Source organism: Pistacia vera, unplaced genomic scaffold, assembly GCF_008641045.1.
Source record: "Pistacia vera cultivar Batoury unplaced genomic scaffold, PisVer_v2 Contig109, whole genome shotgun sequence".
NCBI classification, from domain to species: Eukaryota; Viridiplantae; Streptophyta; class Magnoliopsida; order Sapindales; family Anacardiaceae; genus Pistacia; species Pistacia vera.
The window spans coordinates 214355-279907 of NW_022195126.1; the positions used below are offsets into that span (position 1 = coordinate 214355).

The 65553-nt window shown below is 32.6% G+C and overlaps 5 protein-coding genes across 7 annotated transcripts; 3 read left to right on the top strand and 2 right to left on the bottom strand.

The window, feature by feature from the left end:
- The first annotated feature begins 14856 nt into the window (after positions 1–14856).
- Positions 14857–24888, top strand: LOC116135447 (LRR receptor-like serine/threonine-protein kinase ERECTA). 3 transcript variants are annotated; one of them, XM_031421154.1, is made up of 27 exons: positions 14857–15445; positions 15857–15995; positions 16131–16202; positions 16425–16496; positions 16601–16672; positions 18105–18176; positions 18265–18336; positions 18444–18515; positions 18601–18672; positions 18785–18853; positions 18941–19012; positions 19130–19201; positions 19503–19574; positions 19713–19784; positions 19869–19940; positions 20025–20096; positions 20420–20491; positions 20568–20639; positions 20715–20786; positions 20874–20945; positions 21377–21445; positions 21552–21623; positions 21771–21844; positions 22241–22369; positions 22715–23062; positions 23374–23744; positions 23924–24888. In XM_031421154.1, the coding sequence occupies exons 1-27, from the start codon at positions 15346–15348 to the stop codon at positions 24293–24295; spliced, it is 2967 nt and encodes a 988-aa protein (XP_031277014.1). In that variant the 5' UTR covers positions 14857–15345; the 3' UTR covers positions 24296–24888. The 3 variants fall into 3 exon arrangements, with proteins under 3 accessions (XP_031277014.1, XP_031277031.1, XP_031277023.1); XM_031421171.1 differs by lacking the exons at positions 14857–15445; positions 15857–15995; positions 16131–16202; positions 16425–16496; positions 16601–16672 and adding exons at positions 16743–16769; positions 17181–17319; positions 17455–17526; positions 17749–17820; positions 17925–17996 and having other exon boundaries at positions 23924–24882; XM_031421163.1 differs by lacking the exons at positions 14857–15445; positions 15857–15995; positions 16131–16202; positions 16425–16496; positions 16601–16672 and adding exons at positions 16995–17022; positions 17181–17319; positions 17455–17526; positions 17749–17820; positions 17925–17996 and having other exon boundaries at positions 23924–24886.
- Positions 24889–25151: 263 nt separating this feature from the next.
- Positions 25152–27432, bottom strand: LOC116135464 (agamous-like MADS-box protein AGL65). The gene is made up of 9 exons (XM_031421184.1): positions 27248–27432; positions 27097–27156; positions 26999–27017; positions 26762–26820; positions 26662–26677; positions 26482–26543; positions 26292–26388; positions 26107–26154; positions 25152–25328 (listed from the first exon to the last, which is right to left on the bottom strand). Exons 1-9 carry the CDS (start codon positions 27430–27432, stop codon positions 25305–25307), a joined length of 570 nt encoding a protein of 189 aa, XP_031277044.1. The 3' UTR covers positions 25152–25304.
- Positions 27433–31198: 3766 nt separating this feature from the next.
- On the top strand, positions 31199–50231 carry LOC116135440 (myosin-15). The gene is made up of 38 exons (XM_031421141.1): positions 31199–31503; positions 31591–31740; positions 32824–32969; positions 33087–33243; positions 33553–33611; positions 34367–34523; positions 34855–35004; positions 35128–35264; positions 35733–35879; positions 35972–36073; positions 36702–36759; positions 36843–36944; positions 37560–37597; positions 37694–37820; positions 37911–38084; positions 38341–38472; positions 38699–38808; positions 39209–39269; positions 39415–39592; positions 40428–40633; positions 40952–41071; positions 41760–41858; positions 42192–42413; positions 43707–43846; positions 44159–44270; positions 44398–44448; positions 44537–44623; positions 44831–45001; positions 45172–45324; positions 46404–46580; positions 47297–47434; positions 48302–48372; positions 48476–48575; positions 48665–48721; positions 48813–48869; positions 48971–49051; positions 49139–49221; positions 49550–50231. Exons 1-38 carry the CDS (start codon positions 31384–31386, stop codon positions 49671–49673), a joined length of 4554 nt encoding a protein of 1517 aa, XP_031277001.1. The 5' UTR covers positions 31199–31383; the 3' UTR covers positions 49674–50231.
- A 249-nt stretch (positions 50232–50480) lies between these two features.
- Positions 50481–51909, bottom strand: LOC116135473. The gene is made up of 2 exons (XM_031421194.1): positions 51522–51909; positions 50481–51127 (listed from the first exon to the last, which is right to left on the bottom strand). Exons 1-2 carry the CDS (start codon positions 51800–51802, stop codon positions 50674–50676), a joined length of 735 nt encoding a protein of 244 aa, XP_031277054.1. The 5' UTR covers positions 51803–51909; the 3' UTR covers positions 50481–50673.
- Positions 51910–60319: 8410 nt separating this feature from the next.
- On the top strand, positions 60320–62386 carry LOC116136943 (endoglucanase 16-like). Its single transcript, XM_031422626.1, has 7 exons — positions 60320–60541; positions 60641–61054; positions 61147–61224; positions 61354–61503; positions 61581–61689; positions 61783–61946; positions 62043–62386. Exons 1-7 carry the CDS (start codon positions 60320–60322, stop codon positions 62364–62366), a joined length of 1461 nt encoding a protein of 486 aa, XP_031278486.1. The 3' UTR covers positions 62367–62386.
- The last annotated feature ends 3167 nt before the right edge of the window (positions 62387–65553 follow it).

Genomic DNA, 65553 nt, shown 5'->3' on the forward strand with positions numbered 1-65553 from the left:
CGAATTCTTCTTCAATATTTTCAAAACTATGCATATTATTATCGTTTTTGGTAATAAGTGAATTTATTAACTATTTGCTTTAAAATATACCATCGATTTATTATAATTCAAACAAAAATAATAATCTTTTGGATATCAAACAAAGATGCACATATACATTAAAAAAGAAAAAAAATCTTCCAGCTTTCTGTTTTCAGATGCTCTGTACTTAATTTTCTGTCCATTTAAAAAGTCCAAAATATTTTTCTTCGATTCTAGAAACCATTTTTAACTTCCCTCTCATTTATTCCAATTTTTTAATGATATAAATTTGAAAATGCTACTACACCGAAATAAGTTGGATGCCGAGTTTTGATCTGGAATACTTTGATATATTTTGGAGTAAAGCGATATGTTTAAATTTATTTTCTTTTTAAATTTTATTTAATATCTACTTATTCGATAGTCTATTTAATTTCAATTTTAATAAACTGTATGGAATTATTTATTTTGTTGAATTTGGATCAATTTCATATCCATTGATCCATCTAAAAAATTAGATATTGGAAAATCGATATCTATAAATCGGATCGGATTCAAATCAATTTTATCTTGATCCGAATATTTGGATCGAATCATAAAAAACCCCAACGGATTGGATATCGGTTTTACACACCCCTAACTACACCTCCCTACAATAATTACAAAAAATACATTTTCAACATTTTCTATGCATTATTTATTCTATTTCTCTTCATTTTCCTCTCTTTTTTGTTTTTGTTTTCAATTATAAAAACTATTTTTGTATCCCCAACCCCATCGAACTTGCACTCATGGGATTTTTTTTTTTTTTTTTTTCCATTTATTATAATTGGATAGGGAATCATTTTGTACAAAACCATGTAGGGTGTTATATATATATTATATATATATATTTATTTTTATATATGACAATTTTTTTTTTTTTTAATTAAAAATAAAAAAGGACAAGAAGATTAAGACACTCCAAGTCATATGTATTTGTAAAATTAAACAGTAATTAAAATATTTAAAAAAATAAAATCTGATCTCACATGTCACTGTTAGAAATGATAAATTGAAAATAATTTGATTGTTATAGTGATAATAAAATAGATAAAAGTTGACAAGTAAACCAAAAAAATATAGGGCAAGATACATTGTTGAAAATCCAACAATTTATCACTAACTTTTTTTTTTTATGTGTAATGTTTGATTAGATGTATTATAATTCTGGTTATAATTCATTTTCCAATTAATCAACATCATTCACTCTTTCAAATATAAGAGTACCATAATCAAATAACTCATAATATATATAGATATAAAATTGTGTTTGGTTCAAATAATATATATTATCGGAAATGTTATAATAATAGGAAGATATATTACTTTAAAGATTACTATGAATGTTTAAGGACATGTGTTTAGTTAAGTTGGAATAAATTGGTGGGTATGCTATATAGATTACTAAATTATCTTCCTATTATTATATTATTATTATTTTAGATTATTTTTTTAACCCTCTAAATTTGTTAATTTATCTAAATGCCCCCATAATAAAAGTTTAAAAATTAAGTAAAGCACCACAGTCACCCAAGAAGACAACCGACTGTCAGCCACCATCGCCGAATGACAATCAAAAGTTGTCAAAACGGCGCACGACTGGCCAGTCTGGCCATTTCGGTTGCCGATGGTCACTAATATAAGGACATTAAAATCCAAAAGCTTAATTAATTAAAGGTAATTGTAATGGTAGGTTCATGTAAATTAAAATCAAAGTAAGGGCATCGTTGTCCTAAAATTTTATTAATAAGAGATAAAATTGTAACAAAAATTCAATTACCAAGTAATTTTAAAATACTTAAGAAAATACTAATAATTAGATTACTACGTATATAACAAATAGTAATTATTATTGGTTTTAAAAGATTATCAAAATTCTATATTATTTTACATAATATAAATAATATAAGATAAAATGACTTTAGTAATCCCATACATGAAACACACCCTAAGGGAGCATTTGGTTCAGGAATATTAGATTACTGGGAATGTTGGATTACTGGAAAGATAGATTACTTGAAAGATTTATGGGAATCTTTAAAAAAATGTGTTTGGTTAATTGGTGGGTATGTTATATTAATATGGTTGGTTATGGGGAATAAATTGGTGGGTATGTTATTTAAATGACTAAATTGTCCCCTTTACAAATATTAATATAATATTATTTTTATTATTAATTTTTGAATAATTTCTTTTAACCCCCAATATTTCAGATTTAGTTAAAACACCCCTGCTTATATAAAACTTTAATTTATTATGAAATCACCCCCGCCTCCTGCCGCCACCGCAGACCACCGCCGGAAGTCTCCGAAAGTCCCCATCAGCAACTCACCGTGACCAAGAGGCTTCGATATGGCCGTTTCCAGCCATATGGATGGCCGAAAACGGCCATAGCGATGATTCCCGGAGCCTCCCATCGAAACTCGTTCTTTTTTAGGGACTCTGACGAGTTTTCCGAGGCGGTCTGTGGTGGTTGGCCGCTGTAGGCGGTGGTGGCTAGGTGGCAGTGGTGGTGGTGACTGAGTGGCAGTGGTTTGTAAATTGTTTTAAATTCAAGGACATTATTGTCCAAAATTTCAGTTGAATAAGGGTAAAATTGAAATAGGATATTAATGTAAATTTATTTTAAAATGAGGGCATTATTATCCAAAAACTTTATTAATGAGGGATAAAATTGTAACAAAAAAGGATAACTCTGGTAATCTCAGAATACCTAAAAAAATAGAGGTAATCAGATTACCTCTAATATTACCAATAGTAGTTACTATTAGTATTTGAAGATTACCAAAATATTATATTACTTGACAATCAAATGTGATAATCAAATAATATCAGATGATATTACCCTAATAATCTGACATTACCGTCAACCAAATGCCCTCTAAAAGTGACGGAGTTGAAGCATAGATTAATGATAAAGTTGGATGGTGGTGTATTTGTATGACATGATTGGTGAGATACAAATTTTAGAGTAAGACAATGAATTGTCCCCACATTCATATCTTAACTTTATCAATAATGCATAAGTTTCAGAGTATTCCTAACTTTCTTATTCTAAAACGACATTGTTTTGTGAGAATAAAATTAAATAAAACATCGTATCCATTCTAAATCAAATGAATACATGTTAAACTATAACTAATCAATTTAAAATACGAGATAACAATGGGTAAATATCACGTGGCAGGCAGAGAGTGGTAGGCCATATGAAAATGACATGTTGCCTTAAGAGGAGCATACTGTTATCCAGGAAACACTTCCATTAATTAAACACATAAATATAAAAAAAGAATTTTCAAACTTTCGTTAAAAAAACAAAACCCACTTTCAAAACAGTTACACTTACAGACAGTTAATATATATATTTATATAAAAAAAACAATTATTAATTGAATTTGACAGGGACGTTAACGGCGTGGATGAAAAGGACAAAGACCGTCAAGATTTGGATGAAATGGGGTCCACACGTTGCATCATGTCATAAGGAGGATTAGAAATGACCTTCCCGAGGTGAAAAAAGTGATGGTAACTTTTTCTTTCTCTTCTCTGTGGATCCCACGCTGCCATTTACCCTTCCATTACACAATTTTTCTCTCATATCCCCCACCTTTTGTCTGAATTATAAACACACCCCTCCACGTTTTGAAATCGTTTCCTCCTTTTGTTGATAATATATCAAATCCCAGTGGGTCTTCTGATAATCTCCTTTGTTAATACCGTCGATTATCCAGTTTTATTTTTGAATACAATTCATTATTGTAGTTTTGAATTTAAATTTGGTCATTTGGATAAAGTCTTTGGCTCCGTCCGATTTACTCTTCAAAATATCATTATAAGTTTTTCTAATAAAATTAAACAGTAAAATTGACTTATTCTCAAAATATTATTTTATATTATTCAATTTCTTTTAAACCCTCTTAAATTTATTAATTTAACTAAACACCTTTTTTTTTTTTAGAAATTACAAAAACATCCCAACAACCCACATTTACCAGATTCCGACTACTGTTGCCAGAAGCTTGTCAGAATCTGGTATAATAGCACACTACTGACTGAATCTGACCGATAATGCATCGATCTAGCCTTTTTCGACCAAAGATCTGGTTGTCAACGGCCAGATCTTTGGCTGTAGCCAGTCGTCAATGACGGCCGTATTTTTGGCCGTCGTTGAAAACCAAATGCGGCTAGATCTGGTTGTCAATGGCTAGATCTAGCCATAGATTTGGTAGAAAAATGCCATATCGATGCACGACCGACAAGATTCAATCGGTCATACGCCGATACGGCAACTCTAGCTATCCTTCCACGATGGTGGCCAGCCGTCCATATTTAATGGGTAAGTTGAGGGTGTTTTTGTTAACTTTTAATATTTTATTATAGAGGTGTTTAGTAAATAAACAAATATAGGAGGTATTTTTATTAATTTTTAAATCTTACATCGTAATACTTACCTAATTTTTTTTTTTTTAAATATTATTATAAAAACTATCAAAATAATTAACCAAAATCAAGTTTCAATTACTATTTTCAATTCTAACTCTATAATTTTTTTTTCTTTTTCATTCAATATTTTAAAAATATTAATTTAATTGAAGTCCTTTAAAATATTAATTTAATTGAAGTAACTATTGGTCCTTCCATGTCAATCTCACGTCTATCCACTTGCACTCCATTGTGCTTTGTGCCTAAAGTCTGAGTTCAACAACACTTAAATAACTTTCGGCGTCTGTGTTACTATTTTGGATAGTAATCTTAAAAAACGTAAGAATTGTGTACTAACAAGCGGGAATGATTTAAAAATTAACAAAAAAAAATATTTTTTATATTTGTTAATTTTTAAACATCTTTATAATTAAAATATTAAAAATTATAAAAATTAACAAACTTAAGAGATTTAAAAATAATTGAATAAAATATAACAGTATTTTTAGAATAGAGAAACAAATACGTATTTTGAAAATGATAGTAATAAGATAGAACAAAAATAGGGAAATAAACGCATCCAAAGGCTCTTGCTAGGGTTTACCCCTTACCTCAAATGTCGGATGGATTAGGGTGGACCAAAATAAAAATTAATTATATATTAATATTTTTGTCAATTAATATTTCTGTTAGAGTGGATCAAAATCTATAAATTATACATATTAATATTTTTTTAAAACAATTTGAGAGTGGGCTATACTACATGGGAAGACCATATCCAACCACAAACACCAAATTTGTGTAACTTTCATACTATTTTATTATTACATCTTTAACTCATTGCATCAAATATTACATTAAAAAGAATATTTCTTATAATTTTTTTTATTAATTCTCAACAATTAATTTATTTCATTAATTATTTTTTTATATATTAATTATAATATTTTTATTAGTTAATAATAACTTTAAAAATTATACTAGTTTAATAAAATTAAGCATTAAAAATTAATTTATTTCACTAATTATTTATGTTGTATTTTCTTTTAATTTCAGTGTTTTTAAATTAGTGTTAATTTATTTTGAGTTATTAAAGTTTAATATTTGTATTGAATGAAGTTTTGTTTTTAATTTTTTATCATTTTTTTATTATATAATTATTATGAAATTATAATTATAAATATAATATAAATAATAATCAAATTAAATAACAAAAATAAAGAAATAAAATATATTTTGTGGTGGATGAATAGTATTACACCAAGTTGGTGTATGGTTGGAGCAAAATTTGGGCACCAAAATGGTGTTCCATCGGAGATGCCTAAGCTCTCCAGGTTTTTTTATTTCACATATATCCCCTACAAAATTGGTAATAGCTCACAATTCTCAGTTGTTTGTCAAAGTTAACAAAACCATCCATATGATATTAGTAGAGGAAGAAATTACCTTAATTACCCCGAAGCTCTTTGCTCACCCCGTCTTTTGCCTTACCTAGTACTAGTAGCCGTCCCCCTAAGAAATAATAAAAGTAAATTTATCTAAAAAAATATTTATTAAAATACGAAACAATCTCTTTTATACATAAACAAATAATAAAACCCTCCAAAGCCATTAATTACAAACCCCTCGAACTTGCACTCATGGGAGTTTTTTTTTTTTTTTTCCATTTATTATTAATATTGGATAGGGAATCATTTTTGTACAAAACCATGTAGGTGTATATTATAATATTATATATCTTATTTTTGGATATATAGACAATTTTTTTTTTTTTTAATTTAAAAAATAAAACAAGGACAAGAAGATTAAGACACTTCAAGTCATATGTATTTGTAAAATTAAACAGTAATTAAATTAAAAAAATAAAAATCTGATCTCACATGTCCTGTTAAAATGATAAAATGAAAATAATTTGATTGATTATGAGTGATAATAAAATAGATAGAAGAAGTTGACAAGAAAACCAAAAAATATAGGCAAGATACAATTGTTGAAATCCACAATTTATCACAATTTTTTTGATGTGTAATGTGTTGATAGATTATTATTCATTTTCCAATTAATCAACATCATTCACTCTTTCAAATATAAGAGTACCATAATCAAATAACTCATATATATATAGATATAAATTGTGTTTGGTTCAAATAATATATATTATCGAAATGTATAATAATAGGAAGATATATTACTTTAAAGATTACTATGAATGTTTAAGGACATGTTTAGTTAAGTTGGAATAAATGGTGGTTGCTATATAGATTACTAAATTATCTTCCTATTATTATATTATTATTATTTAGATTATTTTTTAACCCTCTAATTTGTTAATTTATCTAAATGCCCCCATAATAAAAGTTTAAAAATTAGTAAGCACCACAGTCACCCAAGAAGACACCGACTGTCACCACCATCGCCGATGACAATCAAAAGTTGTCAAAACGGCGCACGACTGGCCAGTCTGGCATTTCGGTTGCCGATGGTCACTAATATAAGGACATTAAATCCAAAAGCTTAATTATTAAGGTAATGTATGTAGGTTCATGTAAATTAAAATCAAAGTAAGGCTCGTTGTCCTAAAATTTTATTAATAAGAGATAAAATTGTAACAAAATTCAATTACCAAGTAATTTTAAAATACTTAAGAAAATACAATAATTGATTACTACGTATATAACAAATAGTAATTATTATTGGTTTTAAAAGATTATCAAAATTCTATATTATTTTACATATAATAATAATATAGATAAAATGACTTTGTAATCCCATACATGAAACACACCCTAAGAGCATTTGGTTCAGGAATATTAGATTACTGGGAATGTTGGATTACTGAAAGATAGATTACTTGAAAGATTTATGGGAATCTTAAAAAATTGGTTGGTTATTGGTGGGTATGTTATATAATATGGGTTGGTTATGGGGAATAAATGGGTGGGTATGTTATTTAAATGACTAATTGTCCCCTTTACAATATTAATATAATATTATTTTTATTATTAATTTTTGAATAATTTCTTTTAACCCCCAATATTTCAGATTTAGTTAAAACACCCCTGCTTATATAAAACTTTAATTTATTATGAAATCACCCCCGCCTCCTGCCGCCACCGCAGACCACCGCCGGAAGTCTCCGAAAGTCCCCATCAGCAACTCACCGTGACCAGAGGCTTCGATATGGCCTTTCCAGCCATATGGTCCGAAAACGGCCATAGCGATGATTCCCGGAGCCTCCCATCGAAACTCTTCTTTTTTTAGGACTCTGGACGAGTTTTCCGCGGTCTGTGGTGGTTGCCGCTGTAGGCGGTGGTGGCTAGGTGGCAGTGGTGGTGGTCTGAGTGGCAGTGGTTTGTAAATTGTTTTAAATTCAAGGACTTATTGTCCAATTTCAGTTGAATAAGGGTAAAATTGAAATAGGATATTATGTAAATTTATTTTAAAATGAGCAATTATCCAAAAACTTTTTAATGAGGGATAAAATTGTAACAAAAAAGGAAACTCTGGTAATCTCAGAATACCTAAAAAAATAGAGGTAATCAGATTACCTCAATATTACCAATAGTAGTTACTATTAGTATTTGAAGATTACCAAATTATATTACTGACAATCAAATGTGATAATCAAATAATATCAGATGATATTACCCTAATAATCTGACATTACCGTCAACCAAATGCCCTCTAAAAGTGACGGAGTTGAAGCTAGATTAATGATAAAGCTGGATGTGGTGCATTTATATGACATGATTGGTGAGATACAAATTTTAGAGTAAGACAATGAATTGTCCCCACATTCATATCTTACTTTATCAATAATGCATAAGTTTCAGAGTATTCCTAACTTTCTTATTCTAAACGACATGTTTTGTGAGAATAAAATTAAATAAAACTCAAATCTATTCTAAATCAAATGTTAAACTATAACTAATCAATTTAAAATAGGAGATAACAATGGGTAAATATCACGTGGTAGGCCATATGAAAAGACATGTTGCCTTAAGAGGAGCATATGTTATCAGGAAACACTTCCATTAATTAACACAAAAATAAAAAACGAATTTTCAAACTTTCGTTAAAAAAACAAAACCCACTTTCAAACGGTTACACTTACAGACAGTTAATATATTATTTATATAAAAAAACATATTAATTGAATTTGACAGGACGTTAACGGCGTGGATGAAAAGGACAGACCGTCAAGATTTGGATGAAATGGGGTCCACACGTTGCATCATGTCATAAGGAGGATTAGAAATGACCTTCCCGAGTGAACAAAGTGATGGTAACTTTTCTTTCTCTCTTTCAAAATACTATGCATATTATTATCGTTTTTGGTAATAAGTCGAATTATATTAACTATTTGCTTTTAAAATATAACCATCAATTTATTATAATTCAAACAAAATAATAATCATTTTGGATATCAAACAAAGGAATACACATATACATTAAAAAAGAAAAAAAGAAAAAAAATCTTCCAGCTTTCTGTTTTCAGATGCTCTGTACTTCAATTTTCTGTCCATTTTAAAAAGTCCAAAATATATTTTCTTCGATTCTAAGAAACCATTTTTAACTTTTCCTCTCATTTATTCCAATTTTTTAATGATAATAAATTTGAAAAAGCTACTACACCGAAATAAGTTGGATGCCGAGTTTTAGATCTGGAAATACTTTGATATATTTTGGAGTAAAGCGATGTGTTTTAAATTTATTTTTCTTTTTAAATTTTATTTATAATGTCTACTTATTGGATAGCCTATTTAATTTCAATTTTAATAAACTGTAATGGAGAATTATTTATTTTTGTTGAATTTGGATCAATTTCGGATATCCAATTGATCCAATCTGAAAAATTAGATATTTGGAAAATCATATATTTGTAAATTTGGATCGGATTCAAATCAAAATTTATCCTGAACTAAACATTTGGATCGGATCATAAAAAACCCCAAGCGGATTGGATATCCGGTTTTGCACACCCCTAACTAGTAACTACACCTCCTTACAATAATTACAGAAAATACCTTTTATTCAATATTTTCTATGAATTATTTATTCTATTTCTCTTCATTTTCCTCTTTATTTTTGTTTTTTGTTTTCAATTTATAAAACTATTTTTTGTATCCCAAGCCCCATCGAACTTGCACTCATGGGAGATGTTTTTTTCCATTATTATTAATATTGGATAGGGAATATTTTGTACAAAACCATGTAGAGTGTTATATATATGTTTTTTTTGGATATATAAGTTTCTACTATATATAGACAAAATTTTTTAATTTAAAAAATAAAAAAATTAAAGGACAAGAAGATAAAGACACTTCAAGTCATATGTATTTGTAAAATTAAAAAATAAAAAATATTTAAAAAAATAAAAGTCTGATCTCACATGTCACTGTTAGAAATGATAAAATTGAAAATAATTTGATTGATCATGCGTGATAATAAAATAGAAGGAGAAGATTAGATAGAAGAAGTTGATAAGTAAAAACCAAAAAACATAGGACAAGATAATTGCACATAAAATTGTTGAAAATCCAACAATTTATCACTAACTTTTTTTTTTATGTGTAATGTGATTAGATGTATTATAATTCTGGTTTAATTCATTTTCCAATTAATCAAAATCATTTACTCTTTCAAATATAAGAGTAAGATAATCAAATAACTCATAATATAATATATAATAAGTATTATTAATGAGAAGATATATTATATTAAAGATTATATGAATGTGTTAAGGACATGTGTTTAGTTAAGTTGAATAAATCGGTGGGTATGCTATATGGATTACTAAATTGTCTTATATTATTATATTATTATTTTAGATTTTTTTTAACCTTCTAAATTTGTTGATTTAGCTAAATGCCACCGCCATAGGTGACAATCAAAAGTTGTCAAAACGGCACACGACTGGCGATCTGGCCATGTTGGTTGCCGATGGTCACTAACGGGTGGCAGTAGTCTTGGGTGACTTGCAATTTGTTTAAATATAATGACATTATTGTCCAAAAGCTTAATTAATTAGAGTAATTGTAATGACAGATTCATGTAAATTAAAATCAAAGTAAGGACATTGTTGTTCTAAAATTTTATTAATAAGAGATAAAATTGTAATAAAAATTTGATTACTAAGTAATTTTAAAATACCTAAGAAAACGCTAATAATTAGATTACTACGTATATAACCAATAATAATTATTATTGATTTTAGAAAATTATTGAAATCCTATATTTACTTAACAATCAAATAAGATAATATAAATAAATAAGATAAAATGACCTTGTAATCCGGTACACCCCCAATGAAACCAAGGGCGGATCCATGGCCCACCCTCAATTTTTTGTTTAAAATATTAATATTTAATTATATATTTCGGTCTACTCTAACAAAAATATTAACCAATAAAAATAGTAATGTATACCCTAAAAGTTCTGGAGTTGAAGCATAGATTAATGATAAAGTGGATGGTGGTGATTTGTATGACATGATTGGTGAGATACAAATTTTGAGTAAGACAATGAATTGTCCCCACATTCATATCTTACCTTTATCAATAATGCATAAATTTCAGAGTATTCTACCCTATTCTAAAACGACATTGTTTTGTGAGAATAAAATTAATAAAACATCGTATCATTCTAAATCAATGAATACATGTTAAACTATAACTAATCAATTTAAAATACGAGATAACAATGGGTAAATATCACGTGGCAGGCAGAGAGTGGTAGGCCATATGAAAAGACATGTTGCCTTAAGAGGAGCATACGTTACCAGGAAACACTTCCATTAATTAAACACATAAATATAAAAAAGAATTTTCAAACTTTCGTTAAAAAAACAAAACCACTTTCAAAACAGTTACACTTAAGACAGTTAATATATAATTTATATAAAAAAACAATTAAATTGAATTTGACAGGGACGTTAACGGCGTGGATGAAAAGGACAAAGACCGTCAAGATTTGGATGGAATGGGGTCCAGACGTTGCATCATGTCATGAGGAGGATTAGAAATGACCTTCCGAGGTGAAAAAAGTGATGGTAACTTTTCTTCTTCTCTGTGGATCCCACGCTGCCATTTACCCTTCCATTACACAATTTTTCTCTCATACCCCCCACTTTTGTCTGAATTATAAACACACCCCTCCACGTTTTGAAATTGTTTCCTCCTTTTTTTGATATTATATCAAATCCAGTGGGGCTTCTGAGATCTCCTTTGTTATATCGTCTATTATCCAGTTTTATTTTTGAATACAATTCATTATTGTAGGTTTGAATTAAATGGTCATTTGGATAAAGTCTTTGTTGTTTCAATTACTATTTCAATTCTAACTTTATGGGGTGCGTTTGACTTTATTTTTACCCCTATTCCTAATTATATTCCCCAAATATGTTTAGAACATTATCTATAATATTACTATATTTTTAATTCTTTTAGTCCTCTTAAATTTATAATTTCATTAAATACCCTCAAAAAAAGTTTAAAAATTAACAAAAACACCCCATAACCCATACTTGCCAGATTCCGGCAACCACGGCGGTGGTAGCGGAATCTATACAATGACCTACGTCGACTAGAATTGGCTGGTAATTCACCGATCTGACGGCCAAAAAGATGGGCACCGTAACGACGGCCATATCGCTGACGGCCAAAGATAGACTTCTTTGGCCTTTTCTGGCCGTCGACGGCCAAATTTGGCCGTAGATCTGACGTTTTTTCAGCTAAATCTGTGATGGATCTGGCCCAAAAAGTCAATCGATGCCATATCCATCATATCCAATCGGTATGTGTCGTTACACAATTTTTCGGCTAGATTCTGACGATGGTGGTCGAAATCTGGCATTGAGTGTTTTTGTCATTTTACAAATTTTTTTATATTAGGGTGTTTATTAAATTAGAAATTAGAAAGTTTTTTTATAAATTTTAAATTTTACATTATAATAATTCAAATTCAATGGACTAATATTATTCCCAAAATCCTACGTGCAATAATAAGAAACGGACGATTTTATTTTTCTTTTTCATTCAATATTTTAAAAATATTAATTTAATTGAAGTAACTATTGGTCCTTCCATGTCAATCTCACGTCTATCCACTTGCAGTCCATTGTGCTTTGTGCCTAAAGTCTGAGTTCAACAACACTTAAATGACTTTCGGCGTCTGTGTTACTATTTTGGATAGTAATCTTAAAAAAGTAAGAATTGTGTGAAATAACAAAAATAATTTAAAAATTAATAAAAATATTCTTTATATTTATTAATTTTTAATAAAAATATTAAAAATTAAAAAAATTAACAAAGAGGGTTTAAAATTAATTAAATATAATATAATAGTATTTTTAGAATAAGAAAACAAATACGTATTTTGAAAATGATAGAAATAAGATAGGGCAAAAATAGAAAAATAAATGCACCCAAAGACTCTTGCTAGGGTTTACCCCTTACCTCAAATACAGGACGGATTAGGGCGGATTAGGGTGGACCAAAATAAAAACTAATTATACATCAATACTTTTGTCCTTTAATATTTCTATTAGAGTGGGTCAAAATTCATAAATTGTATATATTAATATTTAAAAAAAACAATTTGAGAGTGGGTTGTACTACATCTGCCCTGCTAACATGGGAAAACCATCTTCAACCACAAACACCAAATTGGTGTAACTTTCATACCATTTTACTATTACATCTCTAACTCATTGCACCAAATATTACATCAAAAAGAATATTTTTTATAATTTTTTTTATTAATTCTCAACAATTAATTTATTTCATTAAGTATTTTTGTATATATTAATTAAATATTGATTATAATATTTTTATTAGTTAATAATAACTTTAAAAATTATACTAATTTAATAAAATTAAACATTAAAATTTAATTTATTTCACTGATTATTTATATTGTATTTTCTTTCAATTTCAATATTTTTAAATTAGTGTTAATTTATTTTGAGTTATTGAAGTTTAATATTTGTATTGAATGAAGTTTTGTTTTTAATTTTTCATCATTTTTTGAATTATATAATTATTATGAAATTATAATTATAAATATAATATAAATAATAATCAAATTAGCATAAATACAAATAAAAAAATAAAAAAATAAAATATGTTTTGTGGTGGATGAATAGTATTACACCAAATTGGTGTATGGTTGGAGCAAAATTTGGGCACCAAAATGGTGTTCCATTGGAGATGTCTAAGCTCTCCAGGTTTTTTTTATTTTACATATATCTCCTACAAAATTGGTAATAGCTCACAATTCTCAGTTGTTTGTCAAAGTTAACAAAACCATCCATATGATATTAGTACAGGAAGAAATTACCTTAATTACCCCTAAGCCCTTTGCTCACCCCGTCTTTTGCCTTACCTAGTAGCCCTAAGAAATAATAAAGTAAATTTATCTAAAAATATATTTATTAAAATACGAAACAATCTCTTTTATACATAAACAGATAATAAAACCCTCCAAAGCCATTAATTATAACAATAATACTATATTTACAAATAAATCTTACAAAGATTTACATACAAAATGAGGTAGCAAAAAATGAATGGAAGAGTGAAACAAAAAGTCAAACTCATTAAATTCACTATTCTATTCATTTTTTACCACATTACTTTGTATAAAGATCTTTGTAAAATTTCTTTGTAAATGTATTATTATTCTAATTACAATTACATTACTAGTTTTAGTACATGTGTGCAATACGTTAGAGAGATGGTCCATTAATTTACCAGTCGGAGTCTCCTAACTTTTGACACAGTATAGGGTTCTGAGTTATAGTGACACCCAGGGGTTTTAGGGTTCATTACAAAAAGTATTAGGGGGTTTTAAAAATTAACCCCTTATCGTAATTTGTCTAAATATATCTAGTCCACACACAATTTAATTTTATCAATATATAAATAAATATTAGTAATTAATTGTCTTGGATTTCCTTTTTAAGAGTTAATTATATTTGAGTTTCTTAAACCCGATAATGAAATGGAACTGAAAAATCCAAATCCATCATCATATGGTCATAATTACATTATTATGTGTTCTAATAAATCCATTTGTTAACCCAAATTATTAATTGTTTGATTAAATAAAAAATAAAGAGGAGTGGAGGGAAGGACAGTTAAAAAGGGAAAGTATGATATCCATAACTGCCAAACTGAAGCGTTAGGTAAAAAGCCAATAAATATGAAATGATGAGATTGAGATTTGAGATTCCCTCTTTTATTTAATCTAATAATAATTCATTAATAAACGCTATTAACATCACATGAACAATTACTCTCTCTGCAAACCAAACTGAAAGCGGCCCTTTATTCACAATGGCATGCCCTTAACCCTTGTGAGAAAACGAGAGAGAATAATAGAGATAAAAATTAGTAACTGAGTGAGAGAAAGTTTCTAAGCGTTGCAGGTTTTATGGCAGAGCTATGGCAGAGAGTTTTTTTAACTTTATCTGTGAAATAATTCCTCTCTTTCTCTCTCCCTTACAGTTGTACATTCACCTTTCTCTCTTTCCTTACTCAATCTACACTGTATATTATAGCTTTGCTCTCTAGACTGCCAGAGCGATGTGATTGAACGACCAGAGCTCTTTTATTTTTTTTCCTCCCTTATCTCTCTTCAAGTTCAACTCTTTTCTTCTTCATTCTTCTTAAACTAGGAAAAAAGTTGAAGAAAGGGTTCTCTTTGTTGTTGTATGTCGGTGAGAGGAGGCTAAATGAAGGGCAAAAGCTGTTCTGTTATGTAGAAGTCGTTGTTGAAGAGTTTCTGAGTTGAAAATGTTGTGTCTTTTTTAAAGTGGTTGGTACTTGAGTCTTGAGACGCGTGGTTTGGTGTAAATATATGGAGTTTGTTTCAAGGGCAGTCATGACATTTCCTGTCCAGTTAATCCTACTGGTTTTTCTCTTTGCTTTGGGGTTTGGTTTTGTGGATGCAGATGATGGTGAGTGTTTGCTTTCAGGGTTTTTGTTTTTCTTTGAGTTTGGTTACTCAGAAAATGCAAGAACTAGTGGAAATTTAAGTGGAATATTTATGCTTAGTCTGAAGTATAAAGCTTCTGGTTTTTAGCTTTCTCTCTCTTAAAGTTTCCTTTCTTTCCGAGCTGCCAAACAAGGCTTAAGTAGTTTTCTTCGGTCCTTCTTCTTATATTACATAGTTCTTCTTGTATGAGCTTCCAACACTCATGTTTGGTAAAAGTTGAGTTTTTCCTTATCAAAGTTAAGGATTTTGCATAACTTGAATAATGGTTTTAGATAAAAGCCGAGTTAGATTCATTCTGTGTTTATTCAAATATTGAAGCTAGCATTTTGGATTGTGGTTTAAATTTAATCATATGAACAATGTAATATTGAAGGAGCGCCATTATTGGAGATAAAGAAGTCGTTTAGAGACGTCGATAATGTTCTATATGAATGGACGGATTCACCATCTTCAGATTATTGTGTTTGGAGAGGGGTCACTTGTGACAATGTCACCTTCAACGTGATTGCACTGTGAGTACAGTGGGGTTCTTCATATTTTTTTCTTTCTTCGTTTCTGTGTCAGTATCACTATGTCAGTGTCTTGACTTGTTGTCTTTCTCAATATACTGTTTCTTGGATGTTAAATGTCGTTTCTTTTTATTGTAGGAATCTTTCAGGTTTAAATCTTGATGGGGAAATTTCACCTGCTATTGGAGATCTGAAAGACTTGCTCTCAATGTACTGTACTCAATCTCTGTGCGTTTGTTTTGAAATCTAATTTTTTCTTAAATTTTTGTAAGGTTCTGTTTGTTATCACTGAAAATATTTCTGGGGAAAGTTTGTTAAGGACAAATTATGTTTTCTTCATTTATTTTCCGTTGAAACACCTGGTGCTATAGCGTAAGTGGAGTAGAGCTTCGTTTAATTCAAAACTGACTCATTTGTGGATGCTTTGATCAGTGATCTCAGGGGCAATCGTCTCTCCGGGCAGATTCCAGATGAGATTGGTGACTGTTCTTCTCTGAAAAGCTTGTAAGTTTAGAGGCATACTTTATGATGATGCATATGTTTCAAGATAGTATGCATATATTTTTTTTTGTCAATTTTGTTGAATACTGATGATCCGGTGTTATTAGAGACTTGTCATTCAATGAGTTATACGGAGACATACCATTTTCTATTTCGAAGTTAAAACAACTGGAGTTTCTGTAAGTTCTGCAAGCAAGCTTGTCTCTAAAATTTTTAATTCCATTCATATTGCTACCTTTTTCNCTTTGGGGTTTGGTTTTGTGGATGCAGATGATGGTGAGTGTTTGCTTTCAGGGTTTTTGTTTTTCTTTGAGTTTGGTTACTCAGAAAATGCAAGAACTAGTGGAAATTTAAGTGGAATATTTATGCTTAGTCTGAAGTATAAAGCTTCTGGTTTTTAGCTTTCTCTCTCTTAAAGTTTCCTTTCTTTCCGAGCTGCCAAACAAGGCTTAAGTAGTTTTCTTCGGTCCTTCTTCTTATATTACATAGTTCTTCTTGTATGAGCTTCCAACACTCATGTTTGGTAAAAGTTGAGTTTTTCCTTATCAAAGTTCAGGATTTTGCATAACTTGAATAATGGTTTTAGATAAAAGCCGAGTTAGATTCATTCTGTGTTTATTCAAATATTGAAGCTAGCATTTTGGTTTGTGGTTTAAATTTAATCATATGAACAATGTAATATTGAAGGAGCGCCATTATTGGAGATAAAGAAGTCGTTTAGAGACGTCGATAATGTTCTATATGAATGGACGGATTCACCATCTTCAGATTATTGTGTTTGGAGAGGGGTCACTTGTGACAATGTCACCTTCAACGTGATTGCACTGTGAGTACAGTGGGGTTCTTCATATTTTTTTCTTTCTTCGTTTCTGTGTCAGTATCACTATGTCAGTGTCTTGACTTGTTGTCTTTCTCAATATACTGTTTCTTGGATGTTAAATGTCGTTTCTTTTTATTGTAGGAATCTTTCAGGTTTAAATCTTGATGGGGAAATTTCACCTGCTATTGGAGATCTGAAAGACTTGCTCTCAATGTACTGTACTCAATCTCTGTGCGTTTGTTTTGAAATCTAATTTTTTCCTAAATTTTTTTAAGGTTCTGTTTGTTATCACTGAAAATATTTCTGGGAAATGTTTGTTAAGGACAAATTGTGTTTTCTTCATTTATTTTCCATTGAAACACCTGGTGCCATAGCGTAAGTGGAGTAGAGCTTCGTTTAATTCAAAACTGAATCATTTGTGGATGCTTTGATCAGTGATCTCAGGGGCAATCGTCTCTCCGGGCAGATTCCAGATGAGATTGGTGACTGTTCTTCTCTGAAAAGCTTGTAAGTTTAGAGGCATACTTTATGATGATGCATATGTTTCAAGATAGTATGCATATATTTTTTTTTGTCAATTTTGTTGAATACTGATGATCCGGTGTTATTAGAGACTTGTCATTCAATGAGTTATACGGAGACATACCATTTTCTATTTCGAAGTTAAAACAACTGGAGTTTCTGTAAGTTCTGCAAGCAAGCTTGTCTCTAAAATTTTTAATTCCATTCATATTGCTACCTTTTTCCTATAAATGGAACTACATTTTAATTTAATTTATATATTCTTTTAGAGTTTTGAAAAACAATCAGTTGATTGGTCCAATTCCTTCAACCTTGTCTCAGATTCCAAACTTGAAAATTATGTGAGTTCTCTATTACCTTCACCTATCTTTAATATATTATTACTGAATAATTTAATATACTGATGATATTCTTGATACCTGGTTCCAGAGACCTGGCCCAGAATAAACTCAGTGGGGAAATACCGAGGCTCATATACTGGAACGAAGTTTTGCAGTATCTGTAAGTAGATGATGCTAAAATTGTTGTTTTCTCTGAATGTGTTTTCCCCATCTGGTCTTATGTCTAATAAATCTTGACTCTGACCCCTTTTTTTTGTTTTACCTTAGTGGTTTGAGAGGGAATAATTTAGTGGGTAGTCTCTCTCCTGATATGTGCCAGCTTACCGGTTTATGGTACTTGTAAGTCTCTTAATATCCAACCTCCCTTGCTGAGAACCCAAGGCTTGAATTTCAAATGTAACTGAATTTCACTTATCATTGGCAGTGATGTTCGAAACAACAGTTTGACTGGCAGCATTCCTCAGAACATTGGCAATTGTACTGCCTTCCAGGTCTTGTATGTATCAGATTAACTCATTGAATCTAGACTTCCTTGAATGCCTGACCTGTATCAATTAAACTTATAAAGGCAATTAATTTATATTATAATCTTTTGTTATCACTGGTAGGGACTTGTCGTACAACCAGCTAACTGGAGAGATTCCATTTAATATTGGGTTCTTGCAAATAGCCACATTGTATGTGCTTCTCTTTTTCTTTGATACCAGCTTGGTCTTGATACTTTGGTTTCTGAAGTTGCTCTTTCTTTTGACTGTGGCTGCTAGATCCTTGCAAGGCAATCAGCTTACAGGGAAGATTCCATCAGTGATTGGTCTGATGCAGGCACTTGCTGTGTTGTAAGTACTTTTAACTAACTCTTAAACGAAGTGATAGCTTTATCTATTTAAATGTTGCTACAAGTGAAGCTTTGTAAATTTCTTTTATGCCCTTCTCAAATCCACTGTTCTAACCAGGGATTTAAGCTGCAACAAGTTAAGTGGACCAATTCCTCCCATTTTGGGGAATTTAACTTACACAGAGAAACTGTAAGTACGTTCTTGCCACTTCTGTAAATTATCCTTTCTTTCTGGCTGGATATTCTCAAATATGAAAAATAAAACATGACATAAGTAGTTGCTAGCGTCCTGCATGCCATCAGAAAATAAAAAATCGTATACCTTGATCTTCTGTCTAGCATGGAACTGTTATTAACTTTTTTTAAAATAATTTCTAATGTTCTTTAATCTAAATATGTTATAATTTACTTGAGTACTCATTCAATTCTTAACCTGTCCATGTACCATTGTTTGGAAGATTTTGAACAAAATAATCGTCTACATATTGCAGATATTTACATAGTAACAAGCTGACTGGACCAATCCCCCCGGAGCTTGGGAATATGACAAAACTTCACTACTTGTAAGATTACTTTGTCACCATGGCACCCACTCCAGTTCCTAATATTGTAGCACAGCTATGTCTATTAGGGTGCTATCTGATGTCTGTTGTGAAAGTGGAAAAGGTTATATCACTCACTCAGTACTGACCTTTGTGCAGGGAATTAAATGATAATCATCTCTCAGAGCATATCCCACCAGAGCTCGGGAAGCTCACTGAGTTATTTGATTTGTATGTTCTTCTACGTAAATTGATCCTTTTTCTAAGCATTTCAGCATTTACCGTAATTGAGATACTAATGAAAGATTCGTGCAGAAATGTTGCAAACAACCACCTGGAAGGGCCTATACCTGATAATCTTAGTTCCTGTACAAATCTCAACAGCCTGTAAGCATATCAATCCTGCAACTATGTTCTTTTTTAATTTAAACTGTTGTTAAGATCGTTATCAACCATTTGATTTTATGTCAGCAATGTGCACGGAAATAAGTTGAATGGGACTATCCCACCTGCATTCCAAAGGCTAGAGAGTATGACATACTTGTAAGTTCCACTAATGGTTCTATTAAACATTTGGTTTGAATGGTCCGGGATATGCTATTCTGGTTTATTTATTTGTTAGAGCTTGTGCTATGGAACTTTATTCTGTATGTTTTTACTTCTCAGGTCCTATCATGCTATAATAATTGTGTATTTTTTGTGTTGCCTGAGAATTCCTTCACCAGTCTATCTTAGCTTAATTTTTGCCTTTCTTATTTCTCTGTGATTTGAATAGTCCATGCACACAAACACATATTTTTCCTACTTTTTGGTTTTCTTATCATGCATATGCAGTTATTCATGGATTTTATTTATTTATATATCAGGAACCTTTCATCCAACAATATCAGGGGTTCTATTCCAATTGAGCTCTCTCGTATTGGTAATCTAGATCATCTGTAAGTATTCATTGCTCTATATTAATTCCTTCTTTTCACATGCACCTTTTTTACTAATTCTTCTCCTTTTTTTCAGGGACCTTTCCAACAACAAAATTAGTGGTTCAATTCCTTCTCCTCTTGGTGATTTGGAACATCTTCTAAAGCTGTGAGTTTTACTGCAAATTGGTTTCTGCTTTTCAAAGACTTTCAGCTTGCTGACGCCATCTATTTTTTGGTTCAGGAATTTGAGCAGAAATCAGTTAACAGGATTTATTCCGGCAGAGTTTGGTAATCTAAGAAGTGTCATTGAAATGTATGAAATCTTTAATTGTTGCTGCATTTATTAGCTTTGGGTTTTTAATGGTTTATCTAACTTATGTTTCATGCTCTTGCATAATAGAGATCTTTCTCATAATCATCTCTCGGGTGTGATTCCTCAAGAACTTAGTCAGCTCCAGAACATCTTCTCCTTGTAAGTTAATAAATGTGACCTTGTCACTTCCGACCTTACTAATTTTTTTGGTTGAACAATGGTAGATGCTCTGTTGTGATAGTATATATGGCATTGATGAATTTAACAAGACCTATACCGAAACACTGTTAAGAGTACTATGGTTTCCAAGGTCAACCATACTATTTACTCAGAAAGCTTTATTTTTTAATGGTTTACAGTGCACAGGTGCAGTTTTGTCAACTAACGGTATTGATTTATCAATCTCATGAACAAAAGGAAAGGAAGCCATCAATAGTGAATATATTAGTTTCCATGGGTTACATGATACCGGCATCTCATGTGATAGTTTCCTATTAGTTTGTGGATTATGAGTTCTAGTTGTTAATGGTTCACCTGCCACTTTTGTGGCCTTTGTTTCCATAATTATCTCTTTGCGCAAATTATTGTAGGAGGCTGGAAAACAATAATTTATCAGGGGATGTGATGCCACTCATCAACTGCCTCAGTCTTGCTGTCCTGTGGGTTTATCATTCACAATCCTTTGTTTTCTTTTCAATTTAGCTTGACTTGTAAGATATTTAAAATTGATCTAATAATGCCAAACTTCTTATTGAACTCTTACAGAAATGTATCTTATAATGACCTCACCGGTGACATTCCCACAAGCAATAACTTTTCAAGATTTTCGCCTGACAGGTTATAATGATTTTGTGTTTAGAATTTCTTACTGCTACTTTTAAAATTGAAAGCTGAAATCCATCCATCATTATTTTATGGGTTTGTAACTTGGCTCATTTTTTTTTCTTAAGGAGCTTTTCATGTAATTGACCTTTAAATGTGCAGTTTCATTGGAAATCGTGCTCTTTGTGGCTATTGGCTGAATTCTCCATGTCACGAGTCTCATCCTTCAGAGCGAGGTAATCAATCACTTGAAGTGAGACAATTCCTTTGACCTCATCAATCAGTTTGATAAGCAGCCAAAAACTGTCATAACTCCTAATATAACTGTAAATCTTTGGCTTGATGGATTGTGCACCAGTCATTACACTATATCTATTGATACCATGACAACTTACTAGCACAAGAATACTGAATGCAAAAGCAGCACCTGTATCTTGATTTTGGTATCATATATTAGTGAGTTGCAGTTGTTTTGATCAAGTAACAAATCATTAAAAAGTAAACGTATATAAATATGTTCTGCAGCTAGTATTGTCTGCTTTGCTGCTTGGGGATAAAATGCTACTTTCAAAAGCGCAATCCTTCTTGCAGAATGTACTAAAGTATTTATCCTTTTGTTGTTTTCTTTACAGTTACAATTTCAAAAGCAGCTATTCTTGGGATTGCGCTTGGTGCACTTGTTATTCTTCTCATGATCCTGGTGGCAGCATGCAGACCATATAATCCTACACCTTTTCCAGATGGATCCCTTGACAAACCAGGTGCCTTGTCTTATTTATTAAAACTGTGCAAATCATTATTTTGGCATGCAGCACATTGTAGACAGGCTAATAGTGAGGATGGTTTACCATATCTGACCCATTGGCTAAGTTACTGAGTAGAAGAATGACTCAGAAATTGAATTTTTTTTAAGCCATTTTGTTCGTAACCGGTAATTACCATAGCAAAGGAATCCAGAATATGGTGACTGTAAAATAAGGTCAATGTGTGCATTAATAGATAATTTTAAAGTTCTTCTTTATGGATATAAATTTGACATATTTGATCATCCAGCCTATCAGAAATTGTGCCAAATTACTGATTCTTTTGCTTTTGTGGAATAACAGTTAATTACTCAACACCAAAGTTAGTGATCCTTCACATGAATATGGCACTTCATGTGTATGAAGACATCATGAGGATGACTGAGAATTTGAGTGAGAAGTATATAATTGGTTATGGCGCTTCAAGCACGGTGTACAAATGCGTTCTTAAAAACTGCAAGCCAGTGGCTATTAAGCGACTCTATTCTCACTATCCACAGTGCCTGAAGGAATTTGAGACAGAGCTTGAGACAATTGGGAGCATCAAGCATCGGAATCTGGTCAGCTTGCAAGGGTACTCCTTGTCCTCCTCTGGGTACCTTCTCTTCTACGATTACATGGAAAATGGAAGTCTCTGGGATCTTCTTCATGGTAAGTTAGAGCGTTACGACTTACGACTATTATACATATCATGTCTTTGCATGTTGTGGAGTTTTCTATCCACTTTTTGAAATGTGATATTTCAGTTTTACATATTTCTCCCATCCTTGGGTCATCAATAAATGTACATAGTTGAGTACAACTCAATGCAGGTTTGTGTCATTTTGATATATCGATCAACCCTATGCTGCTGTCTGTTGGTGATGAAACCTTGTGATATACTATAAACTTGGACACGATTACATGCAAGAGAACATGTATTTTTGGAATTCTGAACTCTTTCTGTGTTGTTTCCATTTCAGGTCCTGCAAAGAAGAAAAAGCTTGACTGGGACACTCGACTTCAAATAGCACTGGGAGCTGCGCAAGGCCTCGCATATTTACATCATGATTGTAGTCCTCGAATCATTCACCGGGACGTGAAATCATCTAATATTCTGCTGGACAAAGACTTTGAGGCCCATCTCACTGATTTTGGCATTGCCAAAAGTTTATGCGTGTCCAAATCGCATACCTCTACTTACGTTATGGGTACCATTGGTTATATAGACCCTGAGTATGCTCGAACTTCCCGTCTGACCGAGAAGTCTGACGTGTATAGCTTTGGGGTTGTGCTGCTTGAGTTGATAACTGGAAGGAAAGCTGTGGATAATGAATCCAATCTCCATCACATGGTTAGTCTTCTATCCATTTAATATGTTAATTAAAGTATAATGGTGACACCATTAGTGGGAAGATCATGAGCTGAGTTCCTCTTGTGGGCAGTGTCTAGCGGCATGTTTTTTGCATTATATTTTAAACGAGACTTGATTGTTAATTAGTTTTTTTTCATTTTGACCCTTTTTTGTTTCAGATTTTATCCAAGACAGCCAACAATGCTGTGATGGAAACTGTTGATCCTGAGATCACTGCTACATGCAAGGATCTTGGAGCAGTAAAGAAGGCTTTTCAGCTAGCCCTTTTATGCACAAAAAGGCAACCATCAGACCGGCCAACCATGCATGAAATTACACGTGTTCTCGGGAGCCTTATGCCAGCTACCACACCACCAAAACAACCAACTTCAACCCCGGCTGCCATGCTCTCATCAACCAAAATGCCTAGCTACAAGGATGAGTATGCAAATCTCAAGACACCACACATGCTTAACTGTCCATCAATGAGCACCTCAGATGCCCAACTCTTCCTAAAGTTTGGCGAGTTAATATCTCAGAACAGTGAGTAAAGGTAAATGTATAGGTAAAATGTGCCAGGAATGGATGATGAATTATTGGAGAGTGAGAGAAAGTTGATATGAATTAATGTGAAATGTTCATATAAAAGCTTTTGTACCAATTAATGCTAAATGAGGAAATATTAAAAAAGAAAAAGTTGAACTACTTTTACGCATTTGCCTATAGATAAATTTGAAAGGTGATGGTTGTACCAAAAATTGATGTAATGTAAGTTGTATGGAAAAATTATGGCACTTTGTTTAAGGGCTGATGGGGCCACTGCCACTGGCTCAATGGTCTGGCTTGGTGGGGCTAAAACTTACACATTCAGAGCGCTAAGGAGTTGGGGTCGGTTGCAGGAGCTCTGCAATGTGGGTGCATTATATGCGTGAGTGAGTGAGAGAGAGCATCAATAATGCACTGAGCACTGAGAAAGCCTTAGCCAGCTGGGCCTTTTATCAGTCATTTATCTGTTTGGATGTTGATAGTTCCCATAGTAGATTTCCTTGCTTTGCCTGTGTCATGAATATTTTCTGAAACAATTTATGTCAAAAATCTTTATGGAGGTTAGCGTTTTATGTAACAATTATTCAACTCCACTGGGGCCACAACACAGGATGAATTATTATAACTTTGAGCCTTGTGCCTGCCCCATCTTCAAGAAAAATTGAATTACTTGCTGGCCCCTTAATTGTGTAGGAGTATCTTTTTGAGCAATCATCAATATGCTATCACAAGTCACAACAATTCCCAGAATTCCAGGCAAAAGGGTGTCCTTTTCGACATTCGAAAATTCACCCAGTTCTTTATACCCGTTTCGCTTTATATTTTGAATTGTCTCGGTATTTGTTTTCGGGGATTTTCAAAAGTAAATGGGAAGCCAGTTGCATTGTCAATATAATTCAAAATGAAGCTCATCATTTATATTTGATAGAAGCCATAAATGATACATGGCGCCACTTTGCATGTCTTGCGAGGATTAAGCCAGGAGGGTGCCAGGCTGTGAAGAATAGTGTATTATTATATTTGCTGGTCCTCAGATGCCTACACACAAATTAAATTCTGCTGTCAGCTGTTTCATATACGTACAAAGTAATTGATGTTTTTGGAGCAATTACAAACTATAATGTTCATCAGCATAAATTGAATTACAAAAACCCATTATAATCCTATGAATAATCAATGGCACGCATGAACAAGATAACTCATTACTTGGATGTTAGCTTGTAGTCTATGGATGGCAATACCTCAGGCTAACCTGGTCCTTTAGGCTTATAAGGTGTTTAATAGACCCTGATGATTAATTGAGGTACGCACAAACTGGTCTGAACACCAATAGTTACCAAAAAAAGAAAATAATAATATATATACTTGGTCTTTTAGACTTGTAAGGTGTTTAATGGACTTCGATGATTAATTAAGATACACACAAACTGACCTGAACATATAGTTATCAATATATATATATATATATATATACAGCTAACCAAGAGAATTGATAATTTAGAAAACCTAAAAATGATGCCCAAGTAAAGTAGCAATTTGCGAAAGAGGCAAATACCATCCGTCATCCGGTAAAAGAGAACCCAGATCTAAAATTCTGGGTAAATTTTAGATGCTTGTGCCATCTATGATTAGCATATTTAAACCACTTAACACTGAGTCTCCAAGCAGGCTTGAAATTATGATTATTGAAACACTGGACTGCAATTAAGGAATCACTTTTCATTCATAAATTATGACAACCTTTTCTATTTGCAATTTCAATAGCCATAAAAATTTGCTAGAATTTATGCAAAAAAAGATAGTAACAAAAAGGAACCTGGTGAGGCGCTTCAAATTTCTGCTGCTGCTCCAGCAACAGTTGTCTCTGAAAATGAACATAATTTAGTTGAAGTTTGTCAAACTATTATTGTCTTTAATGGGTCATTTGATATATACAAGCCTGTAGCAAAGCCTCATAATGTTAAGGCACAAGAAATCAAGTCTAGAAAAGATTTGACATGCCTTTTTAAATATGATTTTATTAAGATAACCCATGAGATGCTCCTCCATAATTTTGATTTGTGCAAGGTCCTTCACATTTTGTGGATTCTTCCATTCCCTGGCAAATCAAAATTGTATACTTGATTTTAAATAAATAAAAACCCTGGAAATGATAAAGGTAGATTTGAGTGAAAATTGACTGATAAAAAACCTCAATATTCTGCTTTTCTCAGCAAGTTTTTGTTTCAGCTCCCTAAGCTGATCTTCGTGCAACTACACAAATGATTAGAATGTTAATGACATTCCCAAACAATTTTATTACTCGATAGGGAAAAAAAAAAAAAATTAATGGACTTCCATTTCATGGTTCTAACCAAGTGAGGAATTCTACCTTGAGTGCATCATTTCTGCAATAAATATTAAAAATAAGTTAATAGAGTTTATGCAGAAAGAAGCAAGTTCCAAATGCAAAACAGAAAGAAAATCTATACCTGTCCAGTGAGAAATTTCTTGGATCAATGTCAGAGTTGGCATATATTTTCTTCAACAACTTAATTTCCCAGATAATAATAATAAAAAAAAAATATATCAAAACACATGAAAAACAAACCATTGTTCAATTAATGGTATAAATGCTCTACACTTATTAATTAAATGGATATTGAAAATTAAATAATATGATTACAGTATCTTTGTTAAGCTTAAGATATTATAGATTACAATATTACCTTCATAGTGTAGCCTCTCCTGCTGGACAAAATCACAAAACACAAATTAATTCGTAATCTTTGTAAACCTTATAATCAGTTCAATATTATTACGTTACCTCTCTTCACGATCTTCAACAGACAATTTTGACAGTCTCTCCAACACATTGCTCAGATCCCTGCAATCAAATAATTAAAGCATTAAGCAAGATATTGCAGATGGATTAATGAAAAAAATAAAAAATGAAAAAGAGAAAAAATAAAAAATACTTGTTGTGGGCAATAAAGAGTGATGGTTTTCCGGTGGGGGAGAACATGAGAAGGGCTAAATCAGTGTCACAAAGCACTGAAAGTTCTTTAGCCTTCTTCAGCAATCCTACTTTTCTCTTTGAATATTTTGTCTGCCTTGCTTTCATACTTTCAAGTCTCTTGATTGTCAACTTTCTTCTTCCCATCTTCAATTTCAATTTGATTTGATTTTTTTTTTTTTTTGGAACAATTAAGCTAATGGGGTTTGCTAATTTAATTTAATTTAAACTATGGTTAATTTAATTATAATATGCTAGAAAACAAAATGTAATTATGAGGAGTATCTAGGGGAGTTGTCAACAAATTAAATTTTAGATATGTTCCCTTGAATTTGTCAAGAGGATTCTGGCTTAAATTTATAGTTAGGCGAATTTAAACTTAACCAATTATTAATTAGAGCTGGACCCCACCCATTTCATTATTAAATCTCACCTAAATTTTTATTAATTACAACAAATGCATTTATTCTACTCTTATATTAATTTATGGGTTTTAAAGGAATCAATTTTAAGGTTCCATAATGTTATTGGAATGAAACCATATCAATTTTTATATTAAAGAAGATTCAATCTTTTATTAATTGTTCTATACTCTATCTACATCTCGTTGAAAGGAAACTGTTATCTTATTAACTCCTAAATAATATCAGCAAAATTCAAGTTGTAATGTGTGTGTATATATGCAAAGATAATTATAGTCCATTATGTAAATAATTGGAGAAAATGAAAAAAATAATTAGAAGAGTATTGTTATCATATAGTATCGGTAATTAGAGGCACACAGTTTTATTATACCACTTATTGTTAAAAAAAATATATATATATTTTTAGTTAATTATTAAAAGGGTATTGGTAAAACTTTTAATTATTTAGTAAATAAATAATATGTGAGATTTATTGATTTTTTTTAAACATGAGGAGTTGGTAAATGTGACTATAATTAACTCTGAAAAATAATTAAATTATAAAAAGGGGGTATTTTGGTTGTGTAACGGATGTGTTTTGTTTCACTATTTGCAAGTCTAATGGCACACATCTGGGAGAATCTCAGTGGGAGTTAAATTAATTTATTGGCTCCTCGTTTCACCATTTTCACTTGATGGCTTTTATAAATAGCCAAACCATTCCTGTTAAATATGAATTTACAAAACAAAAACACAAAACACAAAACATTCCTGCTTTTTTTACTTCTCTTTTCGTTATTATCTTCAGTTCACTACTTTACTTTCACTTCATGCAGCTTTCAATTGCCCTCAGACTCCGATAATGTTAAATGGATCGATAAAACCACGTTTTCAGGTAACTTGCCTATCACCCTTGTTTACTATTAAAACTCAGATTAAGAAATTTATGTATCTTGATCGACTACTTGTATCATGCCTTTGTTTTAAAACCCGGACCAGCCGGTTGGACCGGTACGATCGGGACCTAGCAGCCTCCCCGGTCCGATTAAGGTTCCAAAGGGGTCTGTTATATTTCAAATTTATAGGGGTGTTTTATATCATTTCAAAATTTTAGGGACTCATTCAGAAATTTTTCAGCCATTTTCAAAATAAATTAAAAATTTAAGGACTTTTTTTGGGTTAAGTAATTTTAAGGACTATTTTGCAATTTTTGGGGTTATATATATACTAAAATTAAAGAGACTAATATGTAATTTTTATGAAATGCTTTTGTTGTTGACGTCATTAGACTAATCGGTTGGATCGATCGACCCGTGATCCAATCACCTTGTCGAGTCTCAAACGGGTCAAGTTTTAAAATAATGCTTGTATTTAGTTTAAGGTCTTTTATATTGCACTACCTACGGTATTGAAACAAGCATCCAATTTCTTTTGCCACATCTTTTATGACGGTTTTAACTTACCAAGTAATGAATGATATTGTTAAGCCACATTATATTTATAGCCCAAATCAAAAGAGAAAAATAAGTAGAGTGAGCCCAACTAAGTTGGAATCCCTTCTTTTGGTCCAATAAAGTAAACTTCTGATTGTGCTATGGAAGATGTATGGTTGAACTTTTCCAATTCGGATGATTAGTGGTTTACATATCTTTTTTTAAGTTATAATTTTTGGCTTAGTAGTAAGCATCAAATTCTATTAGTTGGTATCAGAGTTTGATTCCCTTAGTGATATAATACCCCCTTATTAGTATGTTTTGACAAACGATCATTCATCAAATCAGTTAGATAAACTAATGGTTTAAGGAAATAAGGTTGTATTTCTTTTAAAAACGGCAACCTTTTAAAAAATGTAATTAAAAACACATTTGACATCACTTTAGAGTTTGTCATTATGTTTTCTTTTTTATGTTTTTATTCCATTAGGTTTAGCTTGAGTCATTACAGCTTCTAATGGCTCATGTCATTGTCAATTGAAGGTTCCTCAGTTGTGTAATTTTAGGGTGAATTCTAAATTATAGTCCGGGCTTCATGAAAAGCCGAGTAAGTCATATAAATAGTCCATGGTTACATGGGCCAGGTCTGATAGCATTATCGGCCCAATTTAACCACTTCATCCAATGTTCCGTGCCATGGCGGTCCAACTAATCATTGCTTCGAAATTTGAAGCCACACAATCCCATGTCACTAGTGTCCCGGGCAGCATCAGCCAGGGCACTCACACGCACTCAGAGAGTGTAGGGCGGAGTGCCAAAGCCAAGTTATTTTGGAACTTTATCAAGTGGACCAAACTACCCTTTACTTTATCCTAAGCTATAAGAAAAGTTAAAACATTTTTGAATTCATGTTTAATTGCAGCGGAAGTTTCTTCGTTTGTTTGGTAGCCGTGAATGTTGGGTGACAAAAACGAATCAACATTACCGAATTATTAATTACGAATTTAACTTCCATTCTGTCTCTTTCAAAACCGTGGCATTTCTTTAATCATATTAAATGGTCTGATAGGGACATTAACGGCTTATCGTAATTTCCTCCTCAAGGTCACACGCAAGGGTTTCGGATAGTAAAAATGGCACCCCGAAAATTGATTACTTTACCCTAATATCCTTTATCTAATTTTAAAATTTAAACCTTAAATTTAATTAAATTCTATACTAAAAATTTGAGTAGCATGAAATGTGAAGTGAAGTATAATAAGATAAAGAATATATCAGTCTTTTTTGAAACAAAGTTTTAGATTCTTTTTTGCTTGTTCGTTTTAGTTCTTCATTTTTTTTTTTATATTTAAAAAAAAAATGAAGAAATAAAAACCGAAAAGAATTTATAATTAGCCGAAGGGTATTATAGTCTTTGTATGGCAAAGTAATCAATTTTTGGGTGTGTTTGTTACTTTCCGCAAACCTGGAGGAGGAACTTGTTATAAACCCTTCCTCTTAATATCTCCATAATTACAGAACAAAAACTTTACAATTTATTTCTATCTCACCATCCAGTACTTCCAAATCCCATTTAATTAATATTTGATCTATCTTCCTCAGTTTCAGGTAATTACCGTTAGCTTCTTTTAAACTTTTCTTTCATCCCAAAAAAATAATAATTTCTTTTTGTCACGTTTCTTGTAATTAGTAATTACAAATCTGTGTTAAATCATGCATGGTGTCATTGAAATTTGATTAGTTGAACTTGACACATTTTTGTTGTTTTAATTTTGAACTTAATTTTAAATTTAATTATTATTTTTGGTGGAATTAAGATGCGTATTTAGAAATTTTTTTACATTTTCTCAGCAACCAAACAGTCAGTGATCAGGAATAGTAGCTTTCAATTATGATGTACATGTGCATTCAAAATTATGTAATTCAGAGGCAGTGGTGCTGAAAGCGAGAAAATAAAGAAAGAAAAGTGAAAAAAAAGAAAGCAAGAAAAGAAATGAATCCAAATGAGATGGTGACGTGTCGAATACGATACAAAATACCCCTTACGTTTCGCCAAATTTGACTGCTATTCTACACCACCTGTTAGGGCGGGAACCCAAATATTCACCCAAACCAAACACACACGCTCTCCTCTCTTTCTCTTCTCTCTCTTTCTTTCTTAGGGTTTTGCTTTGATTTTGAATTTTCAAATTCACGCTCTCTCTGTTCTCAATCTCTAGGGTTTCGTTTTCTCTACTGCCGGAATTTTAGAGCAAGCGAAGATGAATCTTCGCAAAGGCTCTAAAGTATGGGTGGGAGACAAGAATTTGGCTTGGGTCGCTGCTGAAATCACTGATTTTATAGGCAAGCAAGTCCAAGTCGTAACCACTTCTGGTAAAAAGGTAGTACTCTTTTTTATTTATTAATAACTTGTTTTGTTTTGGTGGCAATATGTTGCCGTTTTGATGCTTTGGGCGCGAGTTTTGTAGATTTTGAGTTCTCCGGAGAAGCTGTTTCTGAGAGATGCGGACGAGGATGAGGAGCTTGGAGGAGTTGATGATATGACAAAGTTAACGTATTTGAATGAGCCTGGAGTGCTTTACAATCTTGAGAGAAGATATGCTCTTAATGATATTTATGTAAGTCAGTGAGTGTTAATTTACTTACACGTGTATGTGTGTGTTTTGGGGGTAATGTGATGAGTTGTTGCTTTAATGAGGTAGTTTTATTTGTATTTTCTTTGACTATCATGAGATATGTTTGCAGTTAGCTATTATGATGGATGACGATATTTGGTTGAATTTGAGTGCTTCAGATTAATGCTCAGAGAAGCGGACTTTTTTAGATGTATTAAAGTTGTTACCATGAATGTCTAATCCTGTGATGGCCAATGGAGTATTGGAATTATAGATTTAGAAATAAACATTTAAAATGCTCGTGTTGTAAGCATCTACACTCTATTTTTGGTTACAATGTTGCTGATAATTGTTTGGGTTTACTAAGTGATGTTCGACTCATTAACACTAATATTGAGTTTATAACTTCATTCAAGTCTTGCCAAGATGGTCTTTTTTACACTAGAACCTGGTATTAATTTTTGTGAACTGTGGATTAATGGACAGCAGGAAGCTGAGCATACCAACTACCAAAGAGAGTTTATCTTGTCCCATTTTGCCTACCATAAGTATGGAACTAAATGCATACCTATTGTTAGGGGTCTCTAGCTCATTTTGTCTCCACCTATTTGTTAAATAGAACTTCCTTTTTGTGCTGTCTGGAGGTAGTTTGGTGTTGCGATTATCAAATAACTTGGCTCATCCTGTCAAGCACGATGTGGTTACCTTTGCTTTCTTAACAAATAGCTGGCTGCAACTTAGGATCATCTAAGTGGGAAAGGGGTTGGATGCAGTTGCAGCAGTCATTTGGTTCAAACCTTTCTTACTTAAATGAATTTATTTTGAAATTGATTATTTTTCTATAATGCAGTTTGTTTAATTATTTTGAATGTTTAGTCATGGTTTGATGACTTCATGTCCATTACCTATTCAGAATGATTGTAGAGTTCATGCAAATTTAATTGTCTTTTAAATTGCTTGACGCACCAGGTCTATAAAGATGGTAGAAATTTAAATCATGTGGATTTCTTTATTTTTGTAAACGTATTAGTCTGAAGTTACATTTACATAAGTGTTTTTTTGTTTTTTATTTTCTGTCTTTGATAGACTTACACAGGAAGCATTTTGATAGCTGTTAATCCATTCACAAAGCTTCCTCACCTATACAATGCACATATGATGGAGCAGTATAAGGGAGCTCCTTTTGGTGAGCTAAGCCCCCATGTTTTTGCGGTAGCTGATGCGTCATACAGGTGTGTTGAGCTTGCCTGTTTTGTGGATATTGATTGCTGATGGAAGACTATGATTTTTTATTTATTGGTTCCCTCTGAAGCAATCTATTAAGTGTCTAATGGGTATTATATATTCAGAGCAATGATGAATGAGGGTCAAAGTCAATCAATTTTGGTAAGTGGAGAAAGTGGGGCTGGGAAAACTGAGACAACAAAACTGATTATGCAGTATCTGACATATGTTGGTGGCCGAGCTGCTGGTGATGACAGAACCGTTGAGCAACAAGTTCTTGAAGTAAATGCTAACTTGAGTCAAATCAATTGCTTATTGTTGCTTTGCGCTTTCAGTTTAACCAGTATGTATTTTTTTTATCAACTTCTGTGCACAATGGAGTGACTAAATGATGTCAATAAAATTTGGAAAACAAAAAATCTATAGTTTGGCCTGATCTCATCTTGTTTAATGGATCAGTTTCTCAATTTGAAACTTGGTAGAGGGTTTCCTCCTCTTCCCTGGCCCACCTTATGTCTTCTTTGGACTTTTTTTGTTTTTGCTACTTTTGTTGTTGACATGTTGATGATTTGACATTTCTGCATGTTCCAGTCAAATCCACTCTTGGAGGCCTTTGGCAATGCAAGGACTGTTAGGAATGACAATTCAAGGTGCGCTTAAAATTTAATATGTGAAACTGATGTTTTATTATTTAATGAAAGTGTAAATGTAATTGCAAACCATTTAAGGGTGTAAAATTTCTCTTCGAATTTGAGTAATAATCTTGATACTTCATCAACTGTATTTTGTGAGCTTATGGTGTTATCATTGATCCCCAAGTTCTTAAATATATCTGCAAACATTCAAGGTGTTGCATTGTGATTAAGGTGGTTAATGTTATACAAATTTTCAATTTTTCTTGTTTAGGTATCTTAATGCTTTATTAGAAATTTATCAATAAGGACTAATTCAATGGAAGGGTGCTTTAATTTCTATTATCCTTTCCATGAATATGGATATGTGGTGGGTGTTGGCGCAGGTAAAGTGAGGTTTTTGGTCTTTTTTTTTTTCTCTAATGCTATGTGGAATTGTATAGATGAGGTTTTATAAATATTGTGCGGTAACACAAATATGCAGTCATTACTTGTAGCAAAACTTAGCTATCCACTGTTACACATGCAATCTAAGTACAAATGGTCTGAATAGAGATATCTTAGATAATGACTTGGGAGAAGAGATATGAAATAACTCAGCATCTAACACTTACTATAATGCAGTGATTAAGTTTAGCTTGAAGATCGCTGCATCAATCACTTTTACATGCATGATAATTTGTTAAGTACATTTTTTGGGACCTAGGTAATTTAGACATTCTTTAATGCCATCAAGTACCACGTCTCCTAATACTCATGAGTTGTTTGTGCAGCCGTTTTGGCAAGTTTGTTGAGATCCAGTTTGATGCAAGTGGTAGAATATCTGGTGCTGCAATCAGAACTTACCTTCTGGAGAGGTCCCGTGTAGTTCAAATAACAGATCCAGAAAGGAATTATCATTGTTTTTACCAGTTATGTGCATCTGGGAGGGTAATCTTTCTCTTCTTACCTGTCTGATTATATGTCTATCATTCCCTCTCTTTCTTTCTCTCTGTCCACCATACCACATGCATCAATTAATTACGGTGCTGTGATACTGATAGTGCTGTATAAATTTCTGATGGTGATTTTACTGCTAATAGCATTATACAAAAAATTGCATATTTATTTATTTGTTTACTTTCTGAAAAAGGTACATGATTATGTTACTGACAATTATATCCTTGGTCAGTTGTGATTGTGTCTTCTATAGTGTACTCATATCTATATTGGATTTTTTGAGCTTGTATTAATTGTCTTTGGGATTGTTTCATATGCTTAGGATGCAGAGAACTACAAACTTGATCACCCAAGCCACTTTCACTATCTAAATCAAAGTAAGACTTATGAACTCGATGGAGTAAGCAGCGCAGAGGAATACATGAAGACAAGGAGAGCAATGGATATTGTTGGTATAAGTCATGAGGATCAGGTTTAAAAATTTAAACAGTACTATGGTTTCCTCTATTGCATATTGCCATTCACTTCTCTATCATTTTTTTTTATTTTTTTAAAATTGTTCTCATTTCTTTTTTATATAATGCCCTATTACCAGGAAGCTATTTTTCGCATCTTAGCAGCAATTCTACATCTGGGAAACATTGAATTTTCTCCTGGCAAAGAGCATGATTCTTCTGTTGTAAACGATCAGAAATCTAGTTTCCATATGCAGACAGCTGCTGATCTTTTAATGTAGGTGATTGCACAAGATAGCTTGAAATTAATCTTGTTTGTATCATTTTCTTATCAGATTCAAGTATCACCTGTAGTTCTCAAATTTGCTCTTTTTGTTTTGAATATATATTGTCTTCTTCTTGGTAATATTTATTGGAACCTTTTGTTATTTGTTCAGGGTATACGAATGTAGTCTAACTAACATTGGAAGTGAAAATTGTTTTTGCTGGTGTAATGCATGAATGAGCACAAAATTGTTGAATCGTTTGTATCCAATTGACTATAGATTGAGATTTTGGTCGAAAAATTGCATTGATAAGTTTGAAGTGAAATTTGCTCAGTCACCATATGACCTTGTCTCAAGCTGAGTTTGATGCTGGGTCATACTTGGTACATAACCTAGTGGTGAGGTATAGAATGCCAATATGTATAATTGAATATTTTGGTTTTTGATTCTTGAAATGTCTAAACAGCTTCTCTATTCAGGTGTGACGTAGACCTCTTGCTGGCTACGCTCTGTACTCGTACAATTCAAACTCGTGAAGGAAGTATTGTTAAGTTTCTTGACTGTAGTGCTGCTATTACTAGTCGAGATGCATTAGCTAAGACTATTTATGCTCGGCTATTTGACTGGTATACTTATGATCACTGCATCATTTAGAACCAAGCTTTGAATTTTGCCGACATTTCTGTAAAAAACTGAATGGTTCTTTTGTTTCTTTCAGGCTTGTTGAAAAGATCAATAAATCTGTTGGTCAAGATCTAAACTCTAAGATTCAAATTGGAGTTTTGGACATTTATGGCTTTGAATGCTTTAAATATAATAGGTATTTTTATATATTGATTAACTATAGCTTTCAGATTGCATGTTTCTTATTAAAAAGAATATATTTTCAGCTTCATCTGGTCACTCTGTTTTCTTTGGCTGATTTGGGATGAAAATTTCTTCCATAGCAGCAACTTGTAAAACTTTTCCCTCATAACAATTTCAACCCTATTCTTAATCAATCATTGCCTTTGTACTACGAATACAATAAGGATTACCTGCATGGATACTGTTCCAAAGGCTGTGCGTTCTGAGGTCTTGGAACCTGAAGAATTATCCAGCCATTTTCCTGCAGTTGACACCTTTATTGAGTGTATCTGAGTTTTCTTCCTTTTGTATGTGTCATATTACTTAATACAAATCTGTAGTCCAAATGTCCAATAACCATCATTGTTTTTCTAAAGACTTAGAATTAGTTTGTATTGTTTGAATGAAATTCATATTCCAAGATGTTGACAGAATTTCTTCATTTTAACTGCTTTTGATTCATACATTATTTTTGGTTCAATAAATTGTTTAGTTATCTGTATCTCTATTATTTTTGCGGTTTGTTTTTAAATTTCTGGTTTTATCTATCTTTCTGTCATAATGCTTCATTTCATTTATTGATTAGTATTTTGTTTCTGCAGTTTTGAGCAATTTTGCATTAATTTTGCAAATGAAAAGCTTCAGCAACATTTCAATGAGGTGCAGAATGATTATTCTGGGATGAGTTGTACTTTTGATCAAGATTATTCTATGTTAAACTTATTTTCCCTTCATTTGTCCAGCACGTATTCAAGATGGAGCAGGAGGAGTATAGTAAAGAAGAGATTAATTGGAGCTATATTGAGTTTATAGACAATCAAGATGTTTTAGATTTGATAGAAAAGGTATTCATTTTTCTTTCTTGCAGTAGTTTTGTCTACTCTGCCCAATTCCTTTTTTCTAAATATTGTGCAACACTTCACCAGCTGTTCCTTCACCATGCCTGGATTTTTTTTGGTGGTTTTTTGGGGTGGTTTCTTTTTTGATATGGTTTTTGTGCTTCCGATGGTATGATGCTGTTGTTTATATTTGTATGACCTGATAAGTGCTAAAATGTTTACTGACATAAATAGGTCCTAATAGAAATGTCCTATGCTTCCACAATGTCCACAAATTGTGTGGGGTGGTGCAAGGGGTTGCATGTCTCAAATATTTTTTACGTACTTTTATAAACCTAGCATGTTTTTATTTGTTGTGACATAATCACACGTTCAGCAATCAATACAAATGCTGGTTGTCATGCTGGTAAGAGTTCTGAATTGTATAAAAGAAACCGTATTTTATGAATAAGAATATGGAAGTAAAAGTCTTTATTCTTCTCTTACCACATAAAGTCAAGGAATGTATATGCTATTTGTGGATACGTAATACATTATACATTGTTCTTGTCTTTGGTTTCTGTTTTAAGTGTCTTTGATTGTTAGAAATTGGGTCTTAAACCATCATGAATTTATTTGCAGAAACCCATTGGGATTATCGCTCTCCTGGATGAAGCTTGGTATAGTTTGACTTCTTAAGTATAAATTGGTGCGTGATGCTTTATAAAATTGTTCCTATGCAGTTTTTCCTCATCCTGATTTTCTTATTTATGCAGCATGTTTCCAAAATCAACACATGAAACATTTTCAACCAAGCTCTTTCAGAACTTTCGAGCCCACCCAAGGTTGGAAAAGGCTAAATTTTCGGAAACAGATTTTACCATTTCCCATTATGCTGGAAAGGCATGTAATCTGTTCACAGTATTCTTCCATATGGATTCATTTTCTTATGTCAAGAACATAATTATGATGCATTCACTACTTTTCCTGTAGGTTACCTATCAAACAGATACATTTTTAGATAAAAATCGTGATTATGTTGTGGTGGAACATTGCAATTTATTGTCTTCTTCCAAATGCCCCTTTGTTGCTGGTCTTTTCCCTTTGCCACCAGAAGAATCTTCAAGATCATCATATAAGTTTTCCTCTGTGGCATCTAGATTTAAGGTATGGGATATATATATTATGCTCTGTGTTAGAAATAAAATTCAGAATTTTGAAAACCTGCAATATTTGTTGTTTTCCATTTTTTGTTAACTAGCTAAAATAGTACTTGGGGTTTCAATTCTGCACTTGTCTTGGATCAATTTGCTGGAATTATTAAATGGGAGTTTGCATTGACTAGCTTGATCAAAGAATCAATTACTTTTGTATCTACAATTTTCCAAAGTGCATACTGTTAATGTCTTATCTTTGTTTCCAGCAACAACTGCAAGCACTCATGGAAACTCTCAACTTAACAGAGCCTCATTATATACGCTGTGTGAAGCCAAATTCTCTAAATCGACCTCAAAAATTTGAGAATATGAGTATTTTGCATCAATTACGCTGTGGGGTTAGTAATAGAAAACTTTTACTCCTCTCATGTTCATAGTAAAATAAAAAGAGATCATATGCATTTGCTAGGTTATTAGGTTGTTGCAGTACAGTTTGCTTCTTGTCTCCATCTCTCACGTTATGTGTTTTATGTTCTTGCTGGGTTATAATGGTAAGATAGTCTTTTAACTTTTGTCATCATGTTCAGTTATTAAATACACTTTTTTTTTTTTTGAGTTATGTAGGGTGTTTTGGAGGCCGTTCGGATAAGTCTGGCAGGTTATCCAACTCGAAGGACTTATTCGGAGTTTGTGGATCGTTTTGGACTATTAGCTCTTGAATTTATGGATGGAAGGTGGGCTGCTGCCTTCTAATTTGATAGTGAAGTTTAATCTTGCAAGAATTTATTAAATGACTTACCTGGATGGGCTGCTAAGTTTTATTTTCTGTTTCAAGATAATACTTTATCTGCTCATATAATATTTTGTTACAATGAGTATAACATGGTGGTATCTTTTTCATCATAACTTCATCTTGCAGATCTTATGTTCCTTTCATTTTCTACCTTTGTGCAAAAAACTTAAACTTATTGAAACAAGAAAGAATTTTGTTTTTCTAATTTTTTTCGTTTCAATATTGCTACTTATCATTTGTTCAGTTTATTCTTTTGGGTGTTTCACAGTTTTTTGTGTTCACTTACAAATTCTTCTTTTTTTCCTGCTTTTTTGTTCTTCTTTGATTTTATATGTTTGCAGTTATGATGAAAAAGCTCTAACAGAGAAAATCATGCAAAAGTTAAATCTTCAAAACTTTCAGGTATGCTTCCTGCAGAAGGTGCTGTTTAGTTTTTGTTATTGTAATCCTGGTCTTGATACATATTCTTTTGCGGGTTTATATTATTTCTGTTGCTTAAAGTGATTATTAATATTTTTTTCGTTTTTTAATTCCTTTTTCTTTGTAGTTGGGGAAGACAAAGGTGTTTCTTAGGGCTGGTCAGATTGGTATTTTAGATTCTAGGCGTGCTGAGGTTCTGGACAATTCTGCATCGCGCATTCAACATCAATGGCGAACATTTATTGCTCGCAGGAGTTTTGTTTCAATCCGTGCTGCTGCATTTTCCCTCCAGGCATACTGCAGAGGTTTTTATTTTTTCCTATTTTTTAATTTTAAGGTTGCTATTTTTGGGTCTGTTTTTTCAAATAATTTGTTATTATGTTTGGATGATCCTTCTTCTCTGTCACCCTTTAAGACAGAATTTTTAATTTAATTTCTCTTCATGGTTGAAAAGTCTATTCATTTAAAAGAATTTACTGAAGAAAAGCTGGAATTTTGTTTATTGGCCTCTTAATTTTGAATATAATCTAGTTGTTGTTGCCATCGTACTCATGTAGCATGTTAGCATCTGGTTGGCATAAATGCTTCTACTTTTGATACTTGACTGAGAGCTCTGTCACAACCTACAATTAGTAAGAAAAAATGAATTTGGTGCACTGTCAACAACCTAATACTTCCTATTTGAATTTCTTGCCATCATTAGTCACAGCTCAACCCACAGTTGTCAATTTTATTTTTATAGTCTCTTGAACATTTTTCATTGTTAATGAATTTGGCTCTGGGAAATTATTGCAGACCTCTTTGAGAGATCAACTTTATTCAAAGGCATCTAGTGTTAAAGATTTAGAACACCCCTCCCAGCGGGGGATTTTTGATAATTTGTTAGGGAGATTTTTTAATAATTTATACAAAAAAAATTCACGTTTAGGGAGTTTTTAATAGTTTACGTTAACATTAAGTGTCCATGAAAAAAGTTGATCTTTTGGGGGTCCCTAGCAATATCCCTTTATTCTTTATGACTTAATTTCTTTGATCTAGAGAATTTAACTGCATTAGGAACTTTTGGAATCATGAGCTTCTTTATATCGTCATTTCTCATTCTCTTTTTGTTTAACAATTGATGTTGTCTTTTTACTGCAGGATGCCTGGCACGGAAATTGTATGCTGCAAAAAGAGAGACAGCAGCTGCTATTTCAATACAGAAATATGTCCGCATGTGGCTTTTGAAGCATGGTTACACAAAACTATTATTGGCTGCTGTTGCTATACAGTCCAATATCCGTGGCTTCTCAACTCGCCAAAAATTCGTGCGTGGGAAGAAGCATAAAGCTGCCACTCTTATTCAGGTAAGCCCAATTTTGTTGATGTTCATGTCATATATGTGAGAATATCTTCCTTCTGAGGGTCTTTTTTGGAGAATGACTGTTCCATGATAACTTTTCCCAAACACTATCTTATCTTTGTTTAGAAAGTTTTGTTTTTCAAATCCATATATTGGTTTATTTTAGTTATGATTGATGATGATCGATATACTCAGGATCTGAGGTAGAACGAAGAATAGCTGCTGCTTGTTGATTGCCTTTGATTTTTGCGTAATTTTCTAGCTGTTGCAATTTTAATTGACCACATTTATTCCTTATTTGCTGTATAAACGAATGTACTAGGCTCATTGGAGGATGTGCAAGTTCCGCATTGCTTTCCGACACCATCAAACTTCTATCATCGCAATACAATGTCGGTGGAGGCAGAAGCTGGCAAAGAGAGAGCTTCGGAGGCTTAAAAAAGTATGAATTATTGTACTTTTAGTCATAATAGAACCTATACAATCTATCAAGAGAAAAATCCTACTTTTTAAATTACATTTTTTCTCCACAAAAGCTTACATACCTATTAAAAACATGACATATGATTAGGGGGATTTGTTTAATTTGATAGATAATGAAGTTTTCTAAAAGGAAGCCCTACTCTCCAACCACTTATATTTCTAGTTTATTTGATGGTTGTTTCGTTAAACATTTTTAAGCATTCATCACTTTTATTTAGACTTGTAAGTTATATTATCTAGCTAGAATCAACCACCTACAAATCTTAGATCTCAATTTCAACTGAGCCTGTTATCAGCAGGTGTGGATGTTTTAGTTGATTACTTTCATTGATATTTGTTGGATTATCTAATAAATTTTTATTTCCTCTAATTCTGTTTGTCTAGATAATATCAATCTATAATGTTTGTATTTTTTGTTAACGGTTTCTTTTCAGTTTTATTAAATGTGTAAACATGCAATTAGCCAGTGAAATTACCGAAAGAGAACGTGGCAAAGCTTTTCTTTGATAACAAATTTATGAGTATTACCTTACAGATACATCACATTTGTCACAATGTTAGCTGCTTATAATTTTAAGTTATTCAGCTCTTTTATCTCATTGAAATGTTTTAATTCATGACCTTTGTACTCGCTTACTTGTTTGTAGGAGGCTAATGAAACCGGTGCATTACGTTTGGCCAAGAATAAACTTGAGAAGCAGTTGGAAGATCTCACATGGCGGTTACAGTTAGAGAAGAGATTGCGGGTATTGCTTTTCATTGACAATATTATTGTTTGGCTAACTTGTATAAGGATTTCTCCTTAAAGAATCGGGGGAGCTTTTGTGTTAGTTTTATTATTGTGTTCACGTGTATTTCGCTTATCACCTGATCAAAACACCTTTATTTTAGAATTGGGTTACCTTATGCCGTATGGTGTTGAAACATTGCACACCATGTTAAGATTGAATACTAGTTTCACTTGATATATTAAACCTTGTCACTTGCAGTTCTATAATTATGGCATTTTCCTGTTTGTTGATACCTTTGGTTGTGCATATCTTTTATCTAATTTATTTACGGAGGAATTGTGGATTCAGGCTTCTAATGAGGAGACCAAGTCAGTTGAAATTTCCAAACTTCAAAAATTGTTGGAATCTTTGAAGCTTGAGTTAGATGCAGCTAAGTTGGCAACAATTAATGAATGCAACAAAAATGCTGTGCTGCAAAATCAATTGGAATTATCAATGAAGGAGAAATCTGCTTTAGAAAGAGAACTCGTTGCGATGACTGATTTTAGGAAGGAAAATGCAGTATTGAAGGTGTGTTTTATATTGTTGATTAATTTTCTATTTGCTGTGATCCTTTGAATTACAATCAAATCTATGTAAAGTAATCCTTTTACAACTAACAAAAGAAAAACTCACTAATGTCCTTTGAAAATCTTTTAAAGATGTTTATGCTCTTATATTGAATAAATGCTTAAAATATTTATCCTTTTGGCATATCATGTCAATGACTTAAGATATTACTTGAATTGTCCACTTTAAATGTATATAGTAATTCATTTGGATTATGCTTAGCTTTATTTTTTTTATTTTTTTTTATTTTTTTTTTTGAGTTTGAGTAACATTATTGAATCATGTTTAGTTAGTTTCAAATACGAGATCAAGGATTCAGACCTCCATGGGGATCAAATGTTTGGGATAATATATCACAAGTTTCTTGGCTACCAACTCTCTAAGGTCCGAAAATAGTTCCTAGTTTAGAATTTAATGAACATTGGAGGGACGATTGAGGAATTTATGGGTATCTGGAAAGAGAAAGGGTTGTAAGGAAGCCTTTGATACTTGCCATAGATCAAAGCGTTAAATTTTAATGCAATGTCTTGATAATTGTTTGCTCCTATAACCTGAGGCAAATCATTGCTTCATTTCCTACCTTCAAAACATGAATAATGAGATTGGAATACCCCCCCCAAGGACACAAGAGCTTATTCAAAGGATGATCTCAAATTTCTTCCATAAGGTTACCAAATATTTTGTTATAGTTTTGGGGTTATTTTCTCAATAATTTCTACTGATATGTAGGAAGTTTTATTTTATAAAATCTTTGGGATTAAGATTAAATGATTTAATGATCAAATAGGGTCAGAGTAGGGACCAAAACATTTCATTATTTTAGATAGATAATTACTTTATATTATAAAAGTATAATATAGATTATATTGTGCCTGACCTTTTTAAGGTTATTCTTAATATATCAAATCAGTTACAATGCTGAGATAATGTTCTGCTATACTTTGCAAATTTAATAAAAAAATATAATTTCTTGCAAAAATTATTTTCCTTCCTATTGTTTTATTTGGTAATATTCTTGCCTTGCTATTGTGTATAATTTCTTTAAAATTGATTATCTTGTCAATTCTATCATTATGCCGTAAGATTGTCTGATACATTTGAAATTTTTGATATGTCATGATTGGTTAGCATTTTGTATTTTACTTCTTTTGAGAATCAATCTCCTTCATTCTTATTCCTGTTCGTTTTTCAATTTATGTTATCTACTGTTATTGTAATTTTTTTCTTGACAATATATGGCTTGCTATATTGCAGAGTTCTTTCAGTACCTTGGAAAAGAAGAACTTTGCTCTAGAGCTTGAGCTTATTAAGGCACAAAAAGATAACAATGATACCATTGACAAGCTGAGGGAAGTTGAACAAAAATGTTCTGAGCTCCAGCAGAACATGCAAAGGTGTTGTTTTATTGGTTGTAGTCTTTTGCCCCTTGAAACGGTTTTTATTCCCTAGATTTAATTTGTTATGTTGGCAACTGCCTGATGATTATTCTGCTAGCATATATGTGTCACTATTTTGTTTTATTTTTCATTTTCTTTAAATTCTGGGTGCTTAGAGTGAGCTTCATCACCTTTTTGTTATACATCTTTCCTGACATCAATGTGTACATCAATTCCCCCCTCAAAACATATCTATATAATTCAATTTCTTCCTCTTCCTCTTCCTCTTTTTATTTTGTTTTTAAATAACTGCTGCTTCTCTAAAATCAGTCTTGAGGAGAAGCTCTCACGTTTGGAGGATGAGAATCATGTATTGCGGCAAAAAGCATTGAGTGCATCACCTAGAGCCAACCGTTCTGGTCTTGCAAAGGCATTTTCAGATGTAAGATTTTCTCTACATAATTTCTTATGCAAGATGGATTGTGGGTTGTTGGTTGTCAAAACACTATTTTATTTTTAATCCTTGCATCAAATGTGTTTTTGCTTTATGTTCTTTTTTTATTGAGCAGAAATACTCAGGCGCACTTTCTATTCCTCACGTTGACCGCAAGCCTGTATTTGTAAGAAACACTTTGCTTCAATTTGCCCATTGAATATGTGATTCACATTGTATCATGTCTGTTTCATGCATTTTTTCCTTCTGTACAGGAGTCTCCCACACCTTCAAAACTTATACCTTTCACACATAGCTTGTCAGAATCACGCCGACCAAAATTAACAGCTGAGAGGCATCAGGTTTCTTTTTTTTTAGTTGCTTGTATTGCCTTCAATTTTATTTTGAAAAGTTGAATATTGTTTTATGACTGAGAGATAGAATGATTAGCAGATTAAAGAGAGCAAGGGCTTTTAAAATATTAGATCTTTTGATTTTATACGTATCTTTCATGCTGCAGAGGTTTTGCTTTTATAGGGCTTAAAAGGTTGTCTTACTTTTTTGTGCAGGAGAACTATGAATTCCTCTCTCAGTGTATTAAAGAAAATTTAGGGTTTAACAATGGCAAACCACTTGCGGCCTGTATCATATACAAATGTCTTGTTCACTGGCAAGCCTTTGAGTCTGAGAGGACGGCTATCTTTGACTATATTATTGAGGGTATCAATGAAGTTTTGAAGGTAATTCACTTGCTCTGTTTTTTTAAAATACTTTTATGGGATTAAAGATCATATTCCTTTTCCTTGCAACTGATGTGAGGATTCCATGGCTTCTGAAGTGGTTAAGATTACATTTTTTGTAATTTTTACCAATGAATTTTGATAAATTTGTTTTATGACAACTGTTTCAGGTTGGGGATGAGAATATCATCTTACCCTATTGGTTATCCAATGCATCAGCACTTCTATGCCTCCTGCAAAGGAATTTACGGTCAAATGGCTTTTTAACTGCAACTGCTCAACGTACTGCAGGCTCTACTGGCTTACCTGGGAGGGTTGCATTTGTGAGTTCTGTTAATCTGATTTTAATTTCTGCATTTTTATTATTTTTGCAATATTTCATGTGCATGTTTAGTTTGTAGATGAATTTAAAATTCTTTCATTAATTTTTTCAAGTCATCTGGGCAAAACTGACCTACTTTGAATGCTTGAGTTTCTAGAGGGGTTGCTATCACTTTTGCTATGAGTTTGTTTATTAATTTATTGATTCCTTTTCAATAATCCTTTCTCAATGTGTGACTTTAACCTGACTTGTGGGAGAAAGAAGGAATGTAGATGTTTTGGAAATTGATTTCATCAATTATTTAGAGCTAAAGGAAATAATAGTTAGAGGAAAGGGTTGACTAATGAATTTAATGACCCTCATGAACAATTTTTGTACCCATTTCCTTGTACCATTTCACTACTTATGACAAGACTTTGCATATTATGATATTTTGTGTTGGTAGATAAGTAGCAAGAGAAAAAAGAGAAGAAAATTTAATTGTAAAAAGAAGCTGTCAAGGAGTGTATGGCGAGCTATTCAATTGTCCTTCTTCATTGTTGAACTGTACAGTATTTGTATTTGAGGTGTTTAGTGATTATATCCACCTAACCTATTATGTGCTGTTTCTTATTTGTTTATACTATATTAGTTTTATGTAATATAATTTACTGTCTGGAACAAGAACAGGGTTATAATTTTTTTTGGGGGTAAATTTTGATATTGTGGAATGTTGACTACGGTTTAGATTCTAAAAATTGTAGTTTACTCTCCGAGTTTAAGGTTTGAATGCTTTCTTAAATCTAATATGCCTGATTAATAAAAGGAAATGTGTGGACAATGTGGCTAAGTGTCAGTTTATGTTTAAACTAATGATATATTATTCTTTTTGACTTATGTTTGATATATTTCCATTCTAAACTTAATCACTTTTTTGGTGCATCACTAATGATTTTGGGTTAAAAATTTTCTAGTACTAGTTAATTGAATGGGTAATGGTGAAACAGCACATTTTATTTATTTTTGACACTTCATGGTAGTTTCATAAAGAAGTGTGTCTTCATTTAAGTTTTCAATGTGTTATTGTTATAACGCTTGCAGGGCTTAAAATCTCCTTTTAAATACATTGGATTTGGGGATAATATTTCACATCTTGAGGCAAGATATCCTGCAATACTTTTCAAACAACAACTTACTGCTTGCGTAGAGAAGATCTTTGGTCTGATTCGTGATAATTTGAAGAAAGAATTGTCACCGCTCTTGGGTTCATGCATTCAGGTAATGTTTTCTTTAGCAGATCTAACACAGTTTTGAAACATAAAGCCAAAGTTATCATTATCTAGCCACCTATAATTAATTTCTTTATAAATCTTGTTATGGTTCCTTGTTTGGGCTCTTTCAATTTAAGTGAGTTTTAATAGATATAGACAAGCAGCTCTGAAATTGTGATCCTAATTATTTGGTCATTGTATGTTGGTGTACTTATAGTTCCTTGATTGATATGTCCTCCACTATTGTGTATCAAATGTTCCTTCCAAAGAATTTTGTATCTTGTCATATAATGGATTTATTGAATGCAAAGTTCTGAACTGTCTCAGTCTTGATAAACTGATGTTGAATTTATATTTTTAGCCATTCATATTTTTGATAAAATGAGGAAAACTATGTTAGTGAAAGCTTTCAAGTGCCTAAAATATGACTTAAATTTATTTTCCTACTGTAAGTGATGCTCTTATTTTCAAATAAGTGCAACTTAGCCAACTGCCTGAGTGATAGTTGCTTCCGGAATGTGCATATACTATATATCTGTACTATGTTGTATGAGATCTCTACTTTATTTGACTGCGGTTTAATTTGAATTCCAGTTATTAACTTGCTCTGAACCAATACCTCTTAATCACTCTCTGTTTTCTGATTTTTTTTTTCCCTTGATTTTGTCTCAAATTATGTGGGTCATTAATCATTCTCATGCAATCCTGTGACACTTTTGGAAGGTGCCCAAAACTGCTCGAGTACATGCTGGAAAATCATCTAGATCTCCAGGTGGTATTCCGCAGCAAACACAAATTAGTCAATGGGACAGCATCATTCAATTTTTGGATGCTCTTATGGGTCGTTTGCGTGAGAATCATGTATGTGCTATGTTTTCTTGTTTTCCTTTTCTTTCCTATATTTGTTAGTATGTTGATTTTAATTGTTACTTATGGACACTGTTAAACTTTTGATTCTTGAGAAGATTGGTCTTGTGTTTAAAGATATAATTAAACCAATAAATTGTTGTTCTGTCTGACCTCCCACTTTCCTGTCTATCTTTCACAAATAATTTTTGTTCTTCTTTCATATGGGAATATGGTAGTGTGAACACGTGCGTTCCTGCATGACCAGGATTTATGATTTAGTTATTGTATATGGGGTTTCTTCTTTTTTAACTAAATAAAATGAGAAACTCAGTCTAAAATCTCGATATCTTTAATCAATTCACTGCCACCTACCATTTGTGAAGAATAAAGAAAAGCAGTACATCTCAAAATTTAGATGGCACAAAAGTCCAAAGAGAAGGTCAACACTTGGCATTGTAGGAGATTGTATTGCATTACTAATGGCTAAAGTTCATGAAGATATAATCTGCAGAAATAACTGTTGCAATCATGTGATAATGTAATAGTTCATAAATTAGGCACTGCAGTTGCTCATAATGTTATTTCTTTGTTCCAAAGAGTGGAGAAAACCTTTTATTAGTCATTTTGTATCTCAAGTGAGTCCTGGGTAGTTTAACCTTTTGGATTCGCTACTCCTTTGGTCGTCAAATGACTTTGCATCTCAAAAGAATTGACTGTCTGATCCATCAATTCTTTGTTAAGATTGAAGCTTCCTTGGGAAAAATGAGAAATTATATTTGACCTTCTCGAAAATGGTGCTAGGTTAAGCATTATAACTTTACATATTTCAGTGCTTTCTTTCTTTTGTCTTCTGTTCTGACCTAAATAGTGTACTTACAGGTACCCTCTTTTTTCATCCGTAAGCTCATTACCCAGGTTTTCTCTTTCATCAACATATCACTTTTCAACAGGTCAGTGATCACAATTTCAGAGTTCTGTTTGCTTTAGCCCATGTACGACTAGTTCATCCTTGACATATTGTGTATTATTATTATTGTTGTTTTTTTCTCTTAGTCTTCTGCTGCGACGTGAGTGCTGCACATTTTCAAATGGGGAATATGTGAAATCTGGTCTGGCAGAACTTGAGAAATGGATAGTCAATGCAACAGAGGAGGTAAATGCTGTCATGCTGTCTTATGTGGTAATAACTGCCTCAAGGATTGAATATAACAGATTTTGAGTCTCAGTTATTACATAATGCAGTTTGCAGGAACGTCTTGGCATGAGCTAAATTATATTAGACAAGCGGTTGGGTTTCTGGTATAAGCCATAGCTTTTCTTGTTTCATCTTTGAAAATGTAAACCACTGGACAAGTCTCTTACAATTGAGGTTCTTTGGTAATTTCTTTAGGTAATACATCAGAAAAGAAAAAAGTCCTTGGAAGAGATTAGACAGGATTTATGTCCGGTATGCTTATCTAATTCTTTTCCATCTCTCTCCTCTCAATTTGCTGAAGCAAGCACTTTGTAGATGTTTTATAAATTCCTTTTATTGTGATACCTGAACAGACATTGACAGTTAGGCAAATCTATCGCATAAGTACTATGTACTGGGATGACAAATATGGCACCCAGAGTGTGTCAAATGAGGCAAGTTACAATTTAAGTACCTGTCTTTGTTCTGAATATTTGTTGTCAAATGGGGTCTTTGGTTTCTGAACATAATTTCGTTGGCAGGTTGTTGCTCAAATGAGGGAGATTTTGAACAAGGACAATCAGAATCTGACCTCAAACTCATTTTTGCTGGATGATGATCTAAGGTAATGTGGTTTCCCAGTAGTGGCTAGTTGGATGATTGTACTTCAATCACATCCCATGGTTACCGAGTCAGGGCATGAATTACCATAGTTCACTGAACTAATATTTATGTATTTTTTAGTCCTTTTTCTTCCTCCATCTCTAATTAACTAAAGCTAATATTCAGATGGTAACACTTTTGATGATTGCAAGTTTTTCCACCCCTGAGATTGATTTTAGCTGTTTGAACTCTAAACATTTTTGTTAATATGCCAAGTACTCAATTATTTTGCGATGCTTTAGTTGTCCAGTACAAAAATGCTTTAGTTTGATAAATCATTTTACCTGCAGCATACCATTCTCGACTGAAGACATAGATATGGCAATCCCTGTTATAGATCCTTCAGATATTGAAGTTCCAACATTTTTGTCTGAATATCCTTGTGTACAATTTCTGATCCAGCTTCAGAAATAAACGATGTTGTACTTTGTTCAAAGAATGGAAGCTTAAGGTCCTGCTCTATGTGAAGCTTAATGATCATTTTACTTGTAGAGGGCCCAGGTGAATTTGGGATGATTGGAAAATTGTTGGATGACTTTATAATTTGTTAATATGAAGAAATACCTAGGCAATGGAAGACTTGAAGTGTATTATCTGGGAACGACAGGTACATTGCCCCCAAATTCTTGTAGGTTTAGCCATTAGTTGTGATTCGTATAGATAAGGACTAAGGAGGATGCTTTTGTTTTTATGATGTTCATCCTTCCCCCCTCTGTATATAAATATTCTTGAACTACACTATTGTATTGTGATGCTGTTTTCAGCCTCCTTTTTGTACATAGTAAAAACCTTGAAAATTTAGTTCATTGACTCCTGATGTAATTACTATTACTAATTATTTGTTATGTTTTGTAGGTCATAGAAATCACCCCAAATTCTATATACATTCTTTTGGATTCTCTACTTTCTATTTGCTTTCCATTCCACCATGTCCTTGAATAAGGCCATGGAATAAATGCCAAAGTTCCAACATTGGACTGCCTGTCTATAAATTAAAGACTCAGGTGCCTTCAATGTTTTGTTATTTTTGTTTCTCTTCCAAATCCTATTTATCTCAAATGCGCCTTCTACATTATATCAGGGTGACGGGATGAGAGGAATTGAGCTCTACTGATGGACTAAAATTGTTGTTAATAATTTGTCTTCCATGCGTATTGAGTTTGCGCTCACATCACATCACTTGTTGGAGTGATGTATTGGGGTTAAAAACCAAGCAACAAATTTTACTCGTTAACAAGATCTTTTCATTCAGAAATGACAACAATGTGAGAGCTTTAATCACTTTTCACATTCTATTCCATACTAAAAGCTATTTAGTGTAAGAGCATGAAATATGATATAAAAACACGATGCACACTAAGCTTTTTGACAGTCGAATCCATTTGGGACTGTATGGTAACAAAGATTACAATTGTCAAATTAGCTGCTTATGATCAGTTTTCTCACCAGCGAAAGAGCAAAATGAATTTGAGATTACATCATTTCTACATTGTTGTAAATCCGCCACGGAGTATGACCGCCAAGAAGACCCTCGAGGTTGTGGATGCAGCGGCGGTAATCGCTGTGGAGACCTTGAACCGGAATCATCACTTGTACTACTGATGCTCTCGGAGCTGCTCATCACAACCGCCAGAGCTAACGTGCTCCGGCTAGAGGTGATTGGTCTTTTTGATATTCCGCTACCGTTGCCTTTAAGGGGGAAATTTCGGTTCTTGTCCCATAAATGATTGATGGCAAGTAGATTTCTGCGTCTTCTGGTGTATGCATTCTCTTGTTTTGCAATGTCTTTGATTGAACAAGTAGATGAAGCGTCTGCTAAACTTGTAAAGGACTTGGATTTGCCGCTATAGAAACTAGAAATGCCTCTCCTGCAACCATTTATATCCATCAATTCGTTAGATTCACTTCTAACAAACGCTATATGCAGAGATTGAGAAAGTCAAATCCTCACACTAAATGCAAAATAGACAACCATTTTGAGGATCGAAAATTTTCATCACTTGTATTATGCCAACAATATCAATGAGCAATTTGCCCGTAATAAATAAGTATTCAAAAACCCAGATTATTAATACCCACATCAAAATTTCTAATTCAACTTCAATTTATGCCATTTTCATTTACGTCTCTAGCTAAAAACAAACAAATCCCGACATTTCTAAAACGATACCGAACTTCATTTCCCCTTCATCAAAATCAAAACTTTTGTGTTACCCAGATAAAAGAAATTAAGTATTTTCAAAAACAAAGAGAGATATTAACCTGATGGGTAAGACTTCCTCTAACGAATCCATCATATTCAGGGGTCCTTTATAACAGCTCTGAACCTCATTCTCCTCTCCATCCTCACCGTCCGATGACGATCTCCCTGAGAGATCGCTGTTCCTCCCGATCGATGATGTGGACGATGAACTACACCAATTTCGTTCCTCCGCCTCCTGCTCCTCCGCGGCCTTCTCGTCGGAGATCGGCGGCATCTCAAAGATAGCCACCCCCCCTCCTCTGAACCCCGAAGGTTCGACCCTATCCATTGCTATCGACATCCTCCGATTTCCTGCAGATCAAACTTCAACAAAATAATCTCTCTCGAGAAAAAAATTGATAACAAAGAAGAAGAAGAAGAACAAAAGCCTGATAATTTCCTTGTTTTTGTTTTGTTGGTTTCTTATATAAATATATCAGTGTTAAAACTAAAAATAAAATTAAAAAAATTATTTAATATTATTATAGCCTTATCCTGATCCACTTGATGGGTGTCAGAATTTTTCTATCACTTATTTTATTTTATTTTTATATGTAAAATCTAAGCCAAACCGACGTGTCGTTTACAATATTGAGGGTAAAATTTATAATAGAAATTCGAGGGAGATAGATAAAGTTGGTTTGGATAAGATTAATTTGTTTCTTAAAATAAAAAATGAAATAGATAACTCAAAATATAACCTTTTTTAAGGATATAAGTTTCTAAATTTAGATAATTACACTGCCAAATAGAAATATTAAATCTGTTTTTATTTGTAATTAGTAATAAATAGAAAGTAACAAATTTGCTAAATCTGCCTTTAATTACATGTAATAATGTTTAATTGGAAATTTTAGAAATAAAATATAAAAACGTGAAACGTGGGCGAATGGAAAGTGCCAACGTGTAACAGGTTTAAGTGGTCGGAGAAGGTTTAACTTAATCTGCGGACGTGGCAGTGACGAAGTCTTCAGGCTCCTTTCTGTTCAGCCTTATCCAAAAACACTCTTTCAAAGGAAACTACAAAAATGCCCCCCTCTTATCCATGTGAATCGTCACAAGCATTCTCTTTCCGTTGGCTTGGCTTGGCTTGGCTAGGCTAGCTTCACTCATTTTAAGCTAACCTCAATTAATTATCAATAATTAATCCGTTAATCATACGGAAACGAAAACCAATTTAAATTTAATTAAGGGGGTTTTAATTAATTTAGCTGGCTTGCTTGCTCTGTGTTTGATTACCGTTTGGCGTATGAAGCGAATCTACCGGGAGGATCTTCAGGCGGACCCACTTGTCCGAAAGTAGGGTCCACCAAATGATGTAAAGAGGGTCCTACATGTTTTACTTAATAGAGAAAGAGAATCATACGACCACGTGTCAAAGTTGTTGAAATCTCATCTCATTCCAAATTCAAATCTTTTACTTCACGTGGCGATGACTCATGCTCTCTTCCCTACTCGCGAGGGTATGCTAAGTTAGCTACTCTTGCTTTCTAGCCTTGTTTTTTTTCAAATGATTGGGTTTTTTGGGCGTGGACAGGAAGGATAATAAAGCGAAAATTCAATGCCTCCAAAAGAGCAACATTTTATTTATTTATTTTTATAGTTCGAAAGAAAGAATATGCTCTCATAAATTCTATTTGGTCTCTCCACCATGTGTCAATGCTCATTGGACACATTTTAATAGCATAAATAATAAAAATTATGTAACTGGTTTTCAAATATTTCACCTTAGGTTTGGACAAATTCCGTTTAACCCATAAATTTAAAAGTTTGACACTATTTACTTTGCCGTTTAAAGCAAGTGATAATTTAAAACCCATAACACTAACAGATTATATCATCATTAATAAGCCTTTGAACTGAGTACACGTGTAAATAACAGAATATATGGTCAAAATATCCTCTCTTTTTTTTTTCAAACATGCAGGGTCAGATGTAATTATTTTTGGATAACATGTAAGATAAAAGGGTATTTTTGTCTTTGCATAACTGATTTTATGTTAATAAACATTTAGCATTTTGGATGAAATCATCTAGAAGTGGGCAAGGCTTGGGCCCAGATGGTCCCAGGCCTCAGCCTCAAGGCCTAGTCCCAATTTTGGACCAGGCCTTGAGGGATCAGGCCCAATTTTTGAAGGATCGTCCTGGGCCCATGAGATTTCTTAGGGCTTGGACTGATCCTAGAATCTTATGGGCCCATGACCGGTCTTATTTTTTTTTTTAATTTTTTGTAAACTTCTCTCAATCCATATATTTATTGTCAATTTCATCTTAAATAGGGAGGTTTTGGATATTTTACAAGGGGTTAATGTAATTGTGAGGGGGTTTGGGCCCGAGCCTTGGAGGAGGGACCAGCCTGGGCCCGATCCCTCCGCCCTTGGGCCTCGTCCGGTCCTCCCAAGGACTGGGTTTTTGGGCCGTGTCCTTTGGGCACAGGCCTAATTCCCACCTCTAAAATTATCACTTCGAGCAAAAGTGAAGATAAAAAGTGCCATTTTTTAAACCATGGGTTAAACTTAGAGGGCGAAATAGTTGTGAACCCTGGTAAATATAAATTTTGAGAAGTATTTAATTTTTAATATTATTATTTATTTATTAAACTTTAAAATTTTCTGCTGGTATAAGTTCTTAATATCTAACAAAATTTCCATTTATAATAGAATTGTAAAGTACCCTTACCTACTATGATAATTTCACAACAACTAACGAGGTGATCAGTCTTAAGTACCCCAAATTTTTTTAAGGAACCGAAACAGCCGGTTTTGGTTCCTAGGAACTTGAAACTGAAACTTGAAACGTAAGTTTTGGTTTCAGGTATCTGGGTTAATTTTAATTACCCCCTTACTTTTAAAAATGACAAATACATCCCTAAAAAATTGAAAGACACCCAAATAGTTACAAAAATTATAAATTTAGTCCTAGTTTCTACTCAGACCTCGATTCCGATCCTGGTTCTGGTTTCAGTTCCAGCTTCTAGAACTGTAGGAGCTAGAATTGGAATCGAAAATACCTGATTCCAGTTTTCCAAAATTAGAGCCGAACCCTATTGGGGCTAATTCTGATGTTACGTTTTACTTATGCTCACCCTTATTATTGATGACCACTTTTGTCGGTAAGGCCTAAAGCTACAATCAAAGTTCAATTACGGTACAAAGCCATCAATCAAGCTTCAGGACTACACCTTAGGCTTAAAGGACTGCTTGGTACCTCAGTAAAGTCCATTACATTCTTTAATGTAATAGCATTATGTAAAATAAAGCCATGATATTTTGATAATGTAAGCCCCTGACATTATCTTTCTATAAAGCCCATCACCTGATGATAGATTCTACAGAGCCCATCCAACCAGTATACAATGGCACATGTCTTATTGCAAGACCACTCACTCTAATGGACAAGCCAATCATTTCTTAAGGATCAGACATATTTCACAAGCAACGACAACATACTAAGAGTAAGTATCTCTTCAATTTTTTTGAAGGCCGGTGGACCCAAACCACTTCAATAAGGCAATTCTTGTGGGTTAGATTGAAATGTTTCTTTGAATAAGGTCTGTTTGGGGAGTACCTACTTGGACATTTTGACTTAATAGGTGTGAAAGCTCTTTTTTCAAAAAACTCAAGTAGAAAATATTTGAAAAATTCCACCCCTGGAGGCCAAAATTCCAATATGATAAAAAATACCATTGGACGTCATAAAACATGACTTTCGTGATTTCTTATTTTTTACATATAGTAAAAAAACCTTACAATTTAGAATCTCATATTTTTATACCTTATATCTTATCGTCTATGATTTTTACTTTATTTTCGCTCTTTTTACATATGTTTGAAATTCAAGTTTTAATTCTTTCTTGGGCATTACTAGATACCTTTATCTACTAAAAACCCCTTTTAAGTATCTTATTATTATTATTTTTAAAACTAATTACATCCAATTTTGCATGAAAGCTTTCAAGGCTATTTTGGTAAAATCCTTTATTCTCTTATTTAATTTCTTTTTAATAAATCTATTTTATTTTTTCATCAACAGATAATTTTTTTGGCTTTATCTCTCATACTATCAATCAGAAAGATTTAATCCCAAAATTATTATTCCATTAATTTTATTTTGGCATTTTATGGTTGATAGAATCATTATTTTATGCCTTGATCTTATTTATTCCTATATTTACTTTTAATAATTATAAAATAATTTTTCAAGGATTATTATCCTTTTATTTATTTATTTTCATCCAATGAACCTGGACATGCCTATGTCTACGTTATTTCTTTATTTCAATTATCTCGTATTTATTTAATGCATTGGATAATCATTTTATATATCTCTCTTTTGCAAATAAATATTTCTCCAAATGTAGACTTATTAAGTCTCTAGTATTTTCCATGTCAATATTTTTAATTAATCTATATCTAATATAAATCCTTTTTCTTAATCATCTCTTTGTATTTTATTTTATCTCTTTTAATTAGGAATCCTATCTCTTATCTCTAAGCCTCTATATTTATACTCATTGTTGATTAAGAGAGAAATTGAAGACTTTTCTCATCTTCTTTCTATCAACCAAACCCTTGACACACCATTGATTCATCCTTCATCATTCCTAAAACATAAACACAAAATCAGCATAGTAACACCATGCAAATGATCTAAAACAGTCTCAAATATTCCATGCACATCAGCTTGCCTTCTGCAACTTTGATTTTCCTTGACTATTTCTCATTCAATTTCGTGCATCAGACTTGAAGGGTTAAGAATGATATATGGTAAATTCATAGGGCATGAACTCTTAACATGTGTCCTATGACTAAGCAACCGGAGTATGAGCTCTCGCCATGCATGTGTCATGTGATTATGCATCTGTATTGGTTGCGTGTCACGCATAGAAGGGGTTACTTTATTTGTAAGGTTGCCTTATGTTGCTTCAACAATAAGATTCAGGGTTCAGTTGTTATCCAGGTTGTGTGGCACCACATGAGAAGACTACTTCACTAGTAAGTCTCCAACAAGGATGGTTTGTCAAGTGGTGACGTGTCATGCAATGAGAAGGTTGCTTCATGAGTAAGACTACCTATGCAATAATATAAATAGGGGTCTCCCACCACAAAGAAGGGATGAAGAATTTCACTTTTCTCTTTATAGTTAAGGGGAATTGCCTCACTAGAAAGTAAATAACTTTTGTAAACGTATCAATAACATAATAACTAAGGGTGATTTGGAGCCATTTTGGGCAACGTGATTTGTTTATGAAGTGTTTCAATTCTGAAATTTTTTTCTTTATTGTTGCGATTTCTCACACCGAAGTATGCAAACATTTGAGGGAGTTTGCGCAAGGGTCTATTAGAGACCGAGAAATATGATACTGAAGCAACCTATAAAACATGATACTACAAGTAAATAAACAAAAAAAGTAGACAGAAAGAATTTTTAAAGTAGCTAATAACTTTTGTATTCAATTTGTTATCAAATTTTAATCAAAATTATTGCTGTAATTTCCTATTTTTTTAATAATTCCAAAAGGCACCAACAAGTACTAAACAAGAAGCTGAAGGAATGACGAAGAGGTGAAAATTATGTTAATGTCAATGAAAGAAGAAACTTTCCAAATTACTTAAACATATTATGAAATAAATGGAAGATGCATGCACTCCAAAAAAACAAACTATGCAAGTGTTGCTTTTTGATTTTGGGTACCTGAAGAAATTGATATTTGAACATGAATATCTCTTAAATTTTGATTAATATTATTATCACAATTCTTCCTCATTTGTGGTTGAATATGGAGGCATTAAACATATTAATGATGACTATGGGCAGATACATTATTGTAAAAAACATGAGTGGTGTTATTTAAGCTTTACTAAAACTCTGTTTAACTTTATTTTAAGGAGTTAATCTTTAAATATATCTTGTATTATTCCAGAAATACCAATTTTTTTTAATTAATTTTATTCATATGAATAATTACTTTAAACCCTTTGAGGTTTGGCCAAAGCCAATAAATCCTATATGGTATGGGTATTGACTATAAGCGCTCTACCGTTACTGTTTAGTTGTTAAGTTTGAATAGAAATAGGGTAAGAGAGTAAATTTCCGTAAAAAATTATAATTAATAAAACATAGAATTAAAAACCCAAAAAACCTAACCCAATCACCCCCTAACTCATTTGTTTCCATTTTGTCATAATCCCACCGTACCCGTATCACCCGTAACCTATTTGTAGCCACTCTTCCATAACCCCACCCCACCTACATTGCGCCAATCCATTCTTCGACGATTTCCCCTCCATTTGTGACGAGCCGCATCACGCTTCACATTTCATATTAGTCGCCGCGCCTTGTCCTTCCAAGCTATTATCCACCTTTTTCTCCTCCTTTCAGACAATGGTAAGTCGATCTAGTTTCCTTTCATGCAACAGTGTCATTCCAATTACGAATCCATTTCTTTAAAATCGAGGTTTATGTAAGTTCACACTCATCTAGTTTCAGTATTAAGCTAAGCCCATCATTTAATATCTGTCCCTCTAAACCGCCCAATGGAAGTCTTAAGTACTTGCCCCCTTAATTCCATAGCTCCTACTACTTCAGTCTTGTTACAAAAATACCATATCTCAAGATAATTATTTTCTGTTTGTGTGTTTTTTTTTTTTTTTTTTTTTGTTTCGTTGTTCATTATAGGAACTGGATATGGTGTTATAAGATATATAGTGCATGTTGTGTAGTGGTGGTTTTGGTTCTGAATTTTTTTTCTTCAAGTTTCTGTGTAGTTTTGGTGTTTTTATTTTCTGATATGCCACTGTATTGTGTCGTCTTGGGTAAATTTTGTGCTGTGGTTGTTTTGATCAGTGATGTGCCAACGTTATCTGGGTATTGAAAAGGTGGGTCATGGGTTGGGTGGGGGGTTGCGTTTGGGTTGGAACTTGGAATGCGGTGATAGCTGGGGTTGGTTTGCTGGTTAGGGGTGGTAAGGGTATTAAGGTCAATTACCTTCGTCCGGTTAAAATTAATAGAAAATTACTAACGATAGGGGGTTTATAGTCCATACCCAGACTATAGGGGGTTTATAGATTTTTCGCAAACCTCAGGGAGGTTTATAGTTATCCCTTTATTCATAATAAACTTTTTGCCCTCTTTCTCTCCCCTCTTCCTTGATTAAGTCATCTGACACCTTAAACTTCTTTCAACTCTATCTAAAACCGGTCGTTGATATGAAAAATAATATGTGAAGAAACTAAATTTTTTTGATATAATAAGAAAACCGTTACATTTTAATGAGAAATAATTTCTTTAAACCCTCCAAAGTATAAATCTCCTCGGGTATGGGTAGTAATTTAGAACCCCTTACTCTATACCTTTTCGTTGGTTTTTAACATATTTTAGGGTAAAATAGTAAAGAGTAATATTATATTCACAACCGAGTCATACAACCAGACAAAAAACAAAGGATAAAGTAATTACTTTGCATAAATTTTGTATAATTTTTATCTAATTGTATGACTAAATTATAAGCAAAACATTATTGAATTAAAATATCCTAACCTTTTCCAATAATTATAATCAATAATTATTTTTTAAGCTATAACAACAAAAGTGTTTAATAAACTATTTTCAAATTTGGTTAAGTTTCAAGTTGATTATAACATAATCAGTTTTATCAAAGAGAGTCTAAAAGCTAGTAGGTGTAACTTTTAAAATCAAATTATTTCTAAAGTTAATTTTGCATGTGTGAACTTTACAATATATGAAATTACAAAACAATCTTATACAAAAAATTAATTAAATAAATCAAATATATATATATATATATATAACAAGATGAATTGTTATTGCCACTGAAGGTTTTTGGAATCAAGAGGAAAGAAGAAAAAAGACGACTTTAGAAGAGGGAAAAATGAATTCTTATTAACTGACTAATTGATTGAATAACAAAACAATAATACTATACTTACAAAGATTTCTATACAAAGTGAGGTGGCGTAAAATGAATGGAAGAGTGAAACAAAAAGTCAAACTCATTAAATTCATTATTCCATTTATTTTTTGCCACATTACTTTGTATAGAGATTTTTGTAAATTTTTTTTGTAAGTGTAGTAGAGGGCTGTTATAGCAGCTTTTAATGCTGTTCTAAAACGCAGTGTTTTAATACAAAATAAGCAACATTTGAGACTTTGCAAATACAACCCTATTTAACTTGACTTTACAAACTGAACTGACCAAGATACTTACTCTGCTCAATAGCCACTCACTACTAAAAAAGCAGGCTTCCTTGACACTATACTCTTGACAGTTTTGGGCTTCTTTGACATGTTTTTACTTAGAAATAAATAAATATTGAAGGGCGATAAAATAGGTTTTAAAAGTATGAGGGGTTACAATTGTCTGGGAGGAGATATTATCTTTTCTTGAAACTATAAAGAGGTAAAATGATATTTTGTAACTTAATAGGCAAGTTAAAAGACATCCATATTTAAAGAATCAGTATCTTATATGTAACCAAAATCAAAGAGCAACAGTTTGCACAGTTTCTTAATTCGAAAAAACTAAACAAAATATTCACTAAAACTAGAGCCAATATATACCAGCTATTAATTATCGCACAACTCAAACAACTTCAAACAGAAAACTTAACCTTCTCATTTCCCTTGGGCTTTATAATTGGAAACCATTCCAGTGCTCAATCATTGAAAGCTTCTCATTGGAAACCATTCGAGTCCTCAATCATTCAAAGCTTCTCATTGTCTCCAATTCTCTCTCAATAATCTTTTCTAGCTTCCATTTTGTCTTACTCTTTTTTTTTTTTAACATATTATAGCGTTTATGGGCACTTCACTAAGAGCTTTTATGGCCATAATCGTGGCATGGTTGGCTATTTTTCAAGGACTTTTGATTGCTGTTAATGCTCATGATAATTTTAACTACAAGGATGCACTCACCAAATCCCTTATCTTTCTGGAGGCACAAAGATCAGGAAAGCTTCCTCCCAATAACAGACTATCCTGGAGAGGAGATTCTGGTCTTAACGATGGAAAAGATGTTCATGTAGGGGGCATGCATCTCACTTAAAATAAAAGTATGATGATCAATTTAAATGAATAATGTTCATATATATCAATTAATTATTGGTTTTTGTGGATGCAGGTGGATCTTGTTGGGGGATATTATGATGCTGGAGACAATGTTAAGTATGGACTCCCCATGGCTTTCACAATCACCACTCTGGCATGGTCTTCTCTCATCTATGAATCCGAGTTAAAATCATCTGGAGAATATCAAAATGTTATTGCTGCGATCCGTTGGGGCACCGATTATTTCCTTAAAGCCAGCTCTAGGAAAAAGCGATTATACGTGCAGGTTGGAGACCCGGTGAAGGATCATGAATGTTGGGTGCGACCAGAAATTATGAATACACCAAGAAATGTGTTAATGATTGATTCAAATACACCTGGGGCTGAGATTGCAGCTGAAACTTCTGCTGCGATGGCTGCTTCTTCCATTGTCTTTAGGACTGTTGACCGTCACTATTCCCGTCGTCTCCTCAACAAAGCCAAGCTGGTATTATATCATCATAGTTTTTGTTTATCTTAGTTTCTCCTCCATGTTTAAATTTGCATTATGCTAATTTTTTTTTTCTTCTTTCTTAACAGTTGTTTGAATTTGCTAATTCCCATAGAAGAACTTACGATGGAGAATGCCCCTTCTATTGCTCTTATTCTGGCTATAATGTACATACTCACACAGTGCAGTTCAATAAAAAATGCCTCTAATTTCTTAAAAAATGTTTATTTAAATAATGGAAAACAAAATCAAAATTATCTTAAGATGTTTTGGGCGATTATATTTAATGTTTTCAGGATGAGCTGTTATGGGCTTCAACTTGGTTGTACTTCGCCACCAAGAGGTCTAAGTATATTCAGTACATTAGAGAAAACGCCATCAGCGCTAGTGTAGCCGAGTTTAGCTGGGATCTTAAATATGCTGGAGCCCAAATCATGCTCTCTGAGGTTTGTTATCTTAAACATTATAACTTCATTAATGAAAATTTCTGAAACTCCATTATTTTCTTTCAATGAAAATGCAGTTCTTCTTTCAAGGAGACAACACCTTGGAAAACTACAAGAACCAAGCTGACAGTTTTATTTGTTCAAATCTTCCTGAAAGCCCTTATCACCAAGTTTACATCAGTCCAGGTACATAGTACACTCAAGATTTATATTTTCTGTGCCAGCTGATTCGATCACTTAATTGGCATTAATTAAGTAAAAATGTTCTTTCGATTAAAGGTGGCATGCTTCACTTGAGGGATGGAGCCAACACTCAATATGTTACAGGTGCAGCTTTACTGTTTAGCGTATACAGTGATGCTCTGGAGAGACATAACAAAAAGGTGAATTGCGGAGACAAACAATTCGACTCTAACCAGATCATGGCTTTTGCTAAGCAGCAGGTATATAAATATATATACTGATGACATCGAGCACAAAAATAACTTAAAATCATTATATAAACAAATAGTAATTGGAAAAATATATCAAAATTGCAGATCGATTACATACTAGGGAAAAACCCAGAAGGAAGATCATACATGGTTGGATTTGGCAAGAACCCACCAACACAAGCGCATCACAGGGGAGCTTCAGTCCCAAAAACGATAGAAAACTCAAACGTGAGTTGTTCAATGAGCTTTGTTTATTGGTACGGTAAAGATGAGCCAAACCCTAATGAACTAACAGGAGCCATTATTGGAGGACCAGACCGATCTGATCGGTTTATTGACAAACGTTGGGATTCATCAAACACTGAGCCATGCACTTATGTTAATTCAGCGGCAGTCGGCGTCTTGGCTAAACTTGCAGCTTCATCGTAGTCTTTTAACTCTTAATTAATTTGATTAGTCGTCTTTTTGATTGATTAGTCTGATATCGATTTCCAATTAAAGCATGCCATGAACGTAACGATTGTCTATTTAGAACCGTTTGTTATTTTTATTTAAATTAGATGTTAATTTGTATTATACAGTATAATCTCTATAAATTAATACTCAATAAATTAATAAACTCTATTAGATAATAATTTCTTACGGTTCCAATTTAAGTTAGTAGGTTAAATTAATAAAATAATATTTTTCTAGAAAACCTTACATAACTCTGTGGTCCTATTCATATTATAAATAAATAATTTGTTAATTCTTATTTTTTTCTTGAAATTTAAATTTTGTTGGATCTTATCTCTAATTTTTCTCCTTGCATCTAGAAGTTCTAGGGTTGAATTCTCGAATTGCAATAAAAAAAATATAAAGTGTTGTTGATGCTTTGAATATTGTTGGATCTCATATCTAATTTAAATCTATGTTCATTGAATTGTAAGTACACTCTATAAATTAATTATTAATTTATCGATTAATTAATACCTCTTTTAATTAATATAATTTATATGATCCCAAGGTTACTAATTTATAGAGGTTATACTATATATGTCAATAAGTATCTCTCTATGTATATTTTGTATGGAGGAGCTTTAGATTGTAATATTCTCAGGGGCTGTTTAGTTGAGGTGTTAGAGTAGGTGTTCTAGAGCCAATCCTATTTTGTAAATTGACTCTTTGTAATCATGTTTTATTATCAATAAAGACATATATTTATATCATGTGATCTGATTATATTCGTATAAGAAAATGATGTATGTCCTTATGATGGTAGAACCGTGACGAGGGTATTGAATGTTTGAAATCTGGATAATGAGAACTTTATGAGCATATATGGTGGCCATTCTAGAAACGTCCATAACCCTAGTATTATCTTGACCTAGGGCACAGATAATACGGTAAGACTATCATAGTGTTGGACGACCTTGTCGAGAGGCAATGACAGATCTCATTTGTCAAGGTTGTTTGGTGACAACTTGGTGCAACACATGGGTGCTTGCTATAGGAAAGTTCATCGGATCGACCCACTGGAGGATTCCACATAGATGGTTATCCCAGTGTCTATGGAACAAATCCTTCAACGAATGGTGGTGCATGTGATCCTTAGACTTCAGATCGTCGGAGTGCCTTGTGCACCGATTGATGTAGTTTATCACTAGCTCAACGTAGTCCTCTCAAGACTATTAGAACGGTAGTGGTTGGCTGCATTGAAAAGTGTATCGAGACTATGGTGAATTGACAGAGGATTCACCATTCTCGGGTACGAGAGAAATTATCTCACTGAGTAATTCGGTAGATGACAACGACATTAAATCTGTGGCCACAGTGGGATTGAGTTGTAGCCTAATCCAATCTATTCTGGTTGTTGGTCTAATTAACGAATATCGAGATATCAAGGATATCCGAGGTTGACACTAATTCTATGCCCCAGCCTTGATGAGATAATAGATGATAAAAAGATTAGATTGCACAATAACCATATCGTTGATAGGTAGAGGCTTCGTTGAGTCTGAATCTATCAGGTGCTATGATACCTGGCTAAAGGCTAATCTTGGTCTGTGTCTTGTGGAACGATTGATTGATTGTTAATCACGATACGATTTACTGCCAACATGATGAGGAGCCTTCGGGTCGCACACATAGAAGACTAATTAAGAATAAAATTCATGAGAAGGGTATTTTCGTCATTTATGATGAAATGACATTTTTGTCTTTTAAGATGAAATGACATTTTGGTAATCTCACAGTATAATTAAATTTATTGAGGTTGTTGTCTAAATTTAATTTCATATGAAAATTAAATTAGTGAGATTATATATATATATGTATATATATAAAGGATATGATCCAATATTAATATTTATTATTAATATTGATATTGGAATAGGGTTTTAGTGTGTATTATTTAAGTGCAACTAAAAATTAAAATGAATTAATTTCATTCAATTAATAAAACCCTAGCCACTCTCTCTCTTTCTAAAAAACGTGAACCCTGTTGTGAGAGAAAGAATTTTTCTTCCCAAGAAAAATTATGCAGAAAATTAGTCTTGAAGTTGAGAGTTTTTCCTAACTTAAAAATCCCTCAACGACAACCGTCCTGTCTTCATGTGGATATCGTAAGTGCACTTCTACTTTAGAGTGGTAGCGATTCTAACCTCAAATCGAAGGAGCCTCCAACGTTGGTATGAAATTTTATATCCTTTGATTTGGTTAATTTAAAATAATGTAAATTGGGCATAAGGATCTTGGTTAAGGTTTGCGGATCTAATTAAAATTTTTTAATTTCCACTGCGTTTTATAGATCTGTTAACCTACAGAGTGTTATCTCCCATCCAGTAATGTTATCTTATATTACTAACATTATTATCACGTTTGAATATCAAGTAATATAAGATTCCATTAATCTTCCAAAACCAATAGTAATCAATGTTGGTTATATAGGTAGCAATTTGAATACTACCATTTTTTTAAGTATTCTAAGATTACTTGGTAATCTTATTTTTGTTATAATTTTATCTCTTATTAATAAAATTTTAGGACAATAATGCCCTTGTTATCTAAACAATTTATAAGAATTTTCATGGACAATTTTAGCCTTATACAAAAAAATCAACGCCAGCCCAAAGGGTAGGTAGGTGAGGCACCTACCTAGGTCTCCTAAAAAATTGGGCCAAAAAGGGTCCAAATTTTTTATAATTTTTTTAAAAATATATTACAAAAATAAAAATAGTGTATAATTTCTTATCCAAGTTGGCTCAAGGGGCACCCAAAAAAAGCCAAAAAGGTCGAAATTTATTATAAACTTTTTACATTTTTTTTTTTGGGTAAGTAAACGTTTCATAGAGAGGGAGAAAGAATGTATAAAAGGCCTAAAAACTGGCCAACCTACCTCAAGACAAGCCTTGGGTTAGAAGCAAATGAATGATACTATTAAGACAACTCCTAATCTTTTTTTTTTTTTTTATTCATTTCTCTTGTCAAAGAAATAGAATCAAGCAGAGATTAAAGATTATAAAGAAACCCACCTACCACAAGACATGCCCTGGGTTAGGTTCAATAGTATCCAAAAAGACAAAAACCTCCCCAGCTCTTTACAATGCATTGTGTACCAAAGGGTGGTAACCTCCGA

Excerpts from the sequence above, each read along its gene's own strand:
- LOC116135447 (XM_031421154.1), top strand. The coding sequence starts at position 15,346 with ATGGAGTTTGTTTCAAGGGCAGTCATGACATTTCCTGTCCAGTTAATC. Across the intron at positions 15,446-15,856 it reads TTTTGTGGATGCAGATGATG|GAGCGCCATTATTGGAGATA; the intron begins GTGAGTGTTTGC and ends GTAATATTGAAG. Across the intron at positions 21,624-21,770 it reads TCAAGATTTTCGCCTGACAG|TTTCATTGGAAATCGTGCTC; the intron begins GTTATAATGATT and ends TTAAATGTGCAG.
- LOC116135464 (XM_031421184.1), bottom strand. The coding sequence starts at position 27,432 with ATGGGAAGAAGAAAGTTGACAATCAAGAGACTTGAAAGTATGAAAGCA. Across the intron at positions 26,389-26,481 it reads GAGAAAAGCAGAATATTGAG|GGAATGGAAGAATCCACAAA; the intron begins GTTTTTTATCAG and ends TTGATTTGCCAG. Across the intron at positions 26,155-26,291 it reads ATAAAATCATATTTAAAAAG|AGACAACTGTTGCTGGAGCA; the intron begins GCATGTCAAATC and ends GTTCATTTTCAG.
- LOC116135440 (XM_031421141.1), top strand. The coding sequence starts at position 31,384 with ATGAATCTTCGCAAAGGCTCTAAAGTATGGGTGGGAGACAAGAATTTG. Across the intron at positions 39,593-40,427 it reads CCTCCAGGCATACTGCAGAG|GATGCCTGGCACGGAAATTG; the intron begins GTTTTTATTTTT and ends TTTTTACTGCAG. Across the intron at positions 41,072-41,759 it reads AGCTTCGGAGGCTTAAAAAA|GAGGCTAATGAAACCGGTGC; the intron begins GTATGAATTATT and ends ACTTGTTTGTAG.
- LOC116135473 (XM_031421194.1), bottom strand. The coding sequence starts at position 51,802 with ATGTCGATAGCAATGGATAGGGTCGAACCTTCGGGGTTCAGAGGAGGG. Across the intron at positions 51,128-51,521 it reads GAGGAAGTCTTACCCATCAG|GAGAGGCATTTCTAGTTTCT; the intron begins GTTAATATCTCT and ends AAATGGTTGCAG.
- LOC116136943 (XM_031422626.1), top strand. The coding sequence starts at position 60,320 with ATGGGCACTTCACTAAGAGCTTTTATGGCCATAATCGTGGCATGGTTG. Across the intron at positions 61,504-61,580 it reads CCCAAATCATGCTCTCTGAG|TTCTTCTTTCAAGGAGACAA; the intron begins GTTTGTTATCTT and ends ATGAAAATGCAG. Across the intron at positions 61,690-61,782 it reads CCAAGTTTACATCAGTCCAG|GTGGCATGCTTCACTTGAGG; the intron begins GTACATAGTACA and ends TTTCGATTAAAG.